We start from the raw sequence: 51195 nt of genomic DNA, 5'->3' as shown, positions 1-51195 counted from the left end.
ATGCTCCACATCATATGTCATCAGGTAAATGTAAAGTAAAACAATGAGATACTACTATGCACCTATTAGAATGGCCGAAATTGAAACACTGACAACACCAAATGGTGGCAAGGATGTGGAACAACAGGAACTCTCATTCACTGCTGGTGGGAATGCAAAATGGTACAGCCACATTGGAAGACAGTTTGGCAGGTTCCTACAAAGCTAATAAGCTAAACATACTCTTACCATATGATCCAGCAACTGTGTTCCTTGTTATTTGTTCAAAGGTTGAAAATGTGTCCACACAAAAACCTGCATGTAGATGTTTATTGCAGTTTTATTAATAATTGCCAACATTTGGCAGCAACCAAGATGCCCTTCAGTAGGTGAATGGGTAAACTGTGGTTACATCCAGACAATGAAATATTAATCATTACTAAAAAGAAATGAGCTCTCAAGCCATAAAATGGCATGGAAGAAACTTAAATGCATACTACTAAGTCAAAGAAGGCAATCTGAAAAGGCTACATACTGTATGATTCCAACTATATGACATTCTGGAAAAAGCAAAACTATGGAGACAGTGAAAACATCAGTGGTTGCTAGAGGTTAGAGGGTAGGGAGAGATGAATAGTCAGCCAAGAGGATTTTTGGGGCAGTGAGACTGTTCTGTATCATACTGTAACACTGGATGTCATTATACATTTGTCTAAACCCATAGAATGTACAACAAGAATGAACCCTAACATAAACTATGGACTTTAGGTGACTATTTTGTGTCAATGTGGGTTCACTGGTTGTAACAAATGTACCACTGTGGTGACGGATGTAGATAACAGAAAAAACTGTGCGTGTGTGTGGACAGGGGGATCTAAGGAAACTCCACGTACCTTCTGTTCAATTTTTCTGTGAACCTAAAATTGCTCTAAAAAATAAATTCTATTGAAAAAAGTAGAAATCATAAAGAAAAAAGATAGTCATAATAAAGTTAGCTTTTATTCATCAAAAAGTACCACCAAAAATGGGAAAAGACAAACCACACTGGTCTTGATGGGAGAAGATACTGCAAACATTAAACCAATAAGAACTGGTATCTGGAATATGTGAAGAATCCCTATGAACTGGTAAAAATGAACAAAAAGACTGGAGATAAATCATAACTACAGTTCATGTCTAAAGCCCACTAAATTGGCAAGAATTAATAAGCCCGACAAAATTAAGTACTGTCAAGGATGCAAAATGAACTCACCCAGTGGTGGAAGGTGGTCCACTTTGGAAAGTTAAACATGTGCACAACCGAAGGCTCAGCATTTTTACTCCTGGAGAAATTCTGGAATACTTACAAGAGATGTTCACAACAACACGCATGTAACAGCAAAAGCAAACCACAAAAATCTACACACAACCCAAACAGTTACCAACAAGAGAATATAAGAACAACTTGGAAACAACCGAAGTATCTACTAACAGTAGAATAAGTATAGTAGTACATTCATACTGAAGGGGTTAAAATATGCCATTCCGGCATACTATTTAAATTAAAGACACATGAAAAACAGCAGGTGCAAAAAGGTGATTGACCTTTGTGCTGTTTCTTAAGAGCAGGAGATGGATTCCAGTGTGAAAGACACTCTCTGTACTAGAAGGAAAGGCAACAAACATCTTTATCTTTAATGACAAGAAGTTTGAGACCAGGAGAATATTGTACAGACCTTGTTAGAATAACTATTTTTTAAGCCTCCCACAAAATATAGTCACATTTTCACAGTTTACTAGTCTTTGTCCAATTCAGTATGTAAGTAACTGACTCTACTTCTTTTGGTTTTATTTCTTTATAAGGGCTCCTGCACCACATAAAATTTGTATTACATAAATTTATATGCTTCTCTCTTGTTAATCTATTCTATGCCAATTTAATCTTCAAGCCCAGCTGGGACCCTGAGAAGATGGGAGGGAGTTTTTCCCCTCCCTACAGTACAATGAAATACTATTCAATAATAAAAATGAACTAATTTTGAGAATAATATGAGTGAACCTCAAAAACACTGAATGAAAGAGAATATATAATGAAATAATAACGTATATAAATTCAAAGCCAGGCAAAACAGTCTATTGGGAGATATGTAGCTGGGAAAACTAAGAAGAAAAACAAGTAAAAACGATCATAAAAATCAGAGCGTGACTGTTATGGAGAGGGTGAGCACAGGTGATCAAGAAGGGGCACAAAGGGCCTGTCCCCTGGTAATGCCCCATATTTTAACCTGAACAGCTGCGGCACTGGTCATTTTTAAAGTACACAATTACATGTTATACGTAATGTTCTGTCTTTATGATACTTTACAATAGAAATAAATTTATCACATTTTCATTTAACTTTTGGTAATAAAATACTTTATTGGTACCATTTAATAAATGTCAAAAACGTATAACATTTCCATTGCTTAGCTTCCATCTCTAAACTTAAAGCTAGTTTAAAAACAACAACAGGAACAAAAGTAAACTCATTTGATTCTCTCAAAAAACAACCTGTAACTTACCTTTGCAAATAATTAAGTTCTCTCACTTTAAATATCATAATTCACTGGTCTTCATAATAAATAATTATAATAATATATAAAAGGAGACAGTGGCCTGAATTATTTTGCAGAGAACATTTCACACATCTTTTAAAAAAATCATTAAAATACCACAACTTAAAACTTGTAAGAATAATTAGGTAAGAGTTATTGTAATATTGAATATAGCACCTAGAAATTTGAAATTTGTAATATTTCAGATGATACGGTTTACTGAGAAAAAGAGTAATGATTTTTCTTCAGTGAATTTTCAGGGATTTTCAACATAGGTCTCTTTGAAAAGGGTTAAAAAATTTATGCATACTAGGAATTGACCTGATGGTAACAGATCCATGTATGACAAATAATGTAGTGCAGTCCTATCTGAATATAATTTCTTCTTCACTTTGTCTCATTAATTTATACCTCAATTAAAACATTCTATATGCAAATGATATATTTCTCTAAAACATTCCGTATTTCAGATTTCCATTCAGACTATCTTCCCCTCCTCCCTTTTCTCAAATCAGAGTGATCTTGTGGCATACCATTTGCTTTTTCTCTCCACAATGAAACTCTTTTTCAACTCAAAGTATTATAGTAATGCAAAGACGAATGTAGCATATATTAATATATTAGAAAAAAGGATAGTAAATACATATGGATCCATGCCAAATGAGAAAATCGAAAGCAAAAACAAACAAAACCATGCTATGCTCATCTATTCTGAACCACCACGGGAAGACCCTGATAGAGCTGGCTCACATAAACTAATGTTCCCAGACAGAGCTAGGATCCTGTACTCCAACATAATTAAATGTTCTGTTAAAAATGTTTCTGTGTTCTTTTCTGTTCGTTCAAAATAGTTTACAGCAACTGACTACTAATCCTAATCCTGAACATGATAATGTAATAACATTATATTTTATATCAAGCCATAGATTCTAACCTATTTTCTACTATTACCCATTTGCTTAAAAACAGACTTTCAGGGGTGTAAGCAACAGTAAGTTAAGGAGTTTTTATTTCTACCTTTCTCTTGCTTGATTGGGGATTTCAGATGTGTCAATTAATTATCCTCTACTTCAGTGGAAAAAGATTCTTCAGGCTATCAAATCAAGGAGGCTGACTCAGGTGCGGGCAGGTGAAGATACCTGTCCACACACTATGCTTGTAACACTCCATCGCCTCTGTAAGAATATGCTGCTCTCCACCCAACAGTGGCCCAGCACATTCCATCTGCTCCACCTAGATGCAATCAGGACACCATGCAATCCCACACACAATCAGAACATGGGCACCAGGTAGAACTAACTCAAAACAACTTTTGGGACAAATACGAGATTTCAACTTGTCAATTATTCCATAGTGCAGTATTCTCACAAAACAGAGACTTCGTGTTGAAACATTTGTTTTTTCTTTTCACATCAAGTTGAATTGCTAAAGTAATGTCAGAAAGAACATGAAAAATAAACATGTCTTCTCCAAAAGAGGCACTGCATCTGGAAGTAGAAGTAAGGCTAAATAAATAGTGCTGGTTTGTGATTCACACAGTAATGCATTAATTATGATTTCAACCAACAGCTTCGCTGTTTGTCCTGTATGCCTGTTTATGAAGATGCGTCTCTATTTCCTCCCTGAAGACCAGCATTCCCAGGTGGGAGTGAGAGGCTTCATTCATGGCTTTAGACTGGATGCACATGCGGTACTGCTCGGGGGTCAGCTCATCAGCACAGCGCTTTTCATGCCAGAGGTGGAAAAGACCAGGAACCGGAGTCCGAATCACAATGAGGTCACCATGTAAGTATTTTCGATAAAGATGAACATCTTCTCCACCCCAACCTTTCACTTCCATGTCAAATCCACCTGTAAGATCAAAATTCACACTATAAATAACTGCCTATTATTAGCCAGAGCACAGGGAATATATAAAGGTTTAAATGTTCTGCTTCAAAAGGGATGGGATGGTTCAGCACAAAGATAGCACGAGACACGTGGCGTGGAGGAGTGACTTCCAGTCACTGGAAGTTCAGTTTTGAGCTGACACTTGGATTCAAGGAGCTCAAGGTTGGTTGTTGACAGTATCAAAATGGGGTTAAATATTTAACAACACTTTGTAAATTTCAAGGTCCTGTAGAAAATCTACAGAAAGTCAAATAAAGGAGAAGAAAATACAAGTCACCTATAATCTCACCACCATTAACTTTTTATGTTTTCTTTCTTTCTTTCTTTTTTTTTTTGAGACAGGGTCTCACTCTGTCACCCAGGCTGGAATGCAGTGGTGTGATCATGGCTCACTGCAGCATCGACCTCCGTGGCTCAGGTGATCCTCCCATCTCAGCCCCCTGAGTAGCTGGGACCACAGGCGCATGTCACCATACTCGGCTTTTTTTTTTTTTTTGGTGGAGATGGGGTATCACCATGTTGCTCAGGCTGGTCTCGAACTTTGGGTTCAAATGATCCACCCACTTGGCCTCCCAAAGTGCTGGATCACAGGCATTAGCCACTGCGACCAGCCACATTTTCTATCCTTTGAGACACACGCTTTTCTGGGCTATAGAAAAACTCCCCAGAGGGGAAAAAGAAGAAAGGGCCAAGCTGGAGATATAAATTTGAGAATGGGTCCATAGATTATTTAAAGCTACAGGAATGAATGAAATTACTGAAGGAATTTGGAAGGAAAACAGGGCCTAGGTCTAAACACTAAGAAATGCCAATTTCTAGAGGTTAAATAGAGGTAGAGAAAGTTAAGTCAGGAAATGAGATTGAGAAGTGGCCCTAGGTGAGGGAGAAAATTCTGGAAAAGGTGCCATTGTAGTAGCCATGTGAAGGAAGTGTCTTGAGGAAGAAGTTGTCAAGTATGTGCTATTCAGTGAAGAATTTAAAAAGAACAGACTGGACCTGGCAGCATAAATGTTACTTATAAACTTACCCAGAACAATTCTGATAGAGTGATGAGGCAGAAGGCTAACTGGAGTGGGCTGTTGCGGGAAGTCAGGGACCCCGAATAGAGGGACCGGTTGAAGCCATGGCAGAAGAACATAAATTGTGAAGATTTCATGGACATTTATTAGTTCCCCAAATTAATACTTTTATAATTTCTTACTCCTGTCTTTACTGCAATCTCTGAACATAAATTGTGAAGATTTCATGGACATTTATCACTTCCCCAATCAATACCCTGGTGATTGCCTGTCTTTAATCTCTTAATCCCGTCATCTTCGTAAGCTGAGGAGGATGTATGTTGCCTCAGGACGCTGTGATGATTGCATTAACTGCACAAACTTTGTAGAGCATGTGTGTTTGAACAACATCAAACCTGGGCACCTCAAGAACAGGATTACAGCAATGTTCAGGGAACAAGAGAGATAACCTTAAACTCTGGCTGCCTGTGAGCCGGGCGGAACAGAGCCATATTTCTCTTCTTTGAAAAGCAAATAGGAGAAATATCGCTGAATTCTTTTTCTCAGCAAGGAACATCCCTGAGAAAGAGAATGTGTCCCTAAGGGGAGGCCTCTGAAATGGCCGCTTTGGGGATGGCTGTCTTTTACGGTCATAGATAGGGGATGAAATAAGCCACAGTCTCCCGTAGCGCTCCCAGCCTTATTAGGACGAGGAAATTCCCGGCTAATAAATTTTGGTCAGACCAGTTGTCTGCTCTCAAACCCTGTCTCCTAATAAGATGTTATCAATGACAATGCGTGCCCGAAACTTCATTAGCAATTTTAATTTCGCCCCAGTCCTGTGGTCCTGTGATCTCACCCTGCCTCTATTTGCCTTGTGATATTCTATTACCTTGTGAAACATGTGATCTCTGTGACCCACACCCTATTTGTACACTCCCTCCCCTTTTGAAAATCACTAATAAAAACTTGCTGGTTTTGTGGCTTGGGGGGCATCACGGAACCTGCCAACATGTGATGTCTCCCCTAGACACCCAGCTTTAAAATTTCTCTCTTTTGTACTCTGTCCCTTTATTTCTCAGACCAGTCAACACTTAGGGAAAATAGAAAAGAACCTATGTGAAATATTGGGGGTGAATTTCCCCCAATAGTAGGCAGACCCATAAAATGGGAGATAAAGTCAAGACTATTTTCAAGCCAGGTTCAAGCTAAACAACTAACATTTTAAAGACGCAGGGAGAATGCAAACCAGATATTTTTGAAGAGCTAGAAAACTGATTCTTAAAAACCTAGAAAAAAATTCTTTAATTAAGAGTGAGGCTTCCAAATTAATTCTATTTTTTTAGAGACAAGCTCTCTGTCACCCAAGCTGGAGTGAAGTAGGATGATCATAGCTCACTGCAACCTCAAACTCCTGGGCTTAAGCAATCCTCCTGCCTCAGCCTCCTCAGTAGCTAGAACTACAGGTGTATGCCACCACACCTGGCCAATTAAAAAAATTTTTTGTAGAGACAGGGTTGCACTATGTTGCCCAGGCTAGTCTCAAACTGCTGGCCTTAAGCCCTTCTGTCTTGGCCTCTGAAAGCATTGAGACTACAAGTGTTAGTCACTGTGCCCAGCCATCTGTTAAACAATTTTCTTTTTTTTTTTTTTTTTTTTTTTGAGCCTCCCAAGTAGCTGGGATTACAGGCATGCACCACCATGCTCAGCTAATTTTTTGTATTTTTAGCAGAGATGGGGTTTCACCATGTTGGTCAGGCTGGTCTTGAACTCCTGACCTCAGATGATCCACTCACTTCGGCCTCCCAAAGTGCTGGGATTACAGGTGTGAGCCACCGTGCCTGGCCCGTCAAATAATTTTTATTTTTCAGAGATGTGGTCTCACTCTGTTGCCCAGGCTGGAGTGCAGAGGTACAATCATAGCTCACTGCAGCCTCCATCTCCTGGGCTCAAGTGATCCTTCTGCCTTAGCCTCTTTAGTAAGTGGAACCACAAGTTTGAGCCACCATGCCTGGCTCCTGTCAAATAATTCTATCCCACTTAATTTCACATTAACAGATGGACAATAATCTGAAGATCTCTGAAAAGTATTAAACAATCAGAGCTTTACTAAATGCTATGTCTGATACATATCAGCTTTTCTTCCTTGTAGATATAAGCTCTTAGAATATTAGAGATGGTACATATACTTAAAACAAATGGGGCATTCCCAGTTTCTGGTCTGGCATGTCTGGAGCTAGGAAGTCATCACTTCATCCTAACAAGTCAAAAGCTGAACACTGAAAAAGCAACAAGTCCTCTTAGGTCTCTCACAGAGAAGTGAGGTCACAGGGTAAACCACCGCCCTCAAAACTGGTGAGACAGATAGGCAGATACAAAGAATTCCAACTTACTGGAGCAGAAATCTCTGTGGGAACCAGTACCCAGGTAGGAAAACCTGACCTGTAATTGACAAATTGCTGGAGGCTCAGGGGAGGCAAGTCTGAGCGTTAAAAATTCCAGGGGGACCCGGTCATATTGGGACCCCCATACTCATGTGAGTTTTACCTCTAGGAGCTCTATCAGGTCCTTGGTGGTGAAGATCAGAGAAAAAATCTCTTAATGCGTCCAGCAGTGGGGAAGGGGAAAAGGTAATCATTTTAAAGTATGCCACAGCATGTTGTCATTATTAACAAAGCCTGTCCTTAAGAGAAGTTATTTAACCAGAGCCTAACCTGCTGGGGTTTTATCAGTGCCTAACTGACTTGGAGGAAGAAATCTACCCAACTCCAGCCCCTTCTAGTCATCCTGTCCAGGAGAGGAGGGGAGATTGAGAGGCATGTGTGAAATTCAGAGTCTGGGATACAGGATCACTAAGAGACTGAGACTTACTTATGGGACTACAGAAGACTTCCGCCCTCTCCACACTTCACCACCACATCATCAAAGGCCTATTTATTGCAGTTCCTTTTACCCAGTATATCAAGTCCAACTTTCAACAGAAAACATGATAAAGTATACTAAGAGATAAGAAAAACACAGTATGAACAGACAGAGCATGTACCAGATCCAGATTTAGATACAGCAGGGATGTTGGAATTATCAGGCTGGGAATTTAAAACAACTATGATTAATACGCTAACGGCTCTAATGGAAAGAGCAGATAACACACAAGATGTGTAATATAAGCAGTGAGATGGAAATTCTAAGGAATTTAAAAAAATGCCAGAGATCAAAAACACTGCGAAATAAATGAATGCCTTAGTTCATTAGTAGACCGGACTTAGCTTAAGAAACAATCTCTGAGCTTAAGGATATGACAATAAAAATTTCCAAAACAGAAAATCAAAGAAAAAAAATGACTGAAAATAAAATGAACAAAATATCCAAGAACTGTGGGACAACTACAAAAGATGTAACATATGTATAATGGGAATACCAGGAGGAAAGGAAACAGAAAGGAACAGAAGCTCCAAATAAAGAGTCTAAGTTCCAAACAGGTGCAGCTCTTTTTCACCCAGCCTACAGCAACAGGGTGGAGGCTCCACTTCCAGGTGTGGCCAGCTGAGAATACTGGGGGTCCTCCTGCCCCTACCCAGTGTCCTGCTCATAGGGCAGAGGTGGTCACTCTGCTTAATGATAAGTGTGTCACTGTCCCCATCCTCAGGGCAAAACCTCATGGACTTTTCCCAGGGGGAGAGGCAGTCCATAAGAACAAAGTGCTCCAAAGTTCTTCCCTAAGGAACTGACTTTATTTAAAATAGAATGTAGAGAAGTTCAGAGTTTAGAGAAATTCCAGCCTCTTGAAAATAATGGATATTTTGGTAGTAAGCAATTAAGAGGAGGCTGGTAACTCCAGGAGGGCAACAGCTAAACTGTAGGCCAGCTAATTTACTAGAGAGAACCACAGAGAGAGATAGTAAGAATATACCTCCTGGGGTCTGAACAAATCTCAAAGACTTGCTGCAAAAACTATCCCTGCAAAAGGGCCCAATTTAGTAGGGACAGATTATGGAGCAATTTATGCCCCAGAGCATTGTCAAAAACAAGACAGCGATTAGTGAACAGTCAGTGGAGTCTAATAGGAGTGATACCAATGGAGGCACGGAAAGAGATAAAGACAGCCCTGCTAAATCCAATGCCATCCTAGGATAACTGCACAGGCCCTGAGGAGCAACAGCAGAGGCTTCATATTGCCAAAAGGTTGGGGGAGGAGGATGAAATAATTTGTTAAAATAGTCCAGCCATGTCAATAAATAAATAAACAAGGAAAAAAAAATCAAGCTGTGGTGGTAGAGGGAAATCAGTATCCAGAGTTGCCACAGTATATTACCTAAAATGTCTAGTTTTCAAAAAAGAAATAATGAGGAATGCAAAGAAACAAGATGTGACATACGCTTAAAAAAAAAAAACCAGCAAGCAACAGAAACTGCCTGTGTTAGGGCCCAGACGTTAGCTTTAACACACAAAAATTCCAAAGCAGCCATTATAAGTATGTTCAAAGAATTAAAAGAAGTCACACTTAAAGAAGTAACAGGAGATGACAATGTTTCATCACATAGAGAGTATTAATAAAGAAATTATATATATCAAAAGAACCACACAGAAATTCTGAAGTTAAAAACCATAGTAACTGAAATAAAAATTCATTAGAGTAGCTCAACAGTAGATCTAACAGAAAAAAGAATTAGGGAACTTGGATAGATCAATAGAAATTATGCAATCCGAAGAACAGAGGGAAAAAAGAATGAAGAGAAATGAACAGAGCCTAAGAAAAATGTGGGATACCATTAAATGTACCAACATACATACAGTGAGTGTCAAAGGAGAAAACTGTAAGAATGGAGCAGAAAAAGTATTCAAAGAAATACAGTCAGCCCTCCATATGCATGAGTTCCACATCCCATAGAATCAACCAACATGGTTCAAAAATATCAGGGAAAAAAAAAATAAAAAATAACAATAAATATAAAATTTTAAATACAGTATAACAACTATTTACATAGTATTTACATTATATTAGGTGTTTTTTTGTTTTTTTTTTTGAGACGAGTCTCGCTCTGTTGCCCAGGCTGGAGTGCAGTGGCGCAATCTTGGCTCACTGCAAATTCCGCCTCCCAGGCTCATGCCATTCTCCTGCCTCAGCCTCCTGAGTAGCTGGGACTACAGGCGCCCGCCACCACACCTGGCTAATTTTTGTATTTTTAGTAGAGACGGGGTTTCACCTTGTTAGCCAGGATGGTCTTGATCTCCTGACCTCATGATCTGCCCGCCTCAGCCTCCCAAAGTGCTGGGATTACAGGCGTGAGCCACCGTGCCCGGCCTGTATTAGGTATTATAAGCAATCTAGAGGCGGTTTAAAGTATATGGGCAGATGTGCACAGGTAATATTCAAATATGTATATTTACATAAGGGACTTGATCGACCATGGATTTTGGTTCCACATGGTATCCTGGATCCAATCCCATGCAGGTACTGAGAGATGACTATAATGGCTGAAACTTCCTAAATTTGATGAAAAACGTTAATGTACATATTCAAGAAGCCCAAGAAACTCCATAACCCAATTAAAATGGGCAAAGGATCTGAACAGACATTTCACTAAAGATATACAAATGGCCAATAAACACATCAAGAGATGCTCAACAACATTAATCATAAGAAAAATTATAATCAGTCACAATCAATACCACATCCACTATCATGGGTGATACTAGAAACAAAAAGACAGATAATAACATGTATTAATGAGGATGTGGGGAAACTGGAACTCTTAAACACTGCTGGTGGGAATGTAAAATGATGCAGCCATTTGGAAAACGGTGTGGCAATTTCTCAAAAGGTCAAACACAGGGTTACCATATGACCCAGCAACTCTACTCCTGGGCATATGTCCAAGAGAACTGAAAATCTATGTTCACCCAAAAAGTTAAACACAAATGTTCACAGCAGCAGTATTTATAATAGCCAAAAAGTAGAAACAACTCAAATGCATATAAACTGACAAATGGAGAAACAAAATGTGGTATAACCACACAATAGAACATTTTTTGGCTATAAAAAGGAACGAAGTACCTAACACATGTCACAACATGGATGAACTTTGAAAACATTATGTGAGTGAAAGAAGCCAGTCATAAAAGGCCACATATTGTACAATTTGCTTTCTATTAAATTCCCAGAAGAGGAATAGGAAGTAGACTAGTAGATGCCTAGGTTTGGGGGGAAAGAGGGTTGGTAGGATGTGAGGAGTGATTGTTAATGGGTATGGGGTTTCTTTTTGGGGTGATAATGCTCTAAATTTGATGATGGTGATAGCTACATGACTTGGTTAACCATACACTTTAAATTAATAAATTTTATGATATGTAAATCATCTCTCAATAAAATTGTCATAAAAAAGAGATAAGGAACTCAAAGCACTCAAGACACTGAAAAAAATGTACACAAATCTATTTTTGAGGAATAGTGAAATGCTTCTTGCTTAACTAAGCAAGAAATCAAGGAAAAGAGCATTGGTTTAATTTAATGCCCCTTTTATTGTTATTTCCTGATTTTCCATTATTCAAGTGTTACAATGATAAGGAGACAAGGTGGCGGGATTTCCAAAACAAAAGGCTGATTATAAAAATGAATGTGATATGGACCTAGAATGTATATAAAATATATTCTATGACTTCTATGCTGTAGAAAGGTAGCTAGCCCTAAATGAATCAGAAGACATGGAATTAGGTTTCAGCCTGCTTTATTAAACTATTCTTTGCTTTATATTTTGCTGGGTAAGATTGAAGCTGGGGGCTGGGCATGGTGGCTCACGCCTGTAATCCCAGCACTTTGGGAGGCCGAGGTGGGCAGATCGCTTAAGCCCAGGAGTTCAAGACCAGCCTAGGCAATATAATGAAGCTCTGCCTCTACAAAACAAATACAAAAATTAACTGGGTGTGGTGGTGCATGCCTGTGGTCACAGCTACTTGGGGATTGAGGTAGGAGGATCGCTTGAGCCTGGGAGGCAGAGGCTGCAGTGAGCCAAGATCGTGCCACTGCATTTCAGCCTGGACATCAGAGCAGCACCCTGTCTCAAGAAGAAAAAAAAAAAGACTGAAGCTGGCGTGGAGAAGGATAGTTAGAACAAATTATTCATGGGCCCTCTTTAGGCTTAGGGGAATGCATGACTAAGGTGTGATTCCAAGATGTGCTAGAAAGAGCAGGTCTTCTTTCATTTGTATTAAATACTGGGATTTTGTGTAACAGTTCACCAGACAAGTAAAGGAGGTTTCATCTCAAAAAAATGTGAAAGTCCTTGGTCTAGATAACCAAGATTACTCCCAGCTGTAACAACCCATGGGCAGAACAGTATAGAGAAAGCTTTTGTAAGAGTACTCTAAACACCTGCAAATATGGGTAACAAGTTAAACAGGTATTTTTAAAAACAGGTGTTTTGATTTTAAAGGAACAAGTAAATATTATACTTTATGACCTCTTTTTTCCCATTCAAAACATTAATTATAAACTTACTTTGCCTTTTGTATATCCAGTTTCTCTTTTTAGCTAACCTTAGACACTCATAATTTAGTAGGAAAACACTCAAATCTGAGACCTTTTAGCAAAATACCATTAAGTCTGGAGTAAACAAAGTCCTATCCTTAAATGTAAAGTATACTTACCAATGGTCAGGAAATCTGAACGATACTGACAAGTCATTCCAAAGCCAAAATCTCGCCAAAAGCCAGAATCCTTTTTGTGAACCTTAGTTAAAAAAAAACAATTTAATTCCATAGGAAGCAGAAGTTTTAATCAACGATGAAACAAATTATTTTCTAATGTATACTTTTTTCCTGCCATTTATGTGACTGATTAAGGATCACATGCATTTATGTTATTAAATCCTTACAAAACAAATAAAAATAGAACTCAAAGCCTGTACAAGGTGCAAGCTGAGGTTACTAATAATCATTGTGGTGCCTGACTTCAAGGGGCTTACATTCTAGGACAACAGTTGCATAAACAAACTGTAACACACAGGATCAACCTTACACAGTAGACTTTATCTGGTGCCTACTCAGCATCCATTCCCCCAACCCCCTTCCTGATTGGTACAGTTTTGTTCTGGTAATTACCTGGCCCTGGGCAGCCCATGAATTCTGGGAAGCTGCTGTCACCAGCAGATTCAGAGTGGACCATGAGTCTCTATACTAGTGAGACAGTCTCACCCCACTTACCATAGGAACTGGCTCACTAATAGGTATTTGAAAAAAATCAGGCCAAGTAGGTAAACCAGGGGGGTTGTTGGGAACTTTGGAAAACAAAGCTCCCTCGTTCTTCTAAGAGACTCACTAGAAAGGACACTTGGTCATAGGGGAGGGTCAGCAAACGATGGCCTCTGGTTAAATCTGGCCTGCTGCCTGCTTTTGTAAATAATTTTAGTGGAACGTAGTTGTGTTGATCTGTTTACAAATTGTCTATGGGTGCTTTCACAGTGCAGTGGCAGAGCTGAGTAGTTGCAGCAGAACTGTATGGCCTATAAAGATTAAAATATTTCTTATCTGGCTCTCTACAGAAAACATTTGTTGACCTCTAGTGCAGGATGCAGCTATGAAAGCTTGGAACTGCCAAAGTCCTTTTCTACCATGTGAGAAACCAGCTTTAATATGAGGCTGTCACCACTGAAGTCTAAGTAGAGAAAGAAATATGAAACCAGGGCATTGATGACACTGAGTCCTTGGAATCACTTCTGCTTACAAGTTGAAGCCTGATAAACCTCTTTTATTTTATTCATACTTTCAACAAGTGTTTAATCTTTTGGATATGGTTCTAGTAACTGTGGCTTAGCAGTAAACAGAGGTGACAAAGTCCCTGCCATCAAAGCGCCTTTGTTTGGGTGGGAAAATAGTAAATAAATAAATACACATTTTAGGTGGTGATACATGCTGCAAAGAAAAGAGGCAACAGCTATAACTAGGGATGGGAAGCTGCTAGTGTGTGCTACTGTGGTATGTACAGAAAGCAAGAGTGTATGGATGTGGAATGTGGAAAAGATTTAGGTCAGAGACTTCACAGAAGTCAGCAAGTGATTGAATGGGCAGGAGTGGGGAGTGAAGGAGAAGGATCAACCAAGATGACAGCAGGCTTCTGTCCTAAACAGTGGGTATGTAATTGTGCCATCCCCAAGATGAAGCCCAGAGGAAGGGCCAGCCCAGAGAGGAACAACATGGAGTTGGTTCTGGCCATAATGAATCTGAGTGATCTGTAAGGCACCTACACAGAAATTCCTGCAGATAGCAGGAATATCAAGGTCTGCAGAGGGGACAAATTTTGAGAAGAGTGGGCACAGTCTGAAATTGCTGCTGTACAGAATAGGAGAATCAACAGGAAAACACATAATGAACCAGGCAGCCCTGAGGGCTCAGCTCAGATTGGAGCTGATGGATGAGGTTAGCATTTTTCTTTTCCATTTTTTTTTTTTTTTTTGAGCTGAGGGGGAGAACTTCTTCCCCTTCTAGAATGTAAAGCTCCCTGAGGGGAGGACTTGTGGATTCTGTTCACTGCTATATTCCTAGCACCTAGAACAATGCCAGGCACATGGCAAGCTTTCAATAAATACGTGTTGAATAAAAAAATATAGAGAGAGACATAATTTTAGTGGCAAAATGAAGACTAGACTCTATTATCCTTATTATTTTGAGACAGAGTCTCACTCTGTTGCACAGACTGGACTGCAGTGGCACAATCTTGGCTCACTGCAACCTCCACCTCCCGGGTTCAAGCAATTTCCATGCCTCAGTCTGCTGAACAGCTGGGATTACAGGTGTGCACCACCACACCCGGCTAATTTTGGTATTTATAGTAGTGACGGAGTTTCACCATGTTGGCCAGGCTGGTATTGAACTCTTGACCTCTGGTGATCCACCCGCCTCGGCTTCCCAAAGTGCTGGGATTACAGGTGTGAGCCACCACTCCTGTCTCTAATATTCTTATCTCTTTGTTAAAATATAACCCTGATACAAAGTATTAAAAAGCAAAACACCCACTCTGACATCTCTACACCATGCCAATTCTGATTACATAAGTACTATAACTTTGTAACTTAGTTTCTCTAAAAATTCTTCAAATATTATCAGACTTGGAGAAAGGAATCATTGGTTTTGTTTGATTTTTAAAGCAACACATTTTCACAGAGGAAAGTAGAAGGAAAATCAAATTGTCCATAATCCTCATTGTTAATATTTTCTTGCACTGTTTTATCAGGCCTCCTAAGCATGTGGGAGATGCAGTTATCCACACATAACTTATATACCCACGCCTTGGCCTCTCACAGAATGCCAGATCCCTGTAGCCAACTAGCAACTTGGCACCTCCCCTTGGATGTCTGATAAACAACACATGCCTACTATGGCTCCAGCTGAATCCCGATCTCTCCTCTCCCATTCCTTTCCTTTGCTAATTTCCTATATCTAATCCAACAGCAAGCTCTGTCAGCCCTATCTCTGAATCATATCCATACTTTTCTCCATAATTATAATACACTGTCACCCAAGCCACAATCATCTCCCCTTGTCTACTGTGAAAGCCTAACTGGCTGCTGCCAGCTAGAGCCACACACAATCCATTCTCCCTCCAAAGGCTTTCCAACACACTTAGCATAAAATCCCAATGCCTTCCAGAGGCTTAAAAAGCTCTACATGCCCTGGCCCAGCTATGTGCCCCTCACCGGCTGTGCTCCAAACACCCTAGGAAACCCAGTAGCTGTTCTTTCTGCCCAAACCACTATCCCCCAATCATGGCCTAGCTGGTTCTTTCCTGTTCTTTAGACAGCTCTGCTCAGCTTCATCTCAGAAACACCTTTCTGACCAAACAAGCCACAGAAACCACGTAGTCACTCTTTGCAACTCAGTCTGTTTTAATAATCCACGTGGCATGTATTATCTGATTTTACTTTCTGTCACCTCCTAATAAATAAAGATCCTCACGAGCAATAGCCATATCTGTTAGGGTCTAAATGTCAGGGTGCCAGTGGTGGATAGTGCCTGGCATCAAAGGGACTCTCAATATTTGATGAATTAATGTAACAGTGGCAGTGTGTGCAGTGGACAGGAGTGGAGGCTGTGGAGCCACATCACCTGGCCTCCTGGGCCTACTCAGGCCAGTGTGTACTTGGACAGGCACTCAACTGCAGCACAGCTGTGAAAAATGGAGCAGTAACAGTATATACCTCAGAGGTTGTTAGGAGGATTAAATGAATTAATGTGTCGGCAAAACAGAACAAGTACCCTGCACATAGTAAGGGGTTCATAAAAATATTAGCTATTATCATCATTCAAATGTTACCTAAAATATAAATACGCTATTTCCTGCTTTTTAGCTTTACATTTTCCTCTTCATTTACACTGCTGTATTTACATTTCACACTTTCCTTGATATGCAATATTCACCACAGAATGTACCATAATTCAATTTATCCTTTTATTATTAGAGTTTTGCTTGCTTTTAATGTTATCAATTTATGCATATTACCATCATGTAGCTCGATTACTTCCCCAGGAAAGACTGCTGGGGGTGGAAATTACTGGATTGGAGGGATGAATCTGTTTAGAACTCGACCCAGAGAACGGGCCTGAATCCCCAACAGGAGCGACAGATGAGCTCCCATCCCCCAGTCTTGCTCACATGGCTTTGCTTTTTAAAAGCAGTGACCTAACAGCAGAAACAAAGCATTATACTGCTGTTTTAATTTATTCCTAGTAAGGCTGACTATTTAAATATGTGAATTATCAACTGTCTTACCCATTTTTTCCTTCTCATTTACTTCTAATATAGCTTTAAACATCAAGGAAAACAAGATTTTGTCTTTTAAGTGAGGAGACTGAAGCTTAGAAAAGTTAAGCAACTTGCAAAGGTTACAAGTGGTGAAACTAGAACTTGAAGTGCTTAAACTTAAGTTGCTATGCAACACCTAGAATGAATCAGCATTCAAATCGTTCTTCCCCTATAACCCTCCAAACCAGGCAAGAATATTAGCATGCTTTGGCCGGGTGCGGTGGCTCATGCCTATAATCCCAATGCTTTGGGAGGCTGAGGCCAGCGGATCACAAGGTCAGGAGTTCGAGACCAGTCTGGCCAACATGGTGAAACTCCGTCTCTACTAAAAACACAAAAATTAGCTGGGCGTGGTGGTGTGTGCCTGTAATCCCAGCTACTCGGGAGGCTGAGGCAGGAGAATCGCTTGAAACCGGAAGGTGGAGTTTGCAGTGAGCCGAGGTCATGCCACTGCACTCCAGGCTGGGCAACAACAGCGAAACTCCGTCTCAAAAAAAAAAAAAAAAAAAAGAATATTGGCATGCTTTTACCTTCCCTTCACGCTTATATGTTGACTTTATTTACCTCTTCTTTTTGTTTGCTTTGAATTAATTTTAATATACAACCTTTTATTTTGGAATAATTTTAGATTTACAGAGAAGTTGCAAAACAGTAAAGAGAGTTCCTGTATACCCCTCATCCAGTTTTAGCTTCCCCTAATGTTATCATCTTACATTGTTGTGGTACGTTTGTCAAAACTAAGGAACCATCATTGCTATATTACTATTTAACTCAACTCCAGACTTTATTTGGATTTCACCAGCTTTCCCTTTACTGTCTTTTTTTTTTTTCTATTCCATGACCTAGTCCAGGGCACCACATTGCATTTAGTTGTCATGTCTCCTTAGTCTCCTCTTGGCTATGATGGTTTCTCAGTCTTCCTTGTTTTTGATGACCCTGACGGTTTTGAGGAAGAATGGTCAGGTATTTTGTACAATGCTCCTCAATGTGGGCTTGCTGCAGCTTTCCCTGTGACTGGACTGGGGTTCTATGTTTTTGGAAGAGGACTGTGAGCTAAAGTGTCCTTCTCATTATGTCATGTCAGGGGTACATGGTATCCTTTGGTTAAGGTGTCTGCTGGGTTTCTCCTGTGAAAAGTTTGTTTTTTCTTTCCATACTATGTTCTTTGAAAGTGAGTCCCCTAGTTCCACCTACTGGAAGAGGGAGTATCTACATAAGTTATCTGGAATTCTGTAAGGAAGATTTGTCTTTTCTTTCCTATCTAGTCACTCAGTATTTATCTGCTCATTCACTCACTCATTTATATCAGTATAGACTCATGGCTATTTATTTGATGCTTTGGGTTATAATCCAGGTTTAAGTTATTTATTTCATTGCTCAGGTTGTTCCAGCTTGGGCACTGGGAGCTCTTTCTGTTGGCTCCTGTGCCCCTTTGACACATTCCCCCTATCTTTTTGTTGAGTGCTTTCTTACTTTCTGGCACTGTAAGATGCTCCAGGGTCTTCTTGTATATTTTTTGCCCCTGCCCTGGAATCAACCATTTCTCCGTGGACCTCTGGCTCCTTTGATTGGAGAATAGTATTAGAAACTAAGATTTGGAAGCTGAGTGTACTTGTTACTGTTAGGGTGTTACTGGTTCTAGGCCCTCTCAGTTGACAGCTAGGTAATACACATAAGTATACCATGTACACAACCCTCTGACATCTTAATCCCAAATTGGTATTAATTGCCTTTTTATTATGTCAACATAACTATTTACACTAGTACATCAACAAATGTTTAGACTTAATTTTTTTTTTTTTTTTTGAGACGGAGTCTTGCTCTGTCGCCCAGGCTGGAGTGCAGTGGCGCAGTCTCGGCTTACTGCAAGCTCCGCCTCCCGGGTTCACGACATTCTCCTGCCTCAGCCTCTCCGAGTAGCTGGGACTACAGGCGCCCGCCACCACGCCTGGCTAATTTTCTGTATTTTTAGTAGAGACGGGGTTTCACCATGGTCTCGATCTCCTGACCTCGTGATCCGCCCGCCTCGGCCTCCCAAATTGCTGGGATTACAAGCGTGAGCCACTGCGCCCAGCCTAGACTTAATTTTTTTGGTTGTTCACCACTATTTACTCTCAGGTCCTCCTCTCTCAATGTATACATTTATCATTTTGCTGGACTTGATTACAAAGGTCTGTGAGAAATAAATTCTGAGTCCTTGAAAGCTCAAAAATGTCTATTTTGTCCTAAAATAGTAGGTCGAATATGAATTCTAGAATCAAAGTTACTTTTCTTCAGAATTTTCATAGTATTACTTTATTGTTTTCTAACACCAGTGTTTTCAAAAAGAAGGCGAATGCCAATCTGATTGTCACTCCTTTGTGAACAAGCTGGGTTTTGCTATTTTTAGTGTCTCTGGAAGCTATTAGAATTGTGCCTTTACTGTTGTTCTCCAAACAACAGAAGATTGGTTTCTGCTTAGCTCTGGAAACTTTTCTTCCATTTCCTCCACTCAATATTCTCTCTTTTCTGAACTCCTATTAATAATTTGGGAGCTTCTGGCTTGATTTTCCTTGTCTCAATCTTTCTCTCATGTTATCTCGTGAACTTCATGTGTCCAGCTGGCTTGTCTTCCAGCTTAAAAATCTGATTCAACTGTAACCATTCTGCTATTCAGACGATTTACTGATTTTAAAAATATTTTCACAATTCCCAAGTTCTGATTTTTTAAAGCAACAAATCCTGTTTTATGAATTTAACATTTTCTCTAATCTCCCCAAAGATATATTTTAAAATTACTTTCTATCTGTATTCATATACTCATGTGTTAATTTTTCTGTGTATTAACACTTGGTGCCTCTTTCATAGTATTGTTTTTCCTCAAATGTTTGGTTAGTCTTGGTTAATTGCTACTCATTTTTGTTTCAAGTATTGTTCAGAAGTCCACGGCTGTTAGCTAAGATTACAATGGCCTATCTCCAGTCACAGTCAAGGAGGTTAGAACAGGGTCTCAGGGGGAATGTGCTAACAGTAGCTCACTTCTGTAGTCTAGGGGCTCCCTAGCCACCCCGACCAGCCTCTCCAGCTCCAGGGACCACACACACTGCCTTAGACTGAGGGTCAATCCCTGTGATGCCTGCTTCTCAGCACACCTACAGAAGCATGTTTATTCCAGGCTCCCTCCATTCTGTCTGCTATGAGCTCAGAGGATGCAAAGCAGCCCCATCTTCACTCACTGTTCTCTTGAACACGTTCTAGTCTGTTCTCTCCTTCAGAAATCTTATGCTAACTGCTATCGTCTTATAGAATGTTCTCAAAACTTATGGCTGCTAACACCTTCTCTCATTTTCCAGTACTAATGTACCCTTTTCTTTAGAATAATTCACTGTCAGATATGGCAGATGTGGGTGCTCAGTTTGCCATTTTGAACCTAGTTGTATTTATATTCATAATACTGGCCTACAGATAAGGTAGAGGCGTGTGTGTGTGTTGTGTGTGTGTGTGTGTGTGTGTGTGTGTGTGTGTCTGTGTGTACTATGCCAAGTGTTGATATCAAGATAATGGTGGCCTCATAAAATATGTTAAGTACATCATATGGTGCTAATATTACCTGCTCTTTGAGAGTTTGGAAAAGCTCATAAATTAAAACATTGTATTTATGTACCTACAGGGTAACTTTTTGATAACTTTTTTAAATGGCTCTTAATTTCTTCAGAGCTTCCACCTTTTTTTGTTTTTTTGAGACGGAGTCTCGCTCTGTCACCCAGGCTGGAGTGCAGTGGCGTGATCTTGGCTCAATGCAATCTCCGCCTCCCAGGTTCAAGTGATTCTATTGCCTCAGCCTCCCGAGTAGGTGGGACTACAGGCTCGTGCCACCATGCCTGGCTAATTTTTGTATTTTTAATAGAGATGGGGTTTTACCATATTGGCCACGCTGGTCTCGAACTCCTGACCTTGTGATCCACCCGCCTTGGCCTCCCAAAGTGCTGGGATTATAGGCATGAGCCACCATGCCTGGCCCACTTGCACCTCTTTTATTCATAAAATACTAACGTGAACTTGGCCTGTGTTCATATTTTATAAATTCTCAAATCTTTCATTTTATTTATAATTTAGAAAACTTACCCTATAAAATTGATCTATCTCAATGTTTTCATATTCTAATTTCCAATGTTTTCCTTTTTACCAGAAATGTGTCTACTTTATGATTAAATTTTTTGTACATAAACATAAGCTTCTATATTTCTCAATCTATTGTTTTATTAACTTCTGCCTTTATTACTTTCTTTGAAGTTATTTTTTATTTTTTTAAACATCTTAAAGTGACTTCTTAATCATTTCTTTTTCTTAGTATTAACAATAAACAATTAAATTAACAATAAAAGATTATGTTAAAAGCAATTTGGTATTCTGGACTCAATTCTGAAACAGGACATTAGTAGAAAAACTGGTGTAATCCTAATAAATCTGTAGTGTACTTAGCAGTAACTTACCAATATTAATTTCTTCACTTTGACAAATGTACCATGGTTACATAAGATGTTAGCATTAGAGGAAACTGGGTGAAGTATGGAACTCTCTGTACTGTCTTTGCAACTTCTCTAAATCTAAATTATTATAAAATAATGTTTATTTAAAAATTTTAAAAAGCTTACATAAAATTAGCTTTGGCAATAACTGTAGGTTTTGATATATGGCATTTATATTCCATGACTTTCCAGGTAATTTACCAGAGTATACTATTCCCTCTTATTTAGCAGAGTAGATTTAATTTCTAGTTAGTAGGGTTTTTAAAATCTAATTTTTAGTATTAGTAAAAATAAGCCGGTAGAAATCACTGTACAATTTCCACATTCTGGGACATGAGGTTTTCCTTTATGACCTAAACTCTGCTCCCCCTACATTTAATTCTGAAGCAATAAATGTGAAAAGCATTTTATTGGGGGTATAAAGAGGAACTATGGAAATGTGTTTACAACAACTATAGTTGTTGTAAACTTTGCTCATGGAAATACAGTTTTTTATTGAAACTTTGTTTTCCACTTACACAACAAACGTCTAGAAAAGATCTTTAGAGTCTTTCATAACTGAAAATGTGAAAGTCTCACCAGCTGCTGCTCCACAGGTGGTGGCACTTCCTGGTTGGCATAAACAATGGCAGGATTGTAAAGACTGAACACCACAGGGTAAAACACCTTCTTACCTACAAATTAAAATATAGGTTTGTAACATACAAAGAAGTTATGAAGAAATGTTCTTTATTGCAGTATCTATTAAGTTTTATCAAAGTCTTTCTTATACATGATTTTATCTATATTTTTTAATATTCAGGCTACAGAACATCATGTTAATTTGATGAATATGATGATTTTGTAACATATCAGTAGGTTAACTATAACCTTGCAAAAGAAGAGAGGAAAAAACAAATTAAAGGGTGCTTCACGTTTACTCCCTTTGACTTTGGGGAGATGTGTATTCATTACGTGAGTCATTTATTACTCATTATTTCATTTAATCAGTAGTAATAAATGTAGATTAACCTCTGATAATCACTATGAAACTTAGAAACATCTGTTAAATCCACCCGTCAAAAATGAATCATAAGAAAGAGTAAATTCAAAGAATACTGTACAATGAATAGATATGCAGAGAATAATGAAAATATAGAATAAATCTGAACCAAAATCTGGAAAAGTCAGGAAGATAAGGGTTAAAATTACCTGATATAATAGCCCTTGGAGAAGACCTTGTCATCAGCATTCAAACTGACTGATCTAAAAGGACCATAAAGGCTAACTAGCCCATCTCCCCTCAGGAGAGGGAACCCTTGCTATAGCTGGCTTCAATCAGATATGATCACATGAAGTGTTCAGTGATTGTCAAGAAGTGTAGGAGTAACATGGCAACCTTTTTATTACAAGATCCCTAGCAGATGCTCATTCTACCTTTGTTCAAATACATTTAGGGATGGGGAGCTCAATTTTCCAGAGGCAAATCTATTTCTGGATATAAAATATTTCTTTTAAATTAAGCAAATATGTCTCCATCAACTTTCACATTTTGCATTTCATGCTGTAAAATAAACCTAACCTTCATTTATTCATTAGGTTCTCAAAGAGTTCCTGAAAACTATCTCTAACCTAATTAATAAGAAGACAATCATTTGCACATGAATAGTTCTACATAAAAAAAAAAAAACCATTTGCTATTAGATTCTTTAAAAAATTTTTATTTTTATTTTTTGAGACAGAGTCTTGCTCTGTCGCCCAGGCTGGCGATCTCAGCTCATTGCAACCTCCGCCTCCCAGGTTCAAGCAATTCTTCTGCCTCAGCCTCAAAAGTAGCTGGGATTACAGGAACAAGCTACCACGCCCGGCTAATTTTTAATAGAGATGGGGTTTCAACATGTTGGCCAGGCTGGTATCGAACTCCTGACGTGAGGTGATCCGCCTGCCTCGGCCTCCCAAAGTGCTGGGATTACAGGCATGAGCCACCATGCCCGGCCTCTTTAATACTTTTAATTCTTTTAAATGAGCTAAAAAGCATTCAGCCACCATGCCCGGCCAAAAATTTCATTTTTAAAGACTAGGTCTCACTATGTTGCCCAGGCTGGTCTTGAACTCCTGTGCTCAAGTGCTCCTCCTGTCTCAGACTCCCAAGGTGCTGCGATTAAGGTGTGAGCTACTGTGCTCAGCAGCGCCCCCCAGTGTTTTTCTAATTGACTAATAAAAATGGTGTACAACATGATGTTTTGCTACATTCATACACTATGAAATGACTAAATCAAGCTAATAACCATATCCACCACCTCACATAATTAACATTTTTTTTTGGTGGTAAGAACATTTTTTAATGCTACTATTGGCTTAGCAATTTGTAAGTATACAATATATTGTTATTAACTATAGTCACCATGTTTGTATAACAGATTTCCTGAACTTACTCATCCTGTTGAGATTCTTTAATACTTTTTTTTGAGACGGAGTGTCACCCTGTCGCCCAGGCTGGAATGCAGTGGCGCGATCTTGGCTCACTGCAAGCTCCGCCTCTTGGGCTCACGCCATTCTCCTGCCTCAGTCTCCTGAGGAGCTGGGACTACAGGCGCCCACCACCATGACCGGATAATTTTTTTCGTATTTTTAGTAGAGACAGGGTTTCACCGTGTTAGCCAGGATGGTCTCCATCTCCTGACCTCATGATCCGCCCGCCTCGGCCTCCCAAAGTGCTGGGATTATAGGCGTGAGCCACCACCCCTGGCCTCTTTAATACTTTTAATTCTTTTAAATGAACTAAAAAGCATTTAAAATTTGATTTCAAAAAATGTCATCTTTTCATTAATTTTTTTTTTTTTTTTTTTGAGACGGAGTCTCACTCTGTCACCAGGCTGGAGTGCAGTGGCACGATCTTGGCTTACTGCAACCTCTGCCTCCCAGGTTCAAGCAGTTCTTCTGCCTCAGCCTCCCGAGTAGCTGGGACTACAGGCATGCGCCACCATGCCCAGCTAATTTTTGTATTTTTAGTAGAGATGGGGTTTCGCCATGTTGGCCAGGATGGTCTCAATCTCTTGACCTCATGATCTGCCCGCCTCAGCCTCCCAAAGTACTGGGATTATAGGCGTGAGCCCCTGCACCTGGCTATCTCATTAATTTTCAAAAAATATCTACAACTTAAAGCAAAGTATAGTAAATCACCCCAAAATGCACAGTCTGGAGATCAAGCACTATCTGCATCTAGACTTCCATGTGAGTGTGTGTGCACACATGCATGGGGGTATGTTTGCAGATGTGGACGCTATATGCCCAAAGCTGAGTGCTTCAGACTCTCACACACATCTCCATACCATCTGCTTAGCTCTTTTTCTGATCTCCACTGCTCCCGCCTCATCAATTTGTAGATATCCTGTTCCTCTGCATTTCTATATTTGGCTTCAAATGTAGTCACGGAAGTTGGACCCAAGAGAACAAGGGATATGAATTTCAAAGGGTCAAATTTTAAATTTCCTATTTAGTATTCCAGTTAAATTATGCCTAATATAACTTAAAAAAAATACTGGGGTTTAACTAAAACTTCTCCCTCAAAATCACTTGATTCAAACTATAGGACATGCTGACAACGTTCTAAATTCTATAGTCAGCTCATCTACCAACATTTTACGCACCTGGCTCAGCATTTAACCGGCAGCTGTTAAGGAATTCGGCTGAGAAATAGATATCAACATCACAGAAAAACATCAAGACCTCTCCCTTGTCCCAAGCTCGGGCACCCACATTTAGTCCTCGTCCACGATTAAATTCTTCATTCAACGAGACCAAGGTGTAATTGTGAAAATTAGACTCACTATGAGGAAAGCACACACAACAAATGGTAAGTCCCACTTAAAGTTATCTTCCTTCAACACAGCTTACAAAATATGTTTTACACTTCAAATATTTGATTATATTGGTTCTACATTCACACAGGGAAAGAAAAATCACAGCTTCACGTGTATGATTATCATCAGGGAGAGATATTCACCAAATGCCCACATTTGAGGCACATGTTGGTGGTATGAGGCTCCAAAAGTGTTAAAGTGGCCACTGACCTTTGGAATCTTAAACACCTTTTGGGGAGATGAAAAATACACAAATGGAAAAATAGCTGTAATGTCTGTTAATAAATAATGCATTCTAAATGGATAACACACACAAAGATCACTCTCCTCTTGCATCCGTTAGGTCTTTGCACACATGTCCCCTTATCAGAGGGATCCTCCCTGATACTACTTGAGAAGCAGCTGTGACCTCCCACTCCTTCGTCTCCATCCTCTTCCTCAGGCTGTTTTCCTTTATATTGCCAGACATGTTTGTTCCAGTGTCTCTCCCACTCTGTGGGAGCAGGGATTTCATTTTGTTCATTACTATGGACACAGTGTCCCCTGATGGAGTAGGAGTTCAATAAATATTTGCTGAATGAATGAATGAACAGCAGTTCTGAAAAATACATCGCTCATGTCTGGAGTAGTTAGAGAAGATGTTAGAAGTGGAACGTGAGTTATGCCTTGGTTAAAATGTTGAATTCAGTGGTGAGTGTAAAGGTCATTCAAAATAATTATTCTCAAAGGCAAAGAGGTAAGAATGTAGAAAGCATTTTAGAGAAAAGGGATCAGACAAATCAGATTGGTAGAAAAGGACCCTAAAATGGGAACAGTGAGATAAGAGTCAAAGGAATCCTAAAATGGGAACAATGAGAGAAGGGTCAGACTGAAGAGTACCTCCCATGCAAGGTTAAAGAAATCGGTCAGTATCCTAAAGGCAAAGAGAATCAGCAGGGCTTTTCTGCTAGGGCAGTGTTTCTCACAGTGAGGCCCCCAAACCCACAGCATCAGCTTCCCGTGTAAACGTGTCAGAGAAGCAAACTCTCAGACTACACCCAGACCCACTGAATCAGATGCTAGGGCTGGAGCCAAGCCTCTACATTTTCACAAGTCCTCCTGGTGACTCTGGCACTGAAGTTGGAGAATCACTCACTGCACTAGGGTGCAGCCTAATCAAAAAAGTAACATTTTAGGAGGATTATGCTTACAACAGTACAGAATGGGTAATGGAGAGATGGAACAAAGGCTCAAATAGTGCATGGAGTGGACTCCAAGTGCTCCGAGTGCTTAGGACTCTTCTCCCCGTCTTAAGGAATATAAATCTCTCCTCTGTTGGGGGAAAACTGCCCATTGCCACCCCACATACTCAGCATCAAGTGGAGGCACTGATCACAGAATACCCCTCACTCTCTGCCCACCCCAACCACAGTAATTTCTTACGGGTGGAGACCAAGCTTAAGCTGGGCCAGTCCCAATACCCCCACCCCACCTGGCCATAGTGATTGGCTCAAGAGTGGGCAACATGTCCTTCCCTGGGATTTTCTCAACTGGAGCTGGGAGAAAGCTCTTTCCTCTCTGATGGCAAAGCTGAGAAGATGTGAGCCCAGAGCCGCCAACAGTCATATCCCTCACCATGTGGAAGAAGCCAATCTGCAACAGGAGAATGAAGTCAACATGCAGAGAAAAACAGACAAGGAGACGAGAATTTTGATGGTATTTAAGTCTCTGGTTCCAATCCCTGAGAAACCAGAGTTGTTTTGATTTTCTTCTCCAAATTTGGTTGTAACAATCCCTTTATTTCTGGGAGGTATCCAAGATTCTTCAATACTGCTCCTATTTTCCTCAAGCAAGCTCAAGGTAGGTTTACACCATTTGCCACAGAAGTGTCTTGACAATACTTCGGTATTACCAGTGTGAGCTCGTGGCACTTAGTAGGTGATCTAAAAACACTAAGGAAGGACAGGAAGGGAAGAAATGGAGGGAGGGGGAACCAGGGTTAGGGTGGTGGCAGTAGCAAGGAAGAGATAGAGAAGAGGTCCTGTGAATTAAGTAGGAACTAACTAATTAGAGGTAACTGGAGGCAAAGAATAAGTAAAAGACTGTGGCTCTCAGAAGTCATGCCCAGATGGTGAAAATGGTTTTACTCTGAACTGAAAGAGGGCTATCAGGAGGAGGAGCTGGTGTAGGGAAGGGGAAGACAGTGAGTCGTGTCTATATACATCAAGACTCTGAGAATCCCTGCAGGTCAGGGACTCAGATTCACTCATCTGTGCCCACTCTTCTTCCAACTACCCCAGTCAGACTCCCAAGCTGTGTACCTGGAACACAGTAGGTAGGACTCAATGAATGTTAGTTGAATGATTTGAGAAGAATGGCTGATCAAATGTGGGCTCTTGGCAAATGGCCACAACTGGCAGAAAGGTAAAGAAGCAAGTAAAGGATATAGAGCTGGTGTGGTTAGAGATGATAATCAACCTAATAGTTTACATTACATCATACTTACATTTACAAAATAGTTACATTTTACAAACACAAGAAGAACATTTTGAGACAGAAATACTGGTTAGGTTGTCCAAGGTAAAAAAGCAATGAAAAAGAATAACAGAAAAGAATTTGGTGGTTAAGTCGTATCTTTGGGCCAATGATTTAGAAAGAAAAAGGCTGAGAAGCTAAAGAATTAATAATTAAGTACTAAGGGATTACTAATTCATCCATTCAAACCTCTGAGCATCTACTATGTGCCAGGTACTATATGACTTGCTTAGTTATGAACTACTGTCTCGTGATATTGAGCTGTGAAAGGACAGAAACATAACATTAGCGGCTGGGCACTTCAGAGTTGAGTGGGAGTTTCTTAAGGATATGGGAGACCTCAGCATTGTTAGCAAGGGGAGAAGAAGGAGCCTGAGGAAATGGAAGGAAAGAAAGGTGACAAAAAAGAGACAAGTTCAGAAGATGATTATGTCAAAGTGAAGGAATTAGATTTTAAAAAAAGGAAAGAGCAGCAAATACACAGAGGGTGAGTGGGCCACAGAGAGAGCATCATGCCAGGCTGCCTGCTAAGCAGTGAAGGGAAGTTGAGTCATGTAGGGTTGCAGGTGAAATGAGGAACTTATCATCACCACCACCACCCACATGCTCAGCCAATTTTAAAATTATAGTTACTAAAAATTATTAACTCATTACATATCTGAAATTCTCTTTTAGCAATGTTATATATCAAGGACTTCGCTGTAGATGTGGTTCACCAACCTTGTGACAGATTCTAGGATAGACTTGACTTTAGACAGTCCTTCTTTACCAAAATATACCACTGTGAGATGAATCTTCTTGTCTTGATGAATACAAACATCCCTAACAAAAATGAAAAATAAAAGTTTATTCAAGAAAACATGAGGCACTATTCAATCAGAAAGCAACCACAGGAAGCTTTAACAAGAAAATGAGGCATTACTGACACAGCAGTAAACATAAAAGTGGCAATACTGATGAATTATGGAAGGCACAAGGTCTATGCCTGAATGAGTGCACCCCTTGGAGGGCCATGGAAGCAGTCTGACATTGTTGCCATATTTCAAAACATTTTTTGAACTTTTGCTTTTGGATTGCTTTCAGAAGCAAATCACAAGCTATTCAAGGAAATAAACTCAATTGGTTCAGAACCAAATAAATAAATACTGACCTTTTGGATTAAGAGTTATTTTGTCTTCAGACTGGCTAATTCCAAAAATTATAACTATCATTAAGGAATAAATATTTGCCATGACTGAGATTACTTACTGTAAATAGTAATGTGGCCTTTGAAAGTAATTCCAAGAAAGGCAATAAAAAAATGCTTTAGGAAATCAGATCTCAAGTGAGCTATTTGGAACAGTAAATCTCACTTGGAAGTATGACTGCCAGACATTCGCTGCAGAACAGTTTTAATTAACCTTTTAAATCCAACAATTTCAATATGAGAATAAAGACTAGGATCACAAAGCACTAAACTAGTATATCAAAGTATCTAAAACATTAAAAATATTAAAGTATTAAAAACATGGAAACTGTTAAATCAAAAAGCAGCATTTTCCACAAATAGTTTTCATAATGTGTAGATAATTATTTAACACTTCAGCATTTTAAAGTAACCAAATTTGACAACATAAAAAAACTTTACAAATTCTCTGCTTTGCAAGATGAAATAACTTTCTCCAATTTTTAGTTTAATGTTTGTATGTCTAAATGTATTTCAATTAAAAAACTCAAATCATTCTCAAGGGGATTTTCTTGTGAGACACAAGTATTCTGTATCTTGATTGGGGTTGTGGTTTGTGAGTGTATACATTTGTCAAAAGACATTAAATCCCAGCCTGGACAACATGGCAAGACCCCCTCTCTACAAAGAATAAAAAAGATGGCATGCACCTGTGGTCCCAGCTACTTGGGAGGCTGAGGCAGGAGGATCACTTCAGCCCAGGAGGTTGAGGCTGCAGTGAACTGTGCTCACTCCACTGCATTCTAGCCTGGGTGACAGACAGAGTGAGACCCTGTCTCAAAAAAAAAAAAAAAAAAAAAAAACAACCAGTCATGGTACCTACATCCTTAAAATATGTGGATTTTACTGCATGTAAATTATTCCTTAGTAAAGTTGATTTTTTAAAAATTCAACTTGTCTTAAAATGAATTCACAAACAATTATCAAGGCCATCAAATTTAGTTTCTAATAGGTGTCACTCTCAATTTATTTCGTAGTTCAAATTGTCTATAACACAATATACTACACATGCTTTAAAAAAAGAGAGAATATAAAAAAAAAGTTCCCCTAAAGCCTATAAAATTATTCTAAGGAATTATAATCGGTGAAGATAAATTAAGGAAATCTGAGTAAAACGTGATTTTTTTTTAGGAGAATGTAGCTTAATCATTAAGCCCTGACAGTTACCTGAAGTTCTGCATAAACTGTACAAATGCTTCAGTTCTTTCAGCAAGTGGCACAATGATATTAATAATTGATCTAGTGATGTCAATCATCTCACTCTTCACTTTCATGAGAGGTCCAAAAGGGCGGAAGAGGGTCACATGTCTATATTCCATAAGGTCTGCTTTCTTGAAAAAGAGTTCATATTGCGTGCCCTTATCTCTCTCGGTGCGATAATAACCTAAAGGAAAGAGTTAGGAACAAAGACATCTCCATGTCAAAGTTTACAAATTCAATGAGAAGACAGATTTTACTCACTTAAACATAAAGGGTATTAAACCAGACCTGCAGGATTTTTACCTATTTGTAAAAATATTTATCCCCACTGCACAGTAACAATTACTCATTTAAAAGAAAAGGTTAAAAAAAAATGTTCACTGTTCTTTTATTCAATCTATAAAATATACTACAAATGACAATTATTCCTTTTTACATATGACTTTTTAAAAATACTAGAGCCTATCAATATGGTAACCATGATAAATAAAGAAATTACTTCTAGCACTATTAAAATCTAGACCCAAGAGCCAAAATTTCTATTGGTTTAGGTCAACTAAAAGAAATCGAGTGCCTTCATGTCAGTTATGTGATACAAAGAGTGCCACGTGGTCTCAATTTTGAGGATAGGGCCAGTCTAGTGAAGGAGACAGAAAAATAGACAAATAATAACAATATAGTGCTATGTGATATATATATATATATATCTGTATATATATGTGTATATACATACATACATATAAAATCACTGACTAGAGTGAAGTCAGACAAAGAAAAATTGGTACAGATTTAAACACAGTGATTTGAGATGCCTTTGAGAGAAAAGCATGAGCATCTACGAGGCAATCTGATTTTTTTTTTTTTTAGACAGTCTCTCACTCTGTCACCAGGCTGGAGTGCAGTGGTGCAATCTTGGCTCACTGCAACCTCCGCCTCCTGGGTTCAAGCAATTCTTCTGCCTCAGCCTCCTGAGTAGCTGGGACTACAGGCATGTGCCACCATGCCCAGCTAATTTTTGTATTTTTAGTAGAGACGGGGTTTCACCATGTTGGCCAGGATGGTCTTGATCTCTTGACCTCATAATCTGCCCACCTTGGCCTCCCAAAGTGCTGGGATTACGGGAGTGAGCCACTGCGCCCAGCAGCAATCTGATTTTTAAGTATGACGCTCAGGAGAGAGAAGGTTAGACCTACAGATGTGTGAGTCACTCAGTCAATATCTGGGTATAAAATGGTGAATAAAATAGACTTGGTTCCGACTCTCCTAAGGCTTACAGTTTAGTAGGAAGCACAAGCCAGGAAATGGGCAACGCCACATACTGTGACAAGCAGTATGAATGTACAGGTGACAAGAGCACACAGAAGTATGCTGTCTTAGACTTGAGGTTGCAGATGACTTCTCAGAAGAGCTAAAGTTTAGCTAAAGTTTAGAAGAGGGATAGGAATTAGTTGTCATTACTAATTATTAGTAATTATTCTCCCTGCAGTGGGCAGACAGTGGCATAGTAGAGGAAAAGTGAGGAACAGAATATGTTCCATTTAGAGAAAAATCCTGAAGTATCAGAATCCAAGGAGAGTTATAAGACAAAAGCAGGAGCTGCAGAATATAAAACTGGCACAGGTCCCTTTCTTTTTAGGTAGAGCTGATGTGAGGACATTTTACACATGTTACTTAGTTATCTTATTTCCTCCGCAGCTTCCAATTCTGCCATAAGCTACAAACATACAGTTAGAAGACAAAAAAGCTGAGCTTGCAGAAAAATCAGAAGAGTTTTGAGAAAAATAATCCATCAAAAATGGCAGGAAGTGACAGCAGAAAAAAGAGGAGGCCACAAGGAAAGGCAGCTGCAATGCCACTGCAAAGCATTAATGCCCTCCCTGATGGCCTCCAAAGGCCTCAGTGTATTATAATAATGCTACAGTGCAGCAAGTGATGGCCATGATGATTAGCAGTCAAAAAGTCTACATGTGCTATACCAGGGGTCCCTAACCTCCAGGCCACAGACCGCTACTGGTTCGTGGCCTGTTGGGACTAGGCGGCACAGCAAGAGGTGAGTGATAGGAGCCTGCCAAGCATTACCGCCTGAGCTCCGCCTCCTGTCAGATCAGCGGCTGCACTGGATTCTCAAAGTACAGCAAACTCTGTTGTGAACTGCGCATGCGAGGAATCTACACTGCACGCTCTTTATGAGAATCTAACTAATGCCAGATGATCTGAGGTGGAATAGTTTCATCCCAAAACCATCCTCACCATCCCATGGAAAAATTGTCACCCATGAAACCAGTCCCTGGTGCCAAAAAGGCTGGGGACCACTGTGATACAGTTTATACAATCAAGCAAAGAGAACTTTCAAGAAACATTTATTTTTATAATGGTTTAAGTCAGCAATTAAATGTCTAGCAGTGAGTGTAAAGGAGATGGGTAGGGATCTAGAATTATTACTGTTAAGATCAATCAATAAGTATCTTAAATTTTATAGCAGTGTTCTTCAACCTCTGAGTCATATCCCATCTTGATACATAAAAATTCCATACCCTTTCTGAAATATGTATTAGGAAAACAGGTATTTCCTTACTTTTCCAAATGCCAAATATACTTTTTAAACTATGTATAACCCCTTGTTCAGACATGCGCTTCTCCTTCCTCCAATACGAAAAATAGCTAGGAGTCTACTAATTTTTTCTTTCCTTTATCAAATGGTTTTCAAGTTTTGAGTTTTAGTTTACACATTTTTAAAAACATAAAAAAGAACACCAAGATCAGATAAGTGAGGAATATAAACATACACATGCAACAAGAGCTGTTTTATTCTATTTCCCCAGTCCTTATTCTCCATTTTTATTATGATCTCATACCTTTTTCCAGAAGGCCACTTAAAATTCTTGGTGCAATGAAGTGCGAAAACCTTAAGTGTTTTAATACTGTAGATAATGACTGACTTATATTACCAGCGTACAATACTAGCATTTGTCTTACTAACATAATATTGACCAACATATTTTTCACATTACCTTCTACGAAGTCATTTTCATTAAATATCAGTTTCTCTCCAAGGGGACCCTCCTCATCTTCTTGTTCATCATCTTCATCAGGATTATTAATGACCTCCAAGCCCGCTTCAATAACTTCCACCAATTCATCTCGTTTGTCTTTTCTAACTGGCTTTTCTTCAGGATGGCGAGTGAGACCCATTTCCAATTGAAATACTTTCATTAAGGTAAAACTTTCAAAGGGAATGACCCCATACTCACTCGGTAGTTTGGCCCCTATGCTAACTTCAGCTTTGTCAATTTGGGAATGAAGAAACTCTAAAAGATCACTAGGTGCTTGCTCTTTGTTGCTCTGATAGCCTATGCCATTAGCCCCTACATTCTTTCTTTCTTGCAATGACTTCATCTTCTCACTCATTTCTTGTAATTCTTGTTTTAGTTGGGCAATTTGGCGTTTCAGACTGGTTGCCCTGGTCTGATAATGTTCTTCTTGTTCCTGTAGGAGGGCTTGATAATACTCTTTACCATAATTTTCCCCAACAACACCAGGAAGAGATGCATTTCCATCAGTCTGGGGGGCACATTCCAGGAGGTACATAAATAATACCAAACTGCAGAGCAAAGCGAGGCCCAACAGCAACCAGTGGGTCCGGGTGTGAAGAATCAGTCCTCTTCTAGGCATTCTTATTAATGTGTATTTGCCTAACAAAATAAGCTCTTTGTGTGTTCATACCTTTAGTAAAAAGTTATCAAAAATTAAAAACAAAATCAGAATTTCCATAAAAGTTACCCAAATAATTCTGCCGTAGCTTTAAGTTTTTCTTTCTTCAGCAGTCATGACTACTTGCAGAAATGGGAAATTATGTATACTTTCTGTATTGTTACCATGATATCCAGAATAAAGCAATCTGATATATAAAATCCATTATATTGGTAGTGATTTTTCTGAAAGACACAGATCAGAATCAATCAGAATTTTGTTCCCTTAAGGATATCAAATTTGTTTGTGGCTTGAGTAAACTTAGCTACGTGACTACTATATGCAGAGAACTATGAGAGGTACTAATATAAGTTAGAATATTCAGTAAATACTTGGAGAATTTTTTCTTTTTTGAGATGGAGTCTCACTCTATCACCCAGGCTGGAGCGCTGTGGCACAATCTTGGCTTACTGCAACCTCTGCCTCCTGGGTTCAAGTGTTCCTTCCATCTCAGCTTCCTGAGTAGCCAGGACTACAGGCACCTGCCTACCACGCCCAGTTAATTTTTGTATTTTTAGTAGAGACAAGGTTTCACCATGTTAACCAGGCTGGTCCTGACCTCAGGTAATCTGCCCGTCTTGGCCTCCCAAAGTGCTGGGATTACAGGTGTGAGCCACTGAGCCTGGCCTGGGAGAATTTTTAAAAATACCTTACAAAACAATAAATTATGTATAATACTTTTAACTAATGTCTACACGGCTATAACTTGAATCAAAGAAACATTAAAATTACATTCAGCATAGTCTGTATTACATATATTCTACTGTTCTCTAATTATTTGAAAATTATATTGCCTATAACTCTTTATTAACATAGTATTTCAATTACCGCACCATTTCCCAACTAAAGCTTATGACCATTTGGGAACTGAGTTTATAGAAATTGTTTCTGTTATAGCAATAATGGTTTACTGGAGAGAGAGATTTTCTTCCAGTTTATTCAACTCAAGCATTCTACCTCATTAATTTCTACTGCTCAGCTCAGCCAATCTAGGAGCCTTAAAATTAAGTGGGGGAAAGAACAACTTCAAAAGCTCACAGACATCTGAAAAACACATTAAGAAAACATTTTTATATCCAATGTCCTCCAGTAGATTATTTATTTGCACATTAGATCACATAATTCTTTCCACTGTATTACGCATCAACAGATTTCCTACAAGTCTACAAAGGTTTGGAGTCTATATAAAGAAAAAACATGAAGAATTTAATCATCCTTATCAGCAGAGAAAAAAATTCAAAAACCACTTATACATTTATAAAATTACATGCTATCGTTCATGCCACAACCAGTTGTGCGAACTCTTCCATGTCTTTAATGATTCTTAACTCTAAAAATAGAGGTTTAACTCAGGACAAGGGAGGCAAGGAGACCTCCACTGCAAAGAGAACTTCCGTTGTAACAAAGTCCTTGTTGAGAAGGATAACGTGATATGACAGCAGGCTTTTAACAGTAATGGTTTTCTCACTGCAGCAAAACCTGGAAGATCACTACAGGTTATCAGTCCTAGCCACTTTTTTAATGAGTAGAAAAACCTGGATGCTTTCTGTGGCAAATGCTGCAATGCGTATTTTTTTTTTTTTTGTAACATGTCTGTATAAAACATAGGACAAATGAAAACTTCTTATGGCCAATATACCACAATTAATGGTCTTAACTCTCCTTATTTATTATTTTAGTAAACGAAATGATAACCAAGTATCTTGAAAAATTTAATTCACTACAAGGGAGTCTTTTTTTGTTATTTGTTTGAGACGCAGTCTTGCTGTCGCCCAGGCTGCAGTGCAGTGGCGCGATCTTGGCTCACTGCAAGCTCCGCCTCCCGGGTTCGCGCCATTCTCCTGCCTCAGCCTCCCGGATAGCTGGGACTACAGGCGCCGGCCACCACGCCCGGCTAATTTTTGTATTTTTAGTAGAGACAGGGTTTCACCGTGGTCTCATCTCCTGACCTCATGATCCGCCCGCCTCGGCCTCCCAAAGTGCTGGGATTAGCCACCGCGCCTGGCCAAGGGAGTCTTTTATTATTACAGCATCTCTCTTACTGATTATAAATCTTGTTTGAGTGATGCAGAAAAAAACAAAAAAATAGTTGGCTTTAAGAAATAGCATCTAATTAAAAAATAAGAATACAAAACTAGTATTATTTCCAGGACTTAACCATACCTCAAAACCATAATCCCTAACATAAGAAAACACTTGAATTTCATTATTTAAAAGATAAACCTAGCGGTATCTGTTTTAACTATTACTAGCCCATTTATTAGGAAAAAGAACTGAAAATGTGGAGACATAATCTTGTATAATAAAGATATACATACATACTTTAATAAAGATACACATACTTAAGCATATTATACTCAAAACTGAAGTGAAACTGGGTAACAGAACTACCACTATCTTTTATTAATATGGTACCTCATATGTTTTCTTTATATACACAATGTATTTTAGACTATGAGCTATAACTCAGACAATAGGTCACTACTGAAGTTTTACTTTTCAATAAAATAGAATGGAAAATATCAGTGGCAGTGTTAAAGCTAAGGTCATCTTTCTTCCTCTTCCCTTTAAGGGAAATACAGGTTTTGAGATATCCTACTTAATATTACAGTTGAATATTTTCCGATAAAATGAAAGAAAGGATATTGTAATTACTTCAGAATGTAAATGTTAGTTGCATAATTCTGTGGTTATTAAAAACGAAAGATTTCAATAAAAATCTTGTTTGCCTAGTTCCCGAAAGAAACTCTTTGGCCATAACCTAGAAGATTACATTATAACTGTTCTATCACATAAATATATTAAGAATATTAGAGAAAACATTTTTCTGTTGTTACATCTTGATTGTCATCATTCTATGAAATGTGTTTGTATCATGAGTACAGTTCATTCACAGCCCAGAGTTAATCCCAACAAGCCTTCTAAGCACAAATGCAGACAGTTAAGTTTTGAGGAGAGAAAAGGATAATGTGAAGATGGGAAAATAAGCTGTTAAAGGTATGTAACATGAAGCCAAAGATATCAGGATTGAAAGAAACCTTACAAGCCATCAATTCTAACTCTCTAAAACTGATTAAAAAACTGACTTCTTTTACAACCAAGATGAAGTAACGGGTCAGATTTACTCTCAGATTTGCTCTCTTTGGTTGTCTTGAAACAACCAAAAACAAACAAACAACTTTTCCTGCCAACAAACCCAAAATACGAAACAATGATTTTCAAGATATTTAACATCAGGTAACAAAGGACAGTGATCCCCAGAGAAACAAGTGGTTGCCAGCTTACTGCCTTAGTTTCTGAGCCACACAAGGAGGGGAACCTAAGCAGAGCCCAGCAGATTCCCTGAGTTGATGGGATGCAGCTCACGGTCTGAGGAGACCAAAGTATCTAGGATTAAAGCATATAGTACCAGAGTGGATACAGCTGCACACAGAGAGAACGCCAGAAATCTGAATAGGATATCCCATGGGTATTTGGCAGAGCACTGATCAGTGAAGGCTTATGAGGCAACTAACGGGCTAAGGAAAGGACCACACACAAAAGTAGAGGACACAGAACCCAGCATTCATACAGGGCCAGGATTAGTGCATGTTCCCAACAGACAGACTGGAAAACCTCAAAATTCCCAGGGCACTGGGTAGAGCACTCAAAAAAGTCTTGTCTCAGTAGTGGGAAATAATTAGCTCTAGACTAAACATGGCACTAATCCTGCCAATACATCTTAAAAGCAAGACTTGAAAGGATCACATTATTTCCAAGTAATAGCGCAACAAGCCTTAAGAATATTTATAAGAATATAGAAATATCCAGTACTCAACAAAATAAAATTCACAATATCTGGCATCTCAACAAAAATTACCAGGCATAAAAAAATATGATCCATAATGAAAAAAATCAACAATTAAAACTGACCAATGATTAGAACTGACAGATATGGGAATCTGCAGAAAAACAACACCAAAACAGCTATCATAACTGTATTTTTAAAATGATGTTTATGTTCAAAAACTTAAGTAGAGATATGAATGACATAAAAGAGATCCAAGTTAAACTTCAGGAGATGAAAATTTCAGTGTCTGAGATGAAAAATACACTGAATGGGATTAATGGCAGATTAGATATTTTAGAAGAAAATATTAGTAAACTAAAGATGTAGCAACAGAAACTATGCAACATACAGAAAGAAAAAAGAAAGAAAAATATAAACAAAGCATTGATAAGCTCTGGGACAACTTCAAACAGCCTAATATACATGTAATTGGAGTCCCCAAAGAAGGGGGAAGGAGTCAGGAGAAATACTTAAACAAATAAGGCTGAAAATTTCCCAAATTTGATGGAAACTATAAACACACATAAGAAGCTCAACCAATCCCAAATAGCCATAAAGAAAATTATAGCAAGGTACATGATAATCAAATTGCTCAAATCCAATGTAAAGAGAAAATCTTTAAACTGGCCACATGAAAAATGCACATCACATACAAGGAACAAAAGATAATAATGACAGATTACTCTTTAAAAACTGCAAGTAATTAGACAGTGGAACAATTATCTTTAAAGAACTAAAAAGAAAAATATGCCAGCCTACAATTCTATACCCAGAAAAATTATCTTTGAAAAAGGCAAAATACTTTCTCTACATAAAAAGCTAAAGGAATTCATCACCATCATACCTGTACTATAAGTCTTTTAGGCAGAGGAACATAATACCAGAAAGGAATATGGATTTATACAAAGCAATGAAAAACATCATTAATGTTAACTACATTGGTAACATAAGATTTTTGCTCATTATTATCTAAATCTCTTCAAAAGATAACTGAATAAAAGGGACAAAATCCTAGAAAGATAGAAACTAACAAAACTGATTTAAGAAGGAATACCAGATATGAATAGACTTATATGACAAAAGATTGAATTAATAATAACAAAAAAACTACTCACAATGAAAAGTCCAGGCCCAGAGGCTTCACTGGTGGAATCTACCAAACATTTATTTATTATTACTATTATTTTTTTGAGACGGAGTCTCGCTCTTGTTGCCCAGGCTGGAGTGCAATGGCGCGATCTCAGCTCACCGCAACCTCCGCCTCCCACGTTCAAGGGATTCTCCTGCCTCAGCCTCCCGAGTAGCTGGGATTACAGGCATGCACCACCACGCCTGGCTAATTCTGTATTCTTAGTAGAGATGGGGTTTCTCCATGTTGGTCAGGTTGGTCTTGAACTCCCGACCTCAGGTGATCCACCTGCCTCAGCCTCGAAAAGTGCTGGGATCACAGGCGTGAGCCACCACACCCAGCCTAGCAAACATTTAAATAAGAATTATTATTATTAAATAAGAATTATCTTCACAGACTCTTCCAAAAAAATAGAAGAAGAGGAAGCATTCTATAAGGTCAGTATCATCCTGCTACCAAATCCAAAGACATTAAAAGAAAACCATAGGCCAATATCCTATATGAATATAAATACAAAAATCCTCAACAAAATACTAGCAAAATGAACCCAGCAATATATAAAAGGAATCATACATCATGGCCAAATAAGATTTATCCCAGGACTGCAAGGTTGGTTTAACATCTGAAAATCAACTAATGCAATATACTGTATCAATAGAAGACAAAATTCACTTGATCGTCTCAACAGACATGGAAAAAGCATTTGACAAAATCCAACACCATTTCCTAATAAAAATCATTCAATAGGGGCTGGGCACGGTGGCTCACACCCGTAATTCCAGCACGTTGGAAGGCCGAGGTGGGCAGATCACAAGGTCAGGAGATAGAGACCATCCTGGCTAGCACGACGAAACCCCACCTCTACTAAAAATACAAAAAATTAGCCGGGTGTGGTGGTGGCATGCACCTGCAGTCCCAGCTACTCAGGAGGCTGAGTCAGGAGAATCACATGAACCTGGGAGGCGGAGGTTGCAGTGAGCCAAGACCGCGCCACTGCACTGCAGCCTGGGCGACAGAGCGAGACTCCATCTCAAAAAACCAAACCAAACCAAACCACACATCATTCAATAAACTAGAAGAGACCTTCTTAATCTAAGAAAAGGGACCTACAAAAAACCCATAGCTGATGTTGTATTTAATGATGAAAGACTGCATGCCTTCCCCCAAGATCAGGAATAAGACAAGGATGTCTGTTCTTGTCACTTCTATTTATATTGTACTAGAGGAGGTTCTAGCCAAGGCAATTAGGCAAGAAAATGAAATAAAAGGCATCCAGATTGGAAAGGAAGAAGTAAAACTATCCTTATTTGCAGATGATATGATCTGTATGCAGAAAATCCTAAGGAATTCACTAAAAATCTATTATAACTAATAAATGAGTTCAGCCAGTTGTAGGATACAATATCAATATACAAAAATCAATTGTATTTCTATATATTAGCAACAAGCAATCTGAAAATGAAATTTAAAAAAATCCTGTATACAATATGGCATCAAAAAGAATAAAATAGGAATAATGTTAACAAAAGAACTGTAAGACTTGTATTCATAGAAACTACAAAACATTGTTGGAAGAAATTTAAGATTTAAATAAACAGAAAGACACCACACTCATGATTGGAAGGCTTAATATTGCTAAAATGGTAATATTCCCCAATTAATGCACAGATTAAACACAATCCTCTTCAAGAATCCCAGTGGACTTCTTGCAGAAATTGGTAAGCTGATCTTAAAATTTATACAAATTCAAGAAACCCAGAATAACCCAAATAATATTGAACAAGAAAAATGAAATTGGAGGAAAACACTTCCCAATTCCAAAAATTACTACAGAGCCACAGGTAATTAAGACAATGTGGTATGGCATAAAAATAGACATATAGTCAATGGAATGGAACTTAAAGCCCAAAAATAAATCGTCACATTTATGGTTAGTTGATTTTCAACAAGAGTAGCAAGCCAGTTCAATGGGAGAAAGAATAGTTTTTTCAATAAATAGTACTGGGACAACTGGATATTTACAGGCAAAAGAATGAAACTAGACTCCTACTTCACACCACATTCAAAAATTATCTCAAAATGGGTCAAATATCTGAATGTAAGAGTCAAAACTAGAAAACTCTTAGAACAAAACCTATGTGTAAATATTTGTGACCTTGGATCAGGCAACAGCTTCTTAGATATGACACCAAAGACAAAACAAATATTAATTGGACTTCATCAAAATAAAAAAACTTGTGTTGCAAAGGACATCATCAACAAAGTGAAGAAATAACCCACACAATTAGAGAACATTTGTAAACCATTTGTCTTACTTTAAAAAGCAAAAAAAAAAAAAAAAAAAAAAGATAACTCAACAAGCAAAAGATCTGAATAGACATTTCTCTAAAGAAGATATATAAATGGCCTATATAAGTACACGAAAAGATGCTCAACACCATTAGCCAAAAAGGAAATGAAAATCAAAAGCACAATTAGACACCACTCCACATCCACTAGCATGTAATTCAAAGTGAATCACAGACCTAAATGGAAAACCTAAAACTATAAAACTAAAAGCAAGCATAGGATAAAATCTTTGTCACTCTGAGTTAGGCAAAGATTTCTTAGATATGATATTTAATAGCATAAATGATAAACTGAATTTCATCAAAATTAGTCATCTGTGCTCTTTCAAAGACATTGTTAAGAGAATGAGAAGACAAGTGATGGACCTGGAGAAAATATGGGCAAAGCATGCATCTTATAAAGGACTTGTACCAAGAATATATTTTAAAATGATCAAAATGAAATAATAACAAACACAACTCAATTAAAATGTGGGAAAAGGCCTGAACCCTTCAAATAAACACTTGAAAAAGATGCTCAACATTGTTAGTCATTAGAGAAATGCAAATCAAACCATAATGAGACACCACTACACAGAAGGGCTAAAAATAGAATGGCTAACATTAAAAAGAATGACAACAAGTGTTGTTAATGTGGAAGGAGTAGAACTTTCATACACTGTTGATGGGAATATAAAATAGTTTTGTTAATAAGTTACGAACTTAACAAGTTAGATTATTTTCTTATTAAAAAAAAAAAAAAAGACAGGATCTTGCTCTGTTACCAGAGCTGTAGCGCAGTGCCTCTATCATATTATAGCTCAATGCAGCCTAACTCCTGGGCTCAAGTGATCCTCCTGCCTCAGCCTTCCGAGAGTATCTGGGGCTACAGGTGGGAGCCACTACACCTGGTGGGATGGCTAATATTGAGTGTCAACTTGACTGAACTGAAGGATACCAAGTATTGTTCATGGGTGTGTCTGTGAGGGTGTTGCCAAAGGAAATTAACATTTGAGTCAGTGGACTGGGAGGGGTAGACCCACCCTCAATCTGGGTGGGCACCATCTAATCAGCTGCCAGCAGGGGCAGAATAAAGCAGCAGGAGAAGATGGAAGAGCTGACTTGCTGGTTCTTACGGACTTCATCTTTCTCCCGTGCTGGATGCTTCCTGCCCTGGAACACCAGACTCCAAGTTCTTTAGCTTTTGGACTCTTGGATTAACATCAGTGGTTTTCCAGGGGCTCTTGGGCCTTTGGCTGCACAGACTGAAGGCTGCATTGTTAGCTTCCCTACTTTTGGGACTCGGACTGATCCACCACTGGCTTCCTTGCTCCTCAACTTGCTGATGACTTATCATGGGACTTTACCTTGTGACGGTGTGAGTCAATTCTCCTTAATAAACTCCCTTTCATATATACGTATATCCTCTTAGTTCTGTCCCTCTAGAGAACCCTAAGACACTTGGCTAATTAAAAAAAAAAATTTTTTTTTTTAGAGAGAGTCTTGCTATGTAGTCCAGGCCAAGTTTCTTAATAAGTTAGTAAGCCTTCTCATATGATCCAGCCATTCCATTCCTAGATATTTACCCAAAAGAAATGAAAGCACATATTCATACTATTAAAATAAGATGGAGACCAGGTCTGTAAATCCCCTGAACAGACAAAGCCAGTTAAGCCATTAAAACAACCTTGACCTTGCAAATATAAGCAAAACTTAATTTGGGCTGTTTGCAAATGTAAACTTTGGTTATTTTTTGTCTGTGCCTATATTAAAGAAAAATTAGGCTTGGGCATGGTGGCTCATGCCTGTAAGCACCTGGGGAGGCTGAAGCAGGAGGATCACTTGAGGCCAGAATTTGAGATCAGCCTGGGCAATATAGCTAGCGAGACCTTGCCTCTATAAGAAATTAAAAAATTAGCCAGGCGTGGCGGTGCATGTCTGTAGTTCATGTTGTCCTGGTTACTTGAGAGGCCGAGGTGGGAGGATCACTTGAGCCCAGGAGTTAAAAGCTGCAGTGAGCTACGATCGCACCAAAGCACTCTAGCCCTGTCTCTTAAAAAAAAAAAAAAAAAAAAAAAAAAGAAACAAACAAACTTAGGCTATGCCAATTAGAAGCCATCAACTAACTTATATAACTAGGGACTTTCCAATAGGATGGACTAAACAAGGCAACTATATAAATACAATTAATCAAAATTTTTTTTGCCTTGCTTCCTTGTTCATCCTATAGAAGTCTTCCACTTGCATTCCTTTGGTGGAGTCCCAAATCACTTTTGATTTGTTGCTGTCTGATTCATGAATTGCTGTTTGCTCAGACAAACTCTTTAAAATTTTATTCTACCTCAGTTTATACTTTAACAATACCAAAACCTGTACACAAATGTTCATAGCAGCTTATATGTGTACAGCCCAAAACCAGAAACAACCCAGTGTCCACCAACAGGTGAATGGACAAACTGTAAAACAGACACACAATGGAACACTGCTTAGCAATAAAAAGGAATAAACTCTGACACATGCTTCACCATGGATAAATATCAACAATTACTCTGAGTAATAGGAGCCAGGCAACAGAAGTACTTACTATATGATTCTATTTATATAAAATTTTAGAAAATGCAAGGTAATTTGTAGTTAACTGAAAGTAAATCAGTCAATGATTGCCTGTGGGAGGTAGTACCAGGAAGGAATTATAAAAAGGGATGAAAAAACTTTTGGGAGTAATGGATTTGCTCATTACTTTGGTTGTAGTGATGATTTCACAGGTGTACACATATGTTAAAACTTATCAAATTGCACACTTTAAATATGTGTAGTTTATTTTATGTCAATTATACCTCAATGAAGCTGTTTAAAAAATAAAGCCAAGTCAGATTCAGTAGTGGTGCCAAAAAGGCATTTGTAAAAAAACAAACAAAAAAACCCTCCAGTTTGTTTAGTGAAGTATAAAGATTTGTTGATTACGAGTTTGCATTTAAAAAACAAAACTAAGCCCCTCATCTCCCCAAAAATAGAGTACTACATATTTACATATTCCTCTAAAGGTCTTACCATATCTTTTCTCTTTGCCTTGTGACTTGGAGACAACAGAAGTGTTAAAGATAGTTAATTCTACAGCACTGGTCCCTTACATAATAATATGACCCTTAAAGAGTTTCTACTCAATCTTGATTATACACAATTTTTGGTACTACGAACACAAATGTTATGCATCATTTCCAGGACATGTACATTGCATGCAGTATGTCAAGCTAACCTGCAAGACTAATCTACTGCCCTCTGAAAGATATAATCCATTTGAGTCTATTATAAAACATATTCTGTATAATCTTCCTAAATTTTCTGCACAGAACAATTTCTCATTAAAGTTTTCAAAAACTAAATTTATAATTTTGAGTTCATTTTTTACAAAGCAAAAACAAAGCCACGCAATTATTTGGAAAACATAACCAGTCAGAAAACTAAACCATTATGAAGTGTATATATCTAGGAAGGAGGAGATCAGAACGTTTTATTTCTTGATAAGTTCTTGATTACTTGATGAGTATTACAGTGATGCATGGGTTGTCAACATGCTATTGAATAAGTGGTCTGTAAGTACTGATCATCTGAAAGCAGCACTTTTTCAACAAATACTTGATTACCTACTGTGTGTCAGGCACTGTGCTGAGTACCAAGGACAAGTAATATCAAATGGATCCTTTTGACAGGGTGTTTCTGGAGAAAACTATAATCATGGTACCTGGATTTCAGCAAGACAAAGGAGAAAACAAGTTAAAGAGTCAAATGTAACAGCTACTTAATAGCTATGTAATCTTGGGCGTAACACTTCACCTCCCAGGGCTTCCTCTAAAAAATGAGGCAGTTTTGCCTGACGGTCAATGTTCCTTCCAAGATACTATGATTCCATTAGTTAAACCATACACACACACACACACACACACACACACACACACACACACACACACACACATTTTTGGAGAGCAAACTTGATTTAAATGCACAGGCCATTTAATCCAACAATTCACAATTCCACTTTCCTGATTCTATACTACAGAAGTATCCATTCTACTATATAAAGTCACATACATAGGATGTTTATCAGTGTTATACGTAACAGCAAAATAAAAGTATAAGCAACTTAATGTTCATCAGTAGAGGAAAGGTTAAATTAACTGAAGACATTTATACAACAGAATATTTTAAAGGAATTAGGTACATCTTTATGTGCTGATGTAGATAATACCTACAAAATGGTGTTACCATGTTGCAAATATTTTTTCTCAGTTTGTCTTGTCCACAATAGGCTTGGGAGCCAGATGGCCTGAATTCAAAGATCTGCATCATGGTTTCCTACTCTTCATTACAGACAAATTCCGTAATATATGCAAACTTCAGTTTCCTCCTCTGTTAAGTGGGAATAATTACAGAAACTACCTTAGAGTATAATTATAACACTTATTCAAGTAAAACATGACAAGCATAAGTGCTCAGTAAGTGTTAAATATTATTTCCTATTAAGCAAAGTTTTGTTGGTGGTGGTGATGGTGGTAATAGACTCAAATCTATCAATCTTTTCCTACTTCTTGATTTTAGCTTCCCTACCTGAACTAATCCTAATAAAAGTAATTTTTCCCTCAAATAGATAGCTAATTCTTGCCATTTATCATGCAATCCATGCTCTTGTCACTAGTTTGAAATGCCACCTTTATCATTAGCAAAATTCCTATATATGCATAAGTCCATTTCTGACCTCTAAACCAGGAATCAGCAAATATTTTAGGTCAGAGAGTAAATGTCACAACCAGTTGATTCTGCCTTTGTGGCACAAAAGCAGTCACAGATGATATGTAAGTGAATGAGTATAGTTGTGTTCCAAGAGACATTGAAATTTGAACTTCATATACTTTTCCTGGGTCATGAAGCATTATTTTCTTTTTCTCCTCAAAGCATTAAAAAGTGTAGGGCTGGGCACGGTGGCTCACGCGTGTAATCCCAGCACTTTGGGAGGCTGAGGCAGGCGGATCACGAGGTCAGGAGTTTGAGACCAGCCCGAGGAACATGGTGAAACCCCGTCTCTACTAAAAATACAAAAATTAGCCGGGCATGGTGGCATGTACCTGTAATCCCAGCTACTCAGGAGGCTGAGGCAGGAGAATCATTTGAACCCAGGAAACGGGGGTTGCAGTGAGCCAAGATCGCGCCACTGCACTCCAGCCTGGGCGACAGAGTGAGACTCTGTCTCAAAAATAAATAAATAAATAAACAAATAAATAAATACAAAATAAAAAAATAAAAAGTGTAAAAGCCAGTCTTAGATCACAGGCTATACTAAAATAGGCAGCCAGCCATACTGGCAACCCCTGCTTTAGCTTCTAAAAAATTTTTACACTTTAAAAATTTCACAAAATAAATACATGTAACATCATATAAGACATTAAACATCATATAAGGGCACACAACCCCAATCTCTGCTGTGAGCTGGTAGGGAAGAAGAGTGGGGAACAGTCAGCAAACCTAACACATCTTTCCATAAGCTCTCGGAAAAGGCATACTTCTTGTTCATCCGCACTGTACAGACAAAGAAACAGACCAGAGAGGGAAGGGTTGATCTATATTTGCCAGTCCTTTGTCCTCTGATACTTATTTCTCCCTGGCTCAGGCTGCCCAAGCCTCTGCCTGGACACTCCTACCTTCAGGATCTCTGTTATCTCTGTGGTTATTTCTTCTTTTCCTATTTCTAATGCCTCCTGGAACTCCTATTAGATGTATATTGACTTTTCTAGATCCACTTTGCATGTCATGGCTAGTCTTTCCCACTTTCTTTTTCTTTCTTTCTTCCTTTCTTTTTTTTCTTTTGAGACAGTTTCACTGTCAGCCAGGCTGAAGTGCAGTGGCAGCCTCCACTGCCTGAACAGCTGAGACGACAGGTGTGCCCTACCATACTGCTAATTTTAAAAATTATTTGTGGCAGGGTACGGTGGCTCACGCCTGTAATCCCGGCACTTTGGGAGGCCGAGGCAGGTGGATCATGAGGTCAGGAGATCGAGACCATCCTGGCTAACACGGTGAAACCCCGTCTCTACTAAAAATACAAAAATTAGCCGGGCATGGTGGCGGGCGCCTGTAGTCCCAGATACTCGGGAGGCTGAGGCAGGAGAATGGCGTGAACCTGGGAGGCGGAGCTCGCAGTAAGCTGAGATCGCACCACTGCACTCCAGCCTGGACAACAGAGCCAGACTCCTTCTCAAAAAAAAAAAAAAAAATTATTTGTAGAGACAGGGTCTCATTATGTTGCCTAGGCTGCTCTCAAACTCCTGGAATCCAGCGATCCTCCTGCCTCGGCCTTCCAAAGTGTTGGAATTACAGGCATGAGCCACCACACCTGGCCCTTTCCTACTTTCCATGTTTAAATATTCAAGAATCAATTGCTTTTTTTCATGGCAGCCTGTATGTGTTCGGTAGGCATAATACCTTAACAAATTTGAAGATATTAATACTTACTTTAAAGTTTTCTTTTGTCTTACATTAGCGCCACTGCTTCAGTGCCTAGCTTTTTTATTTGTTTGGTCTGAAGCTTCTCTTAGATGCTACTGATTTCCCACAAATGTTTAGTGATTTTTGTTCACATTATAAATGTGCTAGTAGTATCTCAGTCCATATGAAAATCACTGTACTCCTGCTGTGAATTCACATTTGTAACTAGCCCTATAATTCAATTTTACACTTATACCTAGTGCTTTGTAGCATGACAATAACAATGTAAGTTCTTTGACTTGCAGTCCCATGATTCTTCAATCCACTTTCAGTCATATCCTTTTGGTATTTCATTTCCTCTAAAAAACCACTAACTTGAGTAACACAGTTCTTAAGTAAATGTTATGCTAAACTTCAGAGTCAGATCCTCACCAGCTCTAACAGACTTGTCTTAACAGTTAAACAAACAATGACAGTCCGACAGAAGACGGTCAGAAATGTGCAATTCAACGGGTAAATAACATGGTAATGAATCAATCACTTACGTCTTGAACTCATAATAGTTATGCTTTTTTTAAAACCAAACTTGAATGTTATATTAGTTAAAATAACAAATTCTATTACATTAAAAAAAAGATGACTCCATGTTGGTTAAATTTTCTGCCTTTGGTTGGTAATGGTATGGTTGGTAATGACTCCATGTTGGTAATTTTCTGCTTATGCCATGACTCAGTCATTCTATAGCTGACAGAAATGTATACAGATGCTCACCAAGACATTTAATTTACAAGAATGTCCTCAGTACTCTTTTTTTTTTTTTTCTTTTTGAGACCGAGTCAGGCTCTGTCGCCCAGACTGGAGTGCAGTGGCATGATCTCGGCTCACTGCAACCTCCACCTCCTGCCTCAGCCTCCCGACTAGCTGGGCTTACAGATGCCCGCCAGCACGCCTGGCTAATTTTTGTATTTTTAGTAGAGATGGGGTTTCACCATGTTTGCCAGGCTGGTCTCTAACTCCTAACCAAGCGATCCACCCGCCTTGGCCTCCCCAAGCGCTGGGATAACAGGCCTGAGCCACCACGCCGGGCCCACAGTATTCTTAATATCCAAAATACATCATATACAAAAATTGGGAACATAAATGGCCATCAACTGAAGCGTAGTCACATATTATTCAACAGACTATTACACAGTAATAATACAATACCATGAAATAGCATGCGTGTGTGTGTGTCCCACAAACAATATGCTGAGAATACTATGCGATTCCATTAACATGAAGCTCAAAACAGAGAAAACTAAAAGCTGATAAGTTAGAATACAGATGGGAAAACAAGGATATAACTGACTCAGAAGAAGCACAGGAGAACAGGATGATGGAAATGTTCTACGGTTATAATTTGATATATCTGGTGGTTCCACACGGTAATAAGTATGTAAAAATTCATTGAGCTGTACAATTAAGATTAGTGCTGTTATTGATTTCATATGTATTTTATGCCTCCACAAAAACAAAGAGAAAAATGCAGCTTCTAAACTGGTTGGAACTGTGCTTATTTAGGCCAAAATCCTCTGAGCCACAAATATTGGAAATCTAACATCTTTTTTCATTCTTTTAGTTACATGACAACTTTAAACAAATGGTACAAGAATAATAATACAAAATGAACGCTAACACTCAGTCCTAAAATACTTGGCTTCTTACTTCCAAGATCGAAGCTACTATTTTAATACAACATTCAAAAAACAACATTAATTACCAGACATGAAGGCCCTGCTCCTGCGAGCCTTGAATGACGGTGAAACGTCACGACATCCCACATCTATCTCAAAAGCACGCTAGAAAATGCCTTCAAGTTTAACAAGCCAAGGACTGAGGAAGAAAAGCTTCAGATGTATAATCAAACTATCATACCGCCAATACCATCATCACAAACAGAAGTATCACTGTCGTGCTTCCTGCGTTGCTCAAGGGTAGAGTCATTTTTAAGGTGCATTCTCCGACAACGCCAGAGGCTCCCCGTCTCCTCCGCCCCACTAAGCCCTCCACGACAGAGCATCTTTACCGGCGCTCGCTCTGCCATCTACAAATAAAGAGGGGCTACGGGCAGAACTATTTTAACGCGATGACGAGGTCACCACTGACTAAAAAAGTTTATCCACTGAGAGGAGCAGAGATGGTGATGAATAGGTAAAACAACAACAACAACAACAAAAAAACCCAACACTGACAAGCGAACCAACCGTCTCTGGCCGCGCTTTCCCTAAAACCGGAGCCGACTCCGGCAGGCTCATTCCTGAGAGACAGGGCTCCCCGCAGAACCCGTCCGTGAGGCTACCCCACTCGACCAGACAGGAGCCCGCAGCCCCGGCGTCCGCACCGCCCGGGCCGGAGCCGGCGGGAGTCGCGGACCGGCGGGCGAGGCCGGGCCAGGTACTCACCGCGTTCGCCCGCTATGCGCTCCGCCGCCTCCTGCGCCGCGGGCACACCAGGGCGGCGCCTCACGCCTTGCGGCCGCCGCCGCCGCCGCCTCAGCCACCCACCCCCCCGGGCGCGCCGCCGCGCCTGAGCGGCCACTTCCGGCGCGCGCGAGGAAATGAGGCCGCCGCGCGCCCGCGGCCCCGCCCAGGAAGCTCCGCTACTGGCAGCTGGGTACTGATTCATCACCGACGTGTTAAAGTATCCGTGTGTGTGCCTCCAAAAACCGTTTGTGGAGGCAGCAGAGTGCCCGAGGCAGGAAAGCGCTCCGGCCTGGAGGCGCCCCTGCCCGGACTCGTGGACTGCAGCGCTGTCCCGCCCGGGAACCGATCCTGGGAGTCCGAGCGGGGCCGCGGGGCCTGCGTGGCAGCCGACCCGAGGGCTTCGGGCCGCGGGGCTGTGGAGCGCCCTTTTGCGCTGGGCCGCCGGCAGCCGTGAGCGCATCACTGCATTTCCCTGGAGGAGTTCCCTCATCTGTTGAATGAGGGAGTTCAGGCGGACACGCTGGGGAATGGCTTCGAGCTCACACACTGATTTTCGTGAGTGGAAAGAGAAGCCCTTTCCTAGGCGTCTTCCATGCCACTGCGTGTTTCAGGGTCCTCCCCGGGCTCTCTGTCTCCCACGCCACCCCGAGCACTGCCTGAGCCGGCGAGCGAAGGCACGGCGGCGCCGAGAGCCGGCT

General features: G+C 39.3%; 1 protein-coding gene across 2 annotated transcripts; it reads right to left on the bottom strand.

Moving 5' to 3' along the window:
• Positions 1 to 2344: 2344 nt before the first annotated feature.
• CSGALNACT2 (chondroitin sulfate N-acetylgalactosaminyltransferase 2) lies at positions 2345 to 50605 on the bottom strand. Of its 2 annotated transcripts, XM_003271159.2 has the most exons (8): positions 50477 to 50605; positions 33535 to 34458; positions 30491 to 30707; positions 28819 to 28920; positions 25372 to 25550; positions 22322 to 22416; positions 13085 to 13166; positions 2345 to 4403 (listed from the first exon to the last, which is right to left on the bottom strand). In XM_003271159.2, the coding sequence occupies exons 2-8, from the start codon at positions 34193 to 34195 to the stop codon at positions 4111 to 4113; spliced, it is 1629 nt and encodes a 542-aa protein (XP_003271207.1). In that variant the 5' UTR covers positions 34196 to 34458; positions 50477 to 50605; the 3' UTR covers positions 2345 to 4110. The 2 variants fall into 2 exon arrangements, with proteins under 2 accessions (XP_003271207.1, XP_030654350.1); XM_030798490.1 differs by lacking the exons at positions 2345 to 4403; positions 13085 to 13166; positions 22322 to 22416; positions 25372 to 25550 and adding an exon at positions 27041 to 27216.
• Positions 50606 to 51195: the final 590 nt, after the last annotated feature.

This window comes from Nomascus leucogenys, chromosome 18 (genome assembly GCF_006542625.1).
Source record: "Nomascus leucogenys isolate Asia chromosome 18, Asia_NLE_v1, whole genome shotgun sequence".
NCBI classification, from domain to species: domain Eukaryota; kingdom Metazoa; phylum Chordata; class Mammalia; order Primates; family Hylobatidae; genus Nomascus; species Nomascus leucogenys.
The sequence above is the reverse complement of the archived record's forward strand: the minus strand, read 5'-3'. Positions and strand labels throughout refer to the sequence as shown.

Excerpts from the sequence above, each read along its gene's own strand:
- CSGALNACT2 (XM_003271159.2), bottom strand. The coding sequence starts at position 34,195 with ATGCCTAGAAGAGGACTGATTCTTCACACCCGGACCCACTGGTTGCTG. Across the intron at positions 25,551-28,818 it reads ATCCTAGAATCTGTCACAAG|TGAGTCTAATTTTCACAATT; the intron begins GTTGGTGAACCA and ends CTTTCCTCATAG. Across the intron at positions 13,167-22,321 it reads CACCTGTGGAGCAGCAGCTG|GTTCACAAAAAGGATTCTGG; the intron begins GTGAGACTTTCA and ends TTTTTAACTAAG.